Here is a 71,326-nt window from a genome sequence, read left to right as displayed (position 1 = left end):
TTAACTTTCTTTTAGGACTCAGCCCAAAACCATGTTTGCCCAAGTTGAATCTGATGATGAGGAAGCAAAGAATGAGCCGGAATGGAAAAAACGTAAAATTTGAGGAATCTCATGTGAGAGCTGTTTGCATGAGGGGGAGGGATATTGAACAGGTTTGGGTTTTTTTTTTAATGAAATAAAAAGACGTTTTTATGATCAGGGTTTTTGTCCTTTGTATTATTGAACCATTCAAAAGATTGGTAGCTACTCTTCAGTAAAATTGTGCTTACATTTTCTTACCTACAACTATTAAACCGTATTATAAGTAAATAAGAAACCGATTCTTAGCTTATTACCAAGTACTTTAGGTATTTGGAAACTTTATTCAACAGTGATTGGTCTTGTACAGATTGTTATAACCTTGGGGGAGGGGAAGGTACATTGAGATGTACGTCTGTCTTGAGCAATTCTAGGAGCACAATATGGAAATGGACATCAAAACGTTTAATATCTCTGTATAATTTCACACCAGTTGTTCACATGACTAAATAATTAGGCTGAGTTCAAACTAAAAGTATTGCCATACTAGGAAAGAATGTGTATCTGATTATCTTTCAACATCAGAAAGCAGTGATTAGGACTTAGGAAGCAGGCTTTGAAGTCAGACCGATGTGGGTTCAAATCCAGGCTCTGCTCTTTACTGTGTGGGTCACCTTGGGAGAGTTATTAAGCGTCTCTCTTCTAGACTCAGGTGATAATAGTGTAACCTTGATAGGTTTGTCAAAAGGATAAGACATCCTTGTAAAGCGTTTATTATAGCACCTGACACGCAGTAAATATACACTAAATATTTGCTCTTTTAAAATAGAGCTAATGATATTGACTTTGCCTGATTTTTATCAGTATTAATTTTAAAAAGTGTAGAAATGCTTTGTAAATGTAAAAGCTGTATAAGTAGAAGACATTAAAAATCATTCTGAATGGTCTTTGTGCTTTTGACTAGAAAACTAAAACAAAAGTTGGCAGTTTGTCCAAAGTAATAATGAGTCAATAGAATAAAATCCTATTTCATTCTCAAGCATGAAAAGGGCCACTTGTGTTGTGAGTAACAGTAAGAAAATCATCTTCGTGCTAAATTTGCCTTTTTCTCCCCTGACTTCACATCGACCTGGGGTAGTTTTTGCGTGTCAAATCATCTCCGCTAGACAGCTCAGGTTTTTTAATACTCTTGCCTTCTGCCCTCCTGCTCTCATCTGTCCCAGTGAATTAAATAGGTATGAAAGTGAATGTTGGCCCACAATGTGTATCAGAAAGCTCCTGGTTCTACAAGCCTCACATACTACACTCCCTGACACCCTTCCCCCGAAATCTTTTTTAACAACCCCCTGAACTCACACAGATTTTTTTGCATCTACAGTTCTGAGGTGGCAGTGGGCATTCTTCATAGATAAATCCTAAAAACCTTCATTCTTGTAAGCTATTTTCTGTCCTTTTCTTCTCCCATCCCCATCTTCATCCCATTCCCCTTCCCTTGTCACCTAGCTTAATAGGTAAGAAGAGGAAGAACTAACGTTTGCTGAGTGCCTACTATCTGATGACTACTCTTTTAAGCTCTTTACCTGCATTAGCTCATTTAATCCTCACAAAAAAACTCATGAATAGGTAAAATTGCTAAACCCACTTTATAGACGAGACAGAAGTAGTCCAGGATATCAAATAATCTGTCCGAGATTACATTTATGGAATACAGTATGAAGATACCCAAGACCCCTAGACATCAGTAGTTAAAAAGGTACTGCCCCAAATTTCCTATTCTTGTTGAAATACACTTCATCCAAAATCAATTACAGACTAATATTTTGTTCCAGCTGCTCAGGATTTGTAAATTGATTGCTTCTTGGATAAAATTAAAGCATTTCATGTTTTTTTCCCATCTTAACATAAACATTGCACCATATGGAAGTATTCGTCGTGCACAGCCCAGAGTTGCAGTGGAGGGCTGGAGGGAGGAACAAAAACTTGATCAGAGTGGTCTTGGCAGAGTCTGCTATGAGGTAAGGGAAGGGAAAGGCACATTGAGCACGAAGATGGTTTTTCTCATTGTTACCCACAGCACAAGTGGCCCTTTTCATGCTTGAGATTATCTATCTCACTCGGGAGAGTTTTGTAAAAAAAATGATTTTTTTCCACACGAGATTATCAAAATACACATAAGAATTTCCAGTCTCGATTTTGGTGACCAAGGACCTGAGAGCTGGGACTGGACAAAGAGTGGGTGCTCATTTCATCTGTTGTTTCAGTGCCAGGATGTTGACCCCCCACCCCCCACCCAGGCCTCAATTCTCTGACCCCATATAACCTTGTATTCCTGGTCCCGGTCAACTCCATTTCTGTTTGCTCGAATAAGGAACTCGAAGGTCATAATAATGACCCCTCCCTCACCCCCACTCCCACCTCATTTAATCACTTGCCAGTTTCTATCCGTGCTGTCTTCTGAATCTCTGGTATTTGACCTCCATGTCTTTCCCTACTGCCCCGACTAGAACTGAGACCCCCTTTTATCCCTCACCAGGACCTCAGGAGCCTCACTTCCAACTCATCTCTCTGTTTTGCATTTGGTCCTCATCTAATCCATCTATTTTTTTTTTTTTTAACTCTGCCCATCAGAATTAGCTTTCTAAAACCAAACGCCCTCGTTTCGTTCCTCTGCTTAGAGCCTTCCAGAGGCTCCATGTTCTATCTCTAACCCATTTGTGCGGCCCTGAGGGCATCGACATCCAGGATTCGGACATCCAGGATTTGGACATCCAGGATTCGGCCTCTCGTGGTCTTTCTTCCTTTAACTCCGGCTGATCATACACATGCTTCTGAGATCCACCGGCACTGACCACGGAGGTACCATGCTCTTTGGCACCTGAATGCCTTTGCACATGTCCCTTTGTTGTCTGCCTGTTTGTTTTTGAACATGGGAACCACTTCACCTTCTCTGACCAGTCTTCCATTACCCATCCAGGCCTACAATTATTTGCTCCCTCCTCTGCCCCCATAGTTGCTTATGTATCTCTCCACTACAGCCTTCTTTTATGTTGCATCGTAAATGTGTACGTGTGTGTGGCTCGTGGGCCTGAGTGTGTCTGTTTCCCCCACTGGGAAGTAGATTGTAAGAACTAAAATACATTGGGTTCTGTGAATATTTAATGAGTTTGTTTCGAAAAATGAGAGGAGCCATATTTTATTCACATTGGTATTTCTTGATCCTAGCCCTGTGAAAGGGCTTAAAAAGGTGCTCATTAAATATTTAGCAGAGGGAAAGGAGAGAAAAGGATGGGGAGAGAATGAGGTGTGAGAAGTGCTTCTGCCTTGCAGATGGGAAGGAGTAATTTTTTTTTTAACATCTTTATTGGAGTATAATTGCTTTACAGTATTGTGTTAGTTTCTGCTGTATAACAAAGTGAATCAGCTATACATATACATATATCCCCATATCTCTTCTCTCTTGAGTCTCTCTCCCTTCCACCCTCCCTACCCCACCCCTCTAGGTGGTCACAAAGCACTGAGCTGATCTCCCTGTGCTATGCGGCTACTTCCCACTAGCTATCTATTTCACATTTGGTAGTATATATAATTCCATGCCACTCTCTCACTTTGTCCCAGCTTCCCCCTCCTCCCCGTGTCCTCAAGTTCATTCTCTACATCTGTGTCTTTATTCCTGTCCTGCCCCTAGGTTCTTCAGAACCTTTTTTTTATAGATTCCATATATATGTGTTAGCATACGGTACTTGTTTTTCTCTTTCTGACTCACTTCACTCTGTATGACAGACTCTAGGTCCATCCACCTCACTACAATAACTCAATTTCGTTTCTTTTTATGGCTGAGTAATATTCCATTGTATACATGCACCACATCTTCTTTATCCATTCATCTGTCGATGGACACTTAGGTTGTTTCCATCTCAGGGCTGTTGTAAATAGTGCAGCAATGAACATTGTGGTCCATGACTCTTTTTGAATTATGGTTTTCTCAGGGTATATGCTCAGTAGTGGGATTGCTGGGTCGTATAGTAGTTCTATTTTTAGTTTTTTAAGGAACCTCCATATTGTTCTCCATATTAATACCGAAGCTTGGTCCATATCCCAGCTGGCTGCTTTACCTTTCTGTGTTGGGATTTACACAGGTAACTGGGTTGTACACAGGTAACTGAGTTGTTCACAGGTAACTGTTGTTGGCTCGAGGAAGACGCAGGATTGTAAACAGCTGTCAATGCTGTTACAGGGTTGGCCCAACAAGACATAAGCCACCATGACGCTTGTCCTGAGTCACCAAAGATCTGAGATACCATAGCATGGGGTTCTTAACCTGGGCAGGGTGTCAGCGAACCCCTTCAAAAAACATAGCACGTGTTGCCTTTGCTCATGTACATCTTTCTGTAGAAAGGATCTCTAGCATTAGTTAAGACTCTGGGATATTAGGTGTTGCTAGCAGCTCTTTCATCTCCCGAGAGGACTGTGTAGAATTGGGCCATTCTGACTTGAAAACCAGAACATAACTCTCATACACATTCACAAACACACAAAATACCAGACAAAACAAACTAAACTAAAAACTCTAACACATTGTTCTTAATCTTAGGCAGTTAATCTTATTGCTTTGTAGACCTTACCTTTATTCTTTGAAAGATTATCAGCCTTCTGTCCCACTAAGAACTGAAGAGTTCAGCTTCATGATGACATGAAGGCAGCATCCAAAGGTGAGCATTTCTTTATGTGATCTAAGAGCATATATTATGAGACTTGGGCCAATTTGGGAAAGATTTTAAGAATCAATATGACTATATCAGGCAACTGTGAGCCCTTCTGTGTTTGATAACCCAAGACTCGGATATGGTAGGAGGAAGGGAGGGCAACTGCTTAGATGTATAAATACAGCCTGGGTCAGAAGTCCTTTAGAGGTGATGTTTCATCCATTTATCAGCCTTCTTGTGTGGGAGGAGATCAGGAAATGGAGGGTTGTTAATAGACACTTTTGAAAAGTATCCATCTGGAATGGGGGATACCACAAGCCACCATGACCAGCGCTCTAATTTTTACTTGATACCCTCACCAAAGAATTGAGAGAAGACCAGGCCAGGAGCAAAGTGCCTAAAGATGAGATCGTGTGTGTGTGTGTGTGTGTGTGTGTGTGTGTGTGTGTGTGTGTGTGTGTGTGTGTGTGTGTGTGTTTAGAGGTCTATAGGTAGAAAAGGGGCTTTGAGGACAAAGAGAAGTTTGCTATTCTAAGTAGTTTTCTGAATTATCAGAGAGTTTATATTAGGAGTCAAAATTGATTTGTAATGGTGATAAAAGATGGCCACAAGTTCTTTGACATTTCTCCCGTCAAGAAGATCCCCTCCCCTTAAATCTGAGCAGGCTGTGTGATGACATGGCCAATAGAACATGGCAGAATTGGTGCTGTTGCTAGCTACCAGAACCAGGCATTAAGAAACTTGCAGTTTATACTTCTTTTCTCTTGGAGCACTTGTTCTTTTTTTTTTTAAATAAATTTATTTATTTATTTTTGGCTGTGTTGGGTCTTCGTTGCTGCACGCGGGCTTTCTCTAGCTGCGGTGAGCGGGGGCTACTCTTTGTTGCGGTGCACGGGCTTCTCGTTGCGATGGCTTCTCATGTTTTGGAGCACGGGCTCTAGGCGCGCGGGCTTCAGTAGTTGTGGCACATGGGCCCAGTAGTTGTGGCTTGCGGGCTCTAGAGCGCAGGCTCAGTAGCTGTGGCACACGGGCTTAGTTGCTCCGCAGCATGTGGGTTCTTCCCGGGCCAGGGCTCGAACCTGTGTCCCTTGCATTGGCAGGCAGATTCTTAACCACTGCACCACCAGGGAAGCCCTGGAGCACTTGTTCTTGAAAGCTGGCTGCTATGCTGTTAGGAAGCCCGAGTAGTCTCATGGAGAGGCCCATGTGGAGAACTGAGGCCCCTGGCCAAGAACCCCAACTGAGCTGCCAGCTGGCAGCCAGCACCAGCATGTTATTGCGCTATCTTAAAAAGCAGATCCTTCAGTCCCAGTTGAATCACATCTGCTATTGTTGCATGAAGCAGAGATAAACCAGCCTCTACTGAGCCTGGCCCAAAATGCAGATGGATGAGAAAAATGAATGATTATTATCATTTTAAGCAATAAGTTGTGGGTTGGTTTGCTTAGCAGAAATATATAACTGGAACAACATAAAAGAGAAAAATTCAACCATTCAAATACAAATATTTTGATGAATTACTTTCCAGTTTTTTTCTTTTATGTACAATTTTGAGACTTATTTTCTCTTTTTCTTAAAACATAAATTTAATAATATTTATTAAATAGGGTATATTTTTTACTTTTTATATAAACATGTAAATTTTCTACATTATTACAAACCTCATGTATAATTTTAGAGGCTACTTAGTAGTCCATTATATATATGTATATATATATGTATATATCTGCTATACTTAATCATTCTCCTGTTATTGGAAATACAGGTCGTTTACAGATTTGCTATTATGAGCAGTGCTGCTTTGTCTTAAGATCTATGCCTAGAGTTTCTTTATGTACACAGGATTTTTTTTCTTAAAATTGGTTACCAAAATGGAATTATGGGGGTCAAAAGAATGACTCATTTTTGCTATGAGAATGACTCACTGTAATCTTGGTAGTTACCTTATCAGTGGATGCCCAGTTGGAGAGGCCAAAGATAATTCTCAGAAATATTCCTAGTTACTGGGTTGAATAGTGTCCCCCGCAAAATTCATGCCCACCCAGAACCTCAGAATGTGGCCTTATTTGGAAATGGGGTCTTTGTAGATGCAATTAGTTAAAATTAAGATGAAGTCATAGTAGATTAGGGTGGGCCCTAAATCCAAAGGCTGGTGTCCTCATAAGAAGGTCATGGGAAGACGCAGAGAGACACACACACAGAGGAGAAAAGACCATGTGAAGATGGAGGCGGATATCGAAGTGATGTGGACAAGTCAAGGAACTCCGAGGCTCACTGGCAACCAAGAGGCTAAGAAGGGGCAAGGAAGGATCCTTCCCCAGAGCCTGCAGAGGGAGCATGGCCCAGCTGACACCTTGGCTTCAGACTTCTAGCCTCCAGAACTGTGAGAGACTAAATTTCTGTTGTTTTAAGAAACCCAGTTTGTGGTAATTCGCTAAGACAGCCATAGGAAATGAATGCACCTAGCAATTAGATGTGAGGTACACTTGGTTCCAGGTGGGCACTTTTCAAGTCTGCATTTCACAATTCATTAAGGGCCCAGGAAGAGAAAAAAGTTCACAAGTAGAATTTCAAGGTCTAACATCAAAGTTTAGAGTCCTGTTTTCCTCCCTCTCACCGTACCCCTAGCCCCTGCAAGGCCCCAACTGTCAGTATGGACTTGACTTACGATGGTGGTGGTTTTAAGCCACTAAGTTTGGGGGTAATTTGTTACACAGCAATAGACAACTAATACAATTTCTAATGCAGCTAATTCAGCTTACATTTTGAGTATCTAGGGTGGGTTCATTAAGAATTTGTCTTAGGGGCTTCCCTGGTGGCGCAGTGGTTGGGGGTCCGCCTGCCGATGCGGGGGCGCGTGCCCCCGTCCGGGAAGATCCCACATGCTGCGGAGCGGCTGGGCCCGTGAGCCATGGCCGCTGAGTCTGCGCGTCCGGAGCCTGTGCTCCGCAATGGGAGAGGCCACAAGAGTGAGAGGCCCACGTACCGCAAAAAAAAAAAAAAAAAAAGCATTTGTCTTAAAGCAGTGAGGTCTTGGCTCTTCTTGATGCAATGGGGGTGAGAGGACAGATTTTATTCTCTAGAATGGGAAGATTGTCAGGAACCACTTGGGACAAGCCCAGAGACTTTAGCTAAAGGGAATAATGATAATATTCTTTCGTTCAGTTCCCTTGAGTTAGTAGAGTGGCTGTTCCTTCCTCATTTTTGCCTCAGTCAACTTCGCTGGCAGGGTTTTCCTGAGCTGCTGTGGCTTCAGCACTTGGATCCTCGGGACAGACAGAGGCCCAGCATTGTAGCCTCCTAATCTACAGTACCCGTGAGGCTGTAAGCCTATGAGTAAGTCTGTCTCACAGCCTTTTTATTCTGAGACACCAACGGCTGAATAAGGGATGTTGGTTTTGCTGTTTACAAGTCACCTCGGAGCCTGGGTGGCTGACGACGAGACTCCCTGCTCAGATCTGCCCGACAGAGCTGATGTGACCAGATGCCTGGTGCCACTCCTCAGATCTCTGGCGGCCATGGCAGAAGGTAAACGTGTGATGGTAGAAAACTTACTCCATTAATCAAGGAGTCTTCATCAGTGGCTGGTATCATGGAAGTGACATGAAATATGAAGGCAGAAGTTTGGGGTTCATATTTCTCCTTTTCTATTTAGTAGTTTTGTGCGTTTAGGGAAATCATATAAACTGTGAGCCTCAGTTTCTTCATCAGTGTAATGGGGATGATGTTAATCCCCCAGCCTGTATCCAGAGGGGTGTTTTATGGTTCAAATGCAGGGAGCTGGGGGTGCTTTGCAAACCATAATATGCTAATATAGTTGTTGGCTCTTGTGTTTATTTATTAGTAGTATCTCACTGAGTGTACCTGAAGGGCATATCTTTAGAAAACAAGCCCAAATCCGTTATCAGCCCCATAATCAAGGAGAATGTCATTCTGCATGTTTGAGAGGTTGCCGTCTAATGTGGAAGTTACCCAAGATTTGGCTAAGGCTGTGTTAGGGGGCCTCCGGTCCTGTTTGATTCAGCTTCTCATGGAGCCAGCGGGGACCCTGATCTACCTCCTGTTGGCCTCACTGCTGGCCATGTTCAACTCGATCAACGATCCTCATGGTGCTGGTGGTGACAGCATCTGAAAACCATCCAAATTTAGAAAAATGGGGAATTATCTTTCGCATTTCTCATAGGCTATTTTGTTTTTTGTTTTTTTTTTTCAGAAAGAGGAAGAAACATAGAATTGCCTTTGTTTTTAAATTATAATTACAATCATATATTGGCAGCACATGCGAACAATTTAGTCGCAAAATTATGATGGAAAAAGCCTGCAACAAAGAGGAAGTTTGCTTAGGCAATGATCCTCTGTCATAGGCTATCTTGATAGTGCTTTTTTTTTTCTTGTTTGTCCTTCTTTCTCGAAAGCATTAAAAAGTATCGTGTTCATTTTGTTGGGTATCATGTGGTCTTTTCCTTTGACCCTACTGCCTCTTGTTTATGAAAAATAGCAAGTCAGCAATTTTGGCCAGCAGTGATCTTGCCTTCAAAGTACGTAGACATTTTTCTTCTCCTTATTTTGTTTTAAAAATAACAAGTTATTTTTCCTTTTGGGAAAATATCTTATTATTCAGAGATACATAGCATAGAGAAAAGCTCTGAAGTCAGGAGACCTGGGTTCAAATCCCAGACTTGAGCAAGTTACGTAAGTTCTTTGGAGCCTCAGTGACTCTTGGGGATGTTATGAGGACCAAAGTGTGGAAGCTCTTTGCAAACAAGGAGATGCCCACAAATGTTCTGATTACTGCTGCTTTTTTCAGCAGCAACCTAGCAGGCAGACTTTTCGGAGATTCTGGTTGGAATCTGTATCGTAGCTGTATCGTAGCATATGTGTATTTGATTTGAAACAAGAAAGTCCTGAAAAACGTGTCAGATCTGCTTCTTTACCTCAAAAATGTGGAACCCTATTTTTGAAGTCCAGTCCCTACCTGCTCATTACCCACCAACAATTAGGGTCCACCCTGAAGTTGGAAACTAGACTATAACCCGAGGCTTTCTTCTGCTGATCTGCCCCTGTGGCCATGTTCTTTATTTCATCCAGCTCCAAGGTTGGCTGAACCCCAAAAGTGTCATGCGTGATGACTCTCTTTCACCAGACAATGTGTGACCTGGAGATGAGGCTCATGAATCCCCTTGGGGCCAGATGTGTGGTCCTAACCCATCCGTGCCTGGATTTCCTTGCATCTTCTAAGACTTTGTCATTATGAACAGTCAACAACAATCAACATTATTCTTATAATTTATGTGTAGTCAGCTTTCAGCTTTTCCCCTTTATGGAGGCTCATAAGACTATAAATAATGAGAAGACAGAACAGCACAACAAGCAAATGTTACTGCTTTTATCTCGGGAGATGCTGACAGGCAGTCCCTCGCCTTTGCCACATTGTGCCCTGGGATCTGCATCACAGCACGGGCTGCGGAAAAGCAGACACTGGTCAGGCAGATTGTATTTTACCCGTAAGAACAGTATTGTAATTGGGAGGCGGAGGAGATCAAGGACTGAGCATCCCATAAGTTATCGTTATGACTACCTATGTATCATAAAATCCAAAGAAAGTGGTAGAAGGCCGTTAATGTGATAGAGCGGAGCGTAATTAGAGACTGTCAGACTTAGAAAGGATATTAGAGACCATCTACTGTGAGGCCCATATTTTACAGATGAGGAAATTAGAGCCCTGAGGACCAGCCACTTGTGCCAGGACACACTGTTAGTTAATGGTAGAGCTGGGACCATAACAAGGTCTTTGATAGCAGTCCAGTGTTCCTTCAGCTTCACTATTCTTGAGGTCACTGATTAGAATGAGACAGACCCAGCCTGGAATCCCAGCTCTGCCATGTGTTGTGAACTTGGGCAAGTTATTTCACTTCTTTGACCCTCAGTGCCCCCAACTATAAATCTGAGAAATTAATACTTAACTCACGGGGTTGTTGTCAAGATTAAACTAGATAATTAACATAAGAACAAGACTTAACCAATGGCCAAGACAACGCTCAGTACGTGACAGTTATGGTTTTGCGAAGGGCCAATATACCAGTAAGTATGCATAAATCACTTTACCGAGACGTAAGTTTAACCTAACTGAAATGAATTCCTCATCAATTCTAATTTTCTCTCAGCTTGGTTTGCCTTTTATCAGCCTTTGAGTGGCTTTCAGAGGTCGATCTGGATTATCTACACGTGTCTTTCAAATGCAATCCAGAGAAACTGATTTCAGTTTCTCCACTTTACCTTGCTAACTTTCTCAGCCATCGTTAGTCATATTGGAGTCTTTCCGTTAATCTGAGACTTCTACTTAGAATTCAGACATTGGAGAATCCAAATACTTAGAGGCCTCACTAAAGACTTTAGATTCTGAGGATTTTGAATGTAGGTCTCTCTTGAATCGTCCTGATGTCTTTTTCTCTCTTGCCTCTTGTTTTAAGCCACTAAGAATTTCAAGGCTGCTTTGAAAGAAGTAAAGGAGAAATGAAGAAACAACCCAGGACCATGTGAGGTGGAAATGCTGAAGGCGGGAAGAAGGGGCGCGTTAGCTGGTTGCCTTGGGGGCAGGTACGGAGGCTCCGGTGGGTGGCAGCAGTGTTGGCAGTGGACCACCGTGGGCTAAAGGCACCGAGTCGGGGGCAAGGCTGCAGAGTTGGAGTCTGATAAAGGAGGGGAGCAGCGAGAGGCCTAGTGCTGAAGTGCCGGAAGGTCTTGTGTAGGATTAGAAGGGGCAGCGGGCTTCCCTCCGGGTCTTTCCCTGGGTGTGCTGCTCCGCAAGACCCGGAGTATGAGCCATGGCAGGTGAATCCATTTGAGATTCAGACGAGGGACGCACCTAAATCCCAGAGCGTGTGTTCACACGGGGGCATCTGAGGGTGGGCTGAGGTTTCTCCTCTGCACCAGTCAGCTTTCTGCAAATCCTGCCTCTTTCTCCTGGCCATGCCCCTTAGAGGCAGGGCAGCGACAGAGTTTCTGTTTTGCTCCTAAAGAAACCGAGGGACAGGGACTTAAATTGGCAGTGTGGCTAAGCTGACCCTGGGATCAAGAGTTTCTATACCCCAAGATGGCATTTTATGGGCATTGTTTATAAATATCCCGTTAACCCTCAGACACAAGGAAGGTGATCTGGTCTTAGAAAATGCCAGATCAGAGATCCCGCAAAAGTCAAACCCATGACTGGGGTGTAAGTCATGGGCTTGGGCAGCGTCTGTCTGGGCAGAACATAATTGTGGCCATTGCTGCATTACTAACCTCTCGCTCAGCCCTTTGTTGAAGCAACCATTCTTTGGCAAATGGGGTTTGGACCCTTCCCCCCTTCTAAAATCCAAAATGCCATCAATGATATCCTTCTCCATACTGCCCATTTTGACAGCTTGTGGTGTCTTACAAGCTGCTGAAAGAATGTTGCCCGGAGGGAGGTTCTCTGGATTAAGACACGCTGTGGATTCAGCCTTCCGGTGGATGGTCTTGCCATAAAAGGGTGATCCAATATCAGGAGAAACTGATTCTAAAACGTTAGACTGCAGCAGAGTCATCTGGGGGACAGTTATAAAAATACCAAATCCCAGTCATTCAAATTCAATATATTCCCGGGGCAGGGCCCAGGAATCTGCATTTGTAACTAGTGTCCTGAGTGACTCTGAAACAGGACATCCTGGACTCTCCTCCATGAAGCACTTCTGAGGAAGGAACACTTCACTTTCCTTCTGATTCTGAACTGGGGTAAATCTGGAGACTTGGGGCCTCAGGTGCCCTGAAGACCTTGATGGCAACCTGGCTGAGCTGAGAGAACGGCTGCTTGATCTGAGAAGCCCCAAGGAGGTTTTCAGTCTCAGCCCCACTGCAACTTCTTGATCTCCTATTTTTCTGCCTGCAAAATAAAGCACCTCATTTTTCTGTTTCTTTTTTTAAAATTGAAGTATATTTGATGTCCAATATTATATACAACATAGCGATTCACAATTTTTAAAGGTTATATTCCATTTATAGTTATTACAAAATACTGACTATATTCCCTCTGTTGTATAATACATCCTTGTAGCTTGTTTATTTTATACATAATAGTTTGTGTCTCTTAATCCCCTACCCCTACCTTGCCCCTCTCCTTTCCCTCTCCCCACTGGTAACCACTAGTTTGTTCTCTTTATCTGTGAGTCTGTATCTTTTTTGTCATATTCACTAGCTTGTTTCATTTTTTAGATTCTATATGTAAGTGATATCATACAGAAGCACCCCATACTTGGCGTTCTTAAGAGGAAAGGTACTCTATGACAATAATGTTGATAAAAAGTGTGCTGCCTTAAACCTAGATACAATGTAATAATAGCTTTCACTTTATCTTTTGATTTTCACAATAAACTTACTTGAATTTCACAATAAACTATTCCACTCCTGAAGATGCTGAGGCACAGAGATGTCTTCTAGAGCCAACAGTGACATCCATCCTTCCGTTACCTTGCGAGTGGACCTTAAGGTTGGGGTCCTGCTTTTCCAACTGGCCATTGAGGAATCTGCATGGCTGATTTGACCTCACCAAGGAGACGGGGTGTGGTGTTTGAATTTCTTCAGTCTCTCGTCTGCCCAGGCTCTCACAGAACTAGATCTGGAACTGGAACACGGGCCAATCACCAGGGTGGCAGTCTTCCTGGTAGGCCCTCCTGCCTTTCTGTATCCAATCCATGGAGTATTATGTGGTTATTGATAATGATTATTGGGTATAGGTGTTGCCACTAGTACCTTAATCCAGAGAGTTACCAAAAAAGAAGTTTAAAATGACCAGGAAAAACACAAAGCGGCCTGAACCAGGACAGGGGCTTTGGAGATGGAGAGAGATTTTGGCTTTTGGAACAATCTGGTGGGTTCATGTTTTTGTGGCGGCCATGGATCCAGGTGGCCCTGACCGCCCCGCCCCCATCATTATCCGCCAGGGGCTGTAAAATGGTCGCTTACCAACTTTCTTGGTTTGGTTCACGTGGCACTTTTTTTTTCTTTTGTGAGCGGGACCCTGAGCTACACTCTCACTATGCATGATTTGATTACTCAGAGAAACATGGCATTATTTTTTATTGTGCATTACTTGCCAAAATAAAATACAGATTTTTAATATCTAGTGGGTACGTACTGGTCCACCTGAACCAGTTGTTAAATTGGCGAAATCTTCCTGTTCTCTTTGGTAAATACTCTCCTGAGTGCCCTTAGTGTCCCCCTTCCTCCGGGGGGGACATTCCCCGATTGCACCCTCAAGCCCACTTCCCTACAATCTGGCTATAAAGAGGTTCCATCTGGCATTAAGGGCTTCAGGTCCCCGCTCCATCGCAAGGTCTCACATCCATTTGCTGACTAGTCCTTGCCCTGAGCCATGATAGCTGTTAACTACTTTGACTGTCTCCCCTGCCTTTAGGTGACAGTCTGTGGCCTCTGGGCTGGACCATGCAATCTTGCCTCTGGAGCAGGGGGTGTATTCCAACACAGATGGCTTTGGCGCTTGTGTTGATTTTGTTTTTAACTTTTAATAATAAAAGCTCTTTTATTTTTGGAAGTGTTTACATTTCCATAGCACAGTGCTAACTCTGATCAACCTGGAGAGGATTAGGTAAATTTTTATAACTTAAGGGAAACAGGAAATTATTTTTAATTTTTGCAGCTCCAACATATTAAAATAATGTGATTTTTTTTTCGGTTATTGAATGCCATTCCAGAGACATGTCTAAATTCTTCATAGTCAGCATCAGGTAGCAGTACAGCTTAAAAAAAAGATAGTAATAATAAAATACCTATGGTACTTTCTAAAGCCAGCCTGTTTGCCTTTCCTTCACAAACAGCCCATCTACGTGAGACTTAAAGGCCAACCTTAGAGGAACCTGCTGTTTCTCCTCCAAGAAATTGTTCTACGTCTAGAGACACATGTGTTCCGTTTTAATTAGAAACCGGTGGGGCACTGGGCCGGCTGGCTAGCAGCTCAGGCCATGCTGGAAACCAGAGGGCTGAGTGGAGGCCAGGACGTCTGAGCATATCTTCAGGGTAAGATATTTGGTTACATAAGGGAGGGGAGCTATGGCCAGTCCGCCCATCTGGAGAAAACTTTCTGGGTGGCAGGAGCTAAGGATAGGTTGAAAGAAAGTGATACACTGGGGAGAGACGTGAGGTGAGGGGAAGAGGCCAGGCCCTGGCTGCCTGTGTCAGCCTGAGAGGTCAGCTTCGCCTCTCCCCTGTGTCTACCCGTCTACCCCCAAATCGTGGTGGGACTAAATCGTGGTGGGGTTCACTTGGTGCCTGTTTCCACGGCTCTGCAGCTCTCCTTCCTCATGATCACCTGGATAAACCCACTTCTCACCGCGCTGGCTAACCGGCTGACCCACTGGCCCTCCCTCCAGGTTTTCCTGAGTTGGCAGAATTAAGAGAAAGGCAGGCTTTTCTGAATTCCCCTCCCTCTGCTTCAGAGCGAGTAGCTTCCCCCTCTCCTCCCTTCCCCCTCTCCTCCCTTCCCCCTCTCCTCCCGCCACAGTTGGACTTTCCTGCTTTTATAGCTCCCATTCCATCCCATCCTAACTAGAGCTTCCAGACCTCTCTTCCCACTAGGATGTGACGCTGGTGACCAGACCTTCCACTTGCTTGTAGAGCCAGCCTCTGGTGCCATATCTGCACAAACTAATTCAGTAAGTGGAATACATGTTTGTCAACCAAATGCAGGCAAAATCCAGGCTCGGTGGGAAACAGCACTGACATTATCGTGTGCTTTTGCCACCATCATGCCGCTTTCAAGGATGCAAAGCGTAGTTAAGACCTTGAGGTTCGTTGGGGATCGGGATTAATGCATCACACGGGACGGAAGATTGAAGCAGATAGGATCAGTAAACTTTAAGGCGCTGAATGGAAATTGGTTGTGGCTTGATGGTGAATAATCGCTCAGATATATGCGTGACCCTCAAATGTCAGTCTCACATTCTGGACAAATCAGTGTTCCATTTGTGTAATTTATATTCACTTTGATTCCACAATACATTTTTTTTTTTTTTTTTTTTTTTTTTTGCGGTACGCGCGCCTCTCACTGTTGTGGCCTCTCCCATTGCGGAGCACAGGCTCCGGACGCGCAGGCTCAGTGGCCGTGGCTTACCGGCCTAGCTGCTCCGCGGCATGTGGGATCTTCCCGGACCGGGGCACGAACCCGCATCCCCTGCATCGGCAGGCAGACTCTCAACCACTGCGCCACCAGGGAAGCCCCACGATACATTTTTTTTGCTCACCATTGCCGCTCTGTTGGAATTAGTTGAGCTCATTTGTCGAGCTCTCGCGGCGAGCCGAGGCCTGTGGGAGACGCCTTGTGGGTATGAACCATCACAGCGGTGCTGGGAGACGGAGAGTGTCCTCACTGCACACGTGAGGGTCCGGGGCTCAGACTGGACCCAAGGCAGCATGGCTCTGTGCTCAGAGAGACTCCGTTTCCAGGCTCTGCTGCTTATAATTATGGGACTTTGGGGAAGTTACCTAAGTGTAGTCATTAAAGCCAGAATATTTGGTAAGAAATCAATGTTTGTCTTGGCCAACCCATGCTGGGCCAGTGCAGTTAGAGGAGCAGTGGTATGTGAATGACTTGCTACGCGTCAGATGCACACATATTTACGAGAACTTTGTGACCTCTGTTCCCTTTCTCTGGGATGTGAGAAGTATGCTCTGAAGTCGGCATACTTTCAAGTGTGCTAGTTCCGGAGTTGGGAAGAGCCTGTTCAACTCACAAGCTGGGCAGGCCTTTCTCTTGGACCAGAAAGATTTATGACCTGATCAGAAAAAAGCCCCACCACAAAAACCTCATTGAGCTGGTTACACATTATCTTCCAATATCAGCTCAGATAAAAAGGACCGTCTGGCCCCCTGACAGTCATGCATTGGCTTCTGCACAGTGTATTATTGTACAGCGCTTCCTCGGGAGCTATAATTAGGTGATGGTGTAAGGAGTCCACAGCGCACATTTGAATAGTGACTCTATTTGTTTCATGATGTCACTTGCTCACTCGAGTCCCTTCTCATCATATGGCCTTTGCCGGAGTGTGGTTGGAATTCAACACACATGAAATCAGACCTTCACTGAGTTTTCTGTGAAGTAATGATAGCACTTAGGATGAATCATTTGGGACAAGAACCTTTACATACCTGAAACATTATGACTTAAGAGCCAAAGTTCTGGGAACCTCACTTTTTAGCTCTTTAATCTGGACAAGCCCCTCAGCCTCTCAGAGGCTTCCTTTGTTCATCTGGAACTTGGGATTCATGGTACTAGTTAGTTCAGTGGGTTATAATGTACAGTGTATAAAATACCTGCCTTTCTTCCCCCCAACCCCAATCAATGACCACGTCCTAAACATTCCACCTCTCGACTCGTCCACGTTTCTCTATATTCACAGCCACCATCCTGGGCCCAGCCGCTTTCCTCTCTTGCCTTAGACCGTTGCACTAGCCTCTTGGCTGGTGTCACTGCACCCACTCCTATATTCCTCTTATAAACTGGCCGCTTCCACAGTGATCTTTCAGGACAATTGCCTGGAACATAGCCTCTAGCTTAAAACTTTCCAGTGGCATCGCTGTGCTCTTAGTGTAAAGCCCCCAGTTCCTCATCTTGACCTGTAAGATGCTGCATGATCTGTCCTTGTCTGTTATCACAAAGTTCATGTCATGCCACTCTTCCCCTACCACCAGCATTCCAGCCAAATAAGTTTATTTTCAGCAACTCAAATACATCAAGAGCTTCCCTCTTTAAAAGCACTCTGCACTGGATGTTCCTTCTGCCTAGTACGTTCTCTACCCCTTCTTCATCCCCTCCCTGCCCTGCCAACTCCAGATGCTCCTTCAAGAGCCAGTTTGAAATGCTACCTCCTTGGGAAATCCTCCTGAGACCTCCCCCGCCCCTCCCCCCACATTATATAATCTCCTGATAAATAGTCAAACTCTTCTTCCCGGCATATGTCACAACTCCAATTAAATAATTACCTGGGAAGATATTTGTTTAAAGCTATCTCCCTCTCTGGACTGTTTCTAAAAGCCAGTCTTATTCCCAGTACACTAAGTGACACGTGACGCTCACTGATAAACCATTGTGGAGGGGATAAAGCTTGTTACTCCTCTCAGCACTTAATGCTGCCATTTTTGCAGTTGAATATTCTTGGGGCACCTTTACTATTTAATCTCCAGCTTCCTCTTGGTTGAGGACAGATGGCTCTGTGTGAGGGAAACTCATCTCTGGGTTTTCTTGGCCACTGAGGGCTGGGTGGAAGGCATGGCAGGAGTCAGGAAGAGTCACTGACCTGCTGAATGTCAGAGCTAGAAAGAATTTAGGGTTCAACAAACCCCATGGCCACATTTTACAGATGGGGAAACTGAGGCCAAGAGAAATTGAAGGTTACGCCCAAGAGCAGAGTTAAGGAATGGATTCAGTGACCCTAAAATATTGTTTTCTCAGGCATTAATACACCCATAGAAAAAAATATATTTATACATGATTTCTAGAACATTTTCTAATTTTCATTTCTATTACTCCATTGATCTTCATAGCAGCCTTAGGAAGAAGGAAGGGCAAGCATTGTTCATCGTCATTATACAGATGAGGAAACAAGAACAGAGGGTCTAGGTGATCTATACCTATACCCAAGGTCAACACAACTTACAAGTGCAAAACCTTGAGTCCCTGAGCTTCTGGTTCTTGGAGGCATCTTTTCCCTCCTGTGTTGCTCTGTTCCTCTTACAAATAAATACTTGGGTAACTCCATTTCTGGTAAGAAATGCATGGGCTGGGGAGCACCAGCTGGGAGCAAAGAAAAATTCTGTTTCATTCTCTTCCTTGCTTATTTAGTGGCTGTGATGTCTGTGACCCAGGCTTCCCACTGTCAGGTGACACTGCATAAAGTCAGAGGGTGTGATGGGAAGAGAGTGTAAGCGCTGCGGATTCAGCTTCATCTGGGCTTAAGCCCTGGCTCTGCTACTTACAACTGGGTGACCCTAACCAGCTGAACAGGAACCTCTCTGAGCCTTAGGTGTCCAGCTATACAATGCAGGTACTGGCTGCCTCTCCCTAGCTTTGTTTAGGATTAAATGAGATAGTGCTTATAAGATACAGAGAAAATAGAAGGCACTCCATAAACACTATTTATCTTAACAACCAAGGCAGCCTGGAGCAACAAAGTTGAGAAGGAAAATGTCAGAAAAAGCCAGCCTTTGGGTTGAAGAGGCATGGGGAGTTGTCAGAAGGGCAAAATGAACCCTGGAGGTGTGGTTGGAAGGGGAGCAGCTCGGCGGGCTGAGGCAGTTGTATTTTAGCTGCAGTCTTGTTGGCTGCCTCCTGATGTCATGAGTCCCGGTGTGTCCTGCTGCGTGAGGGTGTGCCTGCTCGCGGGGGTGGGGGGCTGGGGGGCGTGGGTGTGGAGTGGGGGGGGGCTGGGGGCAGGTGGTATCCCAGCTGCGCCCCCCTCATCGCCAGCATCATCAGTACATTTCCACGCAAGTTACGTTTCCTACTTCTGCATTTGGAGGGTGAAAGTTAAAGAAGTAAAGGGGAGAAAATGTTTATAAATTCATCTGATTGTCAGTCTGAAAATGGTTCCATTCTTAAAGCCATTTGGGAGCTTTTGTTTCTCTAAGCTGTGACTTCACAAAATGCAGCCAGAAATGGTGATTTAAGGAATCTACTCAACTGCACTGACACTATTTTATGAGTACCTTTCTTCACAGTCTAGAAGTTGATGTCTAAAACACCATCCCTAATGGTTAAACTAGAAAATATACATTGAGGATGGTTTTTCATGAACAACATTTAAATAAAAATTTCACGGCAGACTCAGGAGCGAGGTGGAAGGGTTGTGGAAAGAGGTGACAGGTGATCAAAGTAGAGAGACCCAGTCAGAGAAAAGAGAGCCCAAGTCATTCCTGTGGAGGGTGGCCTGCTTCTGAGGCAGAAGTCATGGCCTTGGGGAATTTACCAGGTCCAAGGGCTGTGCCTCAGCCCACAGGCTCTGTCACTGCATTTTGTCCACAGATCAAGGGCAAGTCCAGGGGCAGACCCCTCCTCCCCAAGCTCCTAAGACTGAGATGAAAGCAGCAGCTGGATTAGTTAATTTCCGGCGCAAAATCACCGTGGCAGAGGTCCAGAATCCCCCATTGGCATAGCGAGCTCATTCTCTCCTTGTAGCAGGCAGCCGTAGAACCCAGTCGAGTCAGAGGAATCGAATGTCTAATGGGGAGGGAGAGAGCATCTGAGTCAGCCCTGCCACGGGGGCCCAAGGGCACCAAGTCCCCAAGCCAAGGCTCCTCTTCCTTTGGGAGGACACTGCCCACATCTGCATCTGTGAGAGCTCTGTTCCCGTTGCCACCAGACCCCATTTTAAAGGGCACATCCTTTCTTCTGAGGAGACGGCAAAGCTTTCTCTCCTCCACGGAGTTGTACAGTCATATATTTTCCAAAGATTGAAAATGATGAATCCAAGTTAATAAATGAGATATTCGGTATGGCAAGGAAATTGAGGCATGTGCATATTCCTTGAAATGTCTCCTATGTGCAAAGGAAAAGAAAGCAAGTGATGATGTTACAACGTGTGTGGGTGGGAGAGGAAGGTGGTCTCTAGACTGCTCTGACTACCTTAGGTTAGTTAAATTGTTGACAATAAGGAAGCAAGCAGTAAGTGTCTAAGTGGTGGTGGTGTGTCAATATGATTCACTGTCTTCTCTGGGTCTGGCTCCAGGTTCCCATTCTCCTGCTTCAACCCACATCCCTGGGATCCATCCACCCAGTGGCATCAGTGATCACATGGGCGCTGGTGACCCTTACCTCTCTATCCCCTTCCCTTTTCTGCTGAGCTTGGGGCTCACCTTCAAGTCCATCTTTGCCTTCAAGTCCCATAGGCAGCCTAAGTGCGCCACATCCAATGTGGTGAACTGGTCATCAAGCATCGGTGGGCACCTGCTGTGCCCACCAGTGGCTCCGTCAATCCCATCATCCAAACGTAAACGTGCGAATGAGTCACAATCCCACCTTCCCCCCCTGCCCTCAAATCTAACCTGTTACCACATCCAGTAGATTATTTCTTCTTTCTATTCATCACACTGGTCTCCTCCTCTCCTTCCCGTTCCAGCTATTATTGCCTCGGTTCAGACCTTCAGCCACATCTTTCTCCTGGGCTGTTGCAGTTGCCTCCTAACTTGTGTCACTGTCTCTCCTCGTATCTCCTCCAAGCCATACTCCACGCTGCTGCTGCAGGGATCTTTCTGCAGCTCACATGTAATTATGATGCGACCCTCAAAGCTTTGTGTCACCTGCAAGATAAAGTCCAAACTCTTCACTGAGGCAGGTGAAGCTCACCTGCACCTGTACGCTGTCCATCTCTCCAGCTTTCTCTTTTACTTCACTTCTCTAACCTCTTCACTTAGTACACGTTTATCACATACCTGCTTTGTGCCAGGTACCATGTAGGTGCCGGAGACACAGCAGTAAAAATAACTATCATCCTGTACCTTACAATCCGTCTACACCAAGCACGTGTTGTTTCAGCTTAATGCCTTCGCTCACTCAGTTCTCTCTGCTGCTCCCCTGAGACTGGACATCTACTGGCAGGAACAGTAATCCTTCAAGCCTTAGCTTAGGGCCCCTTCCTTAATGGAGACACCCCAGAACTCTCCTTCCTCTGTGCCCCAACTGCCTTGTATACACAGTTCTTTCCTGTGCTCAAAGTATTCGGAGGCAGGCCTCGCCCACCACATCCGACCTGTGTGACCTTGGGCAAGTACTGGCCCGCGGTTTCCTCATCTGTGAAATGAAGACAGTGATGATATTGCAGGAAAGGCAAAACTTTCTCTCTCTTCATCTTAGGTTTTCAGTTGGGACTCTTCAACAAAAAGATTAACAGGAGAAAAGCAGTTTACTAATGCGTGCAGCACACATCACTCGGGAGAAACCTGAGTAAAAAGTAACTCAAGGCGTGGCTTAGAATTTCAACTTACCTAGCATCTTCAACAAAGAACAGTAAAGCTGGAAAGAAATGACAGGACAAAGGAAAGAAGCTACAGGCTTCCAAGGGTGGCAAACAGTGGGAAGGCAAATAAATGGGAGGGAACTAATGGAGTGAGATTTGTCTGCAGATTCCTCTGGGGCTATCGCTGGTCTGGTAAGAATCTGTCTCCAGTAAAAGGAGAATTTATATTGTGCTTTTAGACAGAAAAAGGGGAACTTCTGAGTTTGTTGCTTCTTAATTGCCTTTAGCTCAAGATAATTTTTATATCAAAGAGGCATATTTTGGGGTGACATATTCTGGTTTCTTTCAATATCAACTTCATAATGTTGTTTTAAACATAGTCTGGCCCATTGTGCGCACAATAAATATTAGCTGCTGTGATAATGATAATGATGATGGCAACAAGGGGGAGAAAAATGGTGCAGCCACCGTGGAAAACAGTTTGATGGTTTCTCAGAGTTAAACGTACAGTCATCACATGACCCAGTAGTTCCACTCCTAGGTATATACCCAAGAGAAGTGAAAACACATATCCACACAGAAACTTGTGCGCACAGAAAGTTGTACACAAATGTTGACAGCAGAATTATTTGTAATAGCCCAAACCCAGAAACAACCCAAATGTCCACTGACAGGCGAATGGATAAACCAATTGTGTATATAATACAAAGGAGTATTATTCAGCCATGAAAAGGAAGTTCTGATACATGTTACAACTTAGATGAATCTCTGAAACATTATCTGTCAGATGCCTAAGGGATGAGTTGGGGCTTGTAGAAAACAGCCTTCTGACAGCTTGTTCCAAAGTGATTCTGTTAACAGAGACCTGAATTACTAGAATTTGGATGGAAAAGGGAGGAAGTGGTCCCAAACAACAGGTAGCGTGAGAAGAGGATCAAGCAAATACCAGGGAAGATGGTGGGACAGGGAGATTCTTGTCAGCACTGGTAAGAGGGTGGCAAGGAAGGAGGAGGTGGGCAAAGTGCTATGGCCACCACAAAGAGCGTGTGTGACCCACTCTCTGGGGAGAGCCCTGAAGCCAGGGTAGCGAATGAACAGTGAGACTTGGAGCAAAGGGATTTGGGAGGATTCTGTGGCTATGATTTAGAAGTCTGGAGAGAAATAAGGCAGCTGTAAGGAAAGATGTCAACTGTGGAGAATGCACAGGACAGTGTGCCAGGTGAGGCTGAAACAGTCAGTCTGCGGGATTCAGTAGAGTCTGCACCTAATAGCAGGGGGAGCGCGCCACCAGCCCAGGTTGAGATGGTGGACGCTATGGTGTCCTGTAGGACAGAGATGAGGCTGTGAGAGGGGACCACAGGCCCCCTTACTCAGGGTGTATCTCCTAGTTCTCCAATTCCCAGAGTTCACTAGACGTTATCTCCCTTGGGTTCCTGCAGCCTTTGGTACCTGCCTCAGTTTTACCTTGTTCTTCTTTCTTAGTAGGTTGAGAGCATCTTAAGGGCAGATGTCTTGGTTGCCACACAGTTCAGGCAGGAGGCACTCACTCTCTGCTCATTCGGTAGAATAGCATCTGATTATTTAGGGAATAAGCCTGCCTTCCAGATACCCTCAGAGAATGAAAATGCCTTCCCAATTGATGGTTACAGATGGCATTCCTAACTTGTTGTCTGGGGGGGACAGGAAGTAGAACTCATAACCATCCTCCAGAAGAGGAATGAATAAGTCCCTAGGAGAGGTCAAAGGTCATCTCTTTTTTCTTTCAGCATCTGCATTTTTGCATGCGGGGGTGCATTTTGGTGGGAAGCTTGGAAGGGCTGTTCTTGGATAATGGTATGTTTGAGCTGGGAAGGGATGGAAGAACGTGAAGAGACTTGGTATGTGATGAAGCAGAAAATAACAAGGAAGAGCTTGGTTTATTGGACTTTACCATGCAAACAGGCTGGGCCGCAGGCATTGGTGGCAGTGAGGCTGTGATCAGGAAACCTTCACTTGGCTGGGTCTCTGCTGCTTCTGGGAGGCCCTGCGCCATGAGGCTGTGTTTCGGGGCTGTGCTTAGTGGACTGGTTGCAATAGTCAGTGTTACAGATGCACTGCAGCTTCTCTTCTGGGTTCTACGTTCCTGGGGGGTTGGTGAGGGGTGGGCAGGATACCATCTGCTCTTCGAGCCTGTGTTACTTGCCTGATAGGGCTTTTCATACAAATTTTTCAGCTTTCAGCATTGTCTGCTTATGACTATTTACCCCCCCACTAAGGCCAGGAAGGTCAGCCTGGCCTCGTTGAACGTAATCCCAGATTGATAGTGTTAAACTGCCGTCTTCACTGTGTCTCCCCACTGTAAACGTCTCCCCTGGTCTGCATTGTTGCTACCCAGAGCATGCTTTGAGGGCCAGCAGCACCTGTATCACCTGGGAGCTTGTTAAACATGCAGAATCCCAGGTTCCATCCCAGACCTGCTGAATCAGAATCTGCATTTTAACAAGCTCCCTGGGTGCTTTGTATGCACATTGAAGTTGGAGGAGGTCTGGTTGACGTAGACTGAGATAAGCACAACTTCTTAGCTGACCCCATATCACTCATTGCCCCTCCAAGTAAATATTCACTCCAGGATATCTTGATCTAAATCAGCTTGGTGTCCTTAAAAGCTCTCTCTTCACATGTGTGCTTCTGGCTTTTAGTTTCAGACCTCATTCTTATTTTTGTGTACAGAAATTTGTCCAGTACTTATTCTTCCATAACTGATTTCTCCTAAGGTGCTGCCTTTATTTCCCCATTATTCCATGTCCCACAATCAACCCCATGTCTTCCCCAATTCCACCTCAAGCCTAAAATTCCGGAATGCTACACCATATGAGAGCCCACTGTCCCTTTCTTTGCCTGGGCATGAGTTGCGCAGCCTTCAGAACATACCATGTTTTTTCATTCACACTTCTGTATCTTTGCTCAGCTGGGGTCACCTATGGAAGTCCTTTTACCCCTTGGCTCATGCTTTCAAGGTCTGTGGGAACAGCTGTTCCCACATGACTTGCTTGAAGCCCTTCCTAGAGACATCAAAAGTATCAAGGCCACACTGCTCCCTCCTTTTCTCCAAACTCAGATAATTTGTCTATACCTACAATTAGGGCAGTAAATCCTATGGACCTTTGCATTGAGGTGGCAACTGGTTTATACATTTACTAAGAAAGAAGACAATAGTTTTCTTTTTTACCTTAAATTTTGAAATAATTTTAGATATAAAAATTGTCGAAATAATAAGAGGAGAGCTCGCATATACCCTTCACTCAGCTTCCGCTAACGCTAACATTTTCCATGGCCGTGTACAGTGATCAAAACCAGGAAATTAACTTTGGTACAGTACTATTAATGAAACTGCAGAACCTATTGAAAGAGATTTCTCCAGTTTTCCTACTAATGTTCTTTCCCTGTTCCAGGATCCAATCCAAGATCCCACCCTGACTTAGTTGTCATTGTCTCCTTAGTCTCCTCCAACCTGGGAATAAGTCTTCTGTCTTTCCTTGCTCTTCCCATTCTCGACACTTTTGAATATTGCTGGTCAGCTATTTTGTAGAATGTCCTTCAATTTGAGTTTGATGCTTTCTCAAGGCTAGTTTGAGGTTTTGCATTTTTGGCAAAAATTACCCAAGGGTGATTTTGTGCCCTTCCCAGTGCATCATTATATCAGGGGACATGATGTCAATATGTCTTATTACTGATGATCTTAGCCTGCACCACCTGCTTAAGGTGGTTTCTGCCCAGTTTCTCTACTGTAAAGTTACCATTTTCCTCTTTGTAATTAATAGCTATCTTGGGAGAGATTTTTTGAAATTATGCAAATATCCTTTTCTCCTCAAATATATGCCCACTATTTTTAACATCCATTAGTGGATCTGCCTATAAAACATATCACTGTGGCATCCACTGTGTATATATATTCATAAACGCTCAGTTGTGTAAGGTAAGTAAGCCCCTATTTAAATCACTGCAGTAGGGTTTTCTATTAATTGGACCTTCTTTGCATTGTCCTTCTAATGGGGTCCCTTATAACAGGGTTTTAATCTTCTAGATGGCACAATCAAATAAATTAAAACAGTCCTTCATCCATCCATCCATCCATCCAATATTCCATTTTTTTTGGTAAAAAAGTTGATTGCCCATCTTCATTTTTCTCCCAGTTATGCCCTGACTGGTGTCCCCTACTCCCTGCTGCTGTTTTTTTTTTTTTTTTTTTTGCGGTAAGCAGTCCTCTCACTGTCATGGCCCTCCTGTTGCGGAGCACAGGCTCCGGACGCGCAGGCTCAACGGCCATGGCTCACGGGCCCAGCCGCTCCGCGGCACGTGGGATCTTCCCGGACCGGGGCACGAACCCGTGTCCCCTGCATTGGCAGGCGGACTCTCAACCACTGCGCCACCAGGGAAACCCCGTCCCTGCTGTTTTGTTTGAATTATTGTGTGAACTGTTTTGTGCTGTTTTGGCCAAATGAGTAAGCCAAGGTAGGAATGTTAATTTTTTTGAGTAGATGGTTGTCAAAATCAATCTGAAAGAAGAGGTTCCAAATTGTTTTGCTGGAACGTGCCACTGTAGAACATGCCTCTGTCATGGACACCCGCTGTCTGTGCCTGCTCAGTGTCTCTCTTCCCTTCCTGAGGTCGCAGCACACAACTCTCCTGTGCGGAATCTGCCCGTCCATGTTCTGAGTCCATGTGGTTTAGTGGAGCTGGGCCACCTGGTGGTACCATAGGTGGGCACATTCCCTAGGCCGGGACAGAATTAGCCATCCCTCTGGCCATAGTAATTGACTGAGAAATTGGCATCTGGCTGTAGCTGGCCAGTCAGAATCTCCTCCAAGATCTTTGGTGGCATTAATCACTGGGTATTTAAGAGAGTGGGATCAAAGCCTACAGCTTTCACTGGACCTCTTTGCCACCACGTGGGGATAAACAGACTGAGACTAAGGCCCACACAGTGGAAGACAGCGAAGTGGGAGAGAGTGAGAGGGGCCTATTCCTCACGATGTCAGTTGATCACCTGGATCAAGCTTTTCCTGAAGTGATCCACCTCAGGACTTTGCAGTTGCACGAGCCAATCAGTTCCCTTTCATTGTTTAAGACAGCTTGAGTTGAGTTTCTGCTGCTTGTAACTCAAAGTCCTGACAAATAAACATTCTTTTTTGAGCATCTGCTACTGGTGAGGGCACATGCTTGGGGCTCTTCAGGATTCAAAGACGAGTCAGATGAGGCCCCTGCACTCAAGGGGCCCTCAACCTAGCACAGAACATAAGGTCAGTGCACGAATATCCACAAGTGAAGGGACCCATGCGGTCAGCCTGATCCACCCATGAAGAGCTTGGCTGTAGGACCACAGTGAAGTGAGTGATGAATACCAGCTGGGGGGAATTTGGAGCACTGAAGAGATGAGGGACATTATTCCTGGCAGAGGGAAAGGCTTGGGCAAGGGTCCAATCATGGAAAGTGTAAACAGCTCAATATGTAGTTTGAGGTTCTATGGGGTCATCCATAGTGACTGAAGGGTAAAGGTTATGCTAAAAAAGGAGGACTTGGGAGACAAAACAAAACAAAAAACTAGAGAAAAGATTTGTTGGAAACAAGTTGAGGAAGCTGTGATTGGCAGTCTGAGGGGTCTGAGTGGCAGCAGGAAGGTAGGGCTGGATCTTGAGAGAAGTGAGGTGAGGAAGATGAACTTGGCAACAGCGAGCAGAGCTGGAGGGGCAGGGGACCGGGGCGGGGCCCGTGCAACAGGCCGGCTCCACCTCAGTGCACAGCTGGGAAGGACCAGACAGAAAAAGAAGGCTGGAGGTGGGTGGAATCCCAGCCTCTGAGAACATTCTGCCGAGAGGCTTTGGCCATGTTTGCTCAAGAATCTTCCTCGTCGCATCATTTGAAAGCCAAACTTTTTATTTCATGCTAAACACTGTCAGAGGGAGCAGTGGCAGAGTCCTCCTGAACGCGAGTCAGCCGGCCCGGCACACACACGTTTAATGGCATTCCAGACCTCGGGGCCTGGCAGGCGCCCTCGGAACCCTGCCCCGGCTCTGGCTCCTGCCTCACCCCGAGTTAGGATGTCGGGACCAGCGTCCCTCTTCTTACATGGTGACTTTCCGAGCGGAAAAGGTCCATCATGAGACTGCGACCCTCCCCGACCTGAGCCGTGCACAGCTCGGCCTTCTTAGAGAGGCCGCTGCTTTGCCCTCAGACTCGGCGCCATCCTGTTCGCACCTTCACTCCTCTTGCTCTCCCGGCCCCTTGCCGCCCAGTCTTGAGCGAGCCCCGTCTGCACCGCCATCGCTAACCCCCAAGCGATGGGGGATGATGGTCCAAGTCACCATCATCACTCGTGTGGACTCCTGCCTCAGCCTGGCTGGCCTCCTCGCTTCCATGGTCTGTAACTCAACGAAGCAGCTAGAACAGTCCCTTATCATCACAAGCCAGATCCTGTCTCCCCTCTTAAAACCTCCTGATGGCTTTCTGCCTGAGTCAGAAGAAAATCCTAAATCCCTAGGACGGCCCCAGGGACTCTACGTGATTTGACCCTTGCTTATCTCTCCAATTGTATTTCCTACCACTCCCCCTTCCCTTTGAGCCTTCCCGCCCGCTCCATTGCCTGCCTCTGCTGACTGCTCTCTTTCTCTTCGTGGCCCATAGTGTGCCTCATCACAACAGAAGCTTGTATCTGTCAGGATAGGCTAAGGCATGCTGCAGTAACAAATAACCTCCACATTTCGGTGGCTCAGATGACACAGGGCTACTTCTCATTCACCAGGCCATGTCTGCTGCGGTTGGCGGAGTGGCCTTGTTCATCAGAGGCACTCCAAGTTGACTGAGCAGCCATCTTCTTGAACAGTTCTGGTGGCCATACTATAGAAAAAGAAAGAGATTCTTTTTTAAAAAATAATTAATTTATTTATTTCTTTATTTATTTTGGCTGTGTGGGCTCTTCGTTTCTGTGCGAGGGCTTTCTCTAGTTGAGGCGAGTGGGGGCCACTGTTCATCGCGGTGCGCGGGCCTCTCACTGTTGCGGCCTCTCTTGTTGTGGAGCACAAGCTCCAGACACGCAGGCTCAGTAGTTGTGGCACATGGGCTTAGTTGCTCCGTGGCATGTGGGATCCTCCCAGACCAGGGCTCGAACCCGTGTCCCCTGCATTGGCAGGCAGATTCTCAACCACTGCGCCACCAGGGAAGCCCAAGAAAGAGATTCTTGAGTCTCACAATGGCAATTAAATGTTGGCTCAGGAGAAGCCCATGTCACTTCTGCTCATGCTCTTTGGTCGGTCACTGGCCTCCATCAAGCACAAGAGAACCGAGCTGTGTAATCTCACCACGTAGCCAGGAATGGAAGGGATCTGTCTTTATCTGGTGAACAACACAAATGAAGACCGTGAGAGCTGATTCTTCTGTGTGTGTAGCATGGATTAGAACCCCTTGGAGTGTCTTCCAGCTCAGCAGTTGTGAACTATGGCAGGGTTGGCCAGCTGGGTGGAGAGTGAGGACAGGGAAGGAGGGTTGGTTACTTCTGTTCAAGCTCTGGGAGAAACGAGAACACGGCTGAATTTGGCTGCTCACTGGACCAGTAATGCATGTAAGAAAACGTGACGGTTATTTCTCAGGTCCTCCAGGCCAAGGGTGCCTGTATACCAGTGGTGGGGTGGAAAGATCCCCTTGGCCAGCAATAACTTACTACCAGTGTCTGCAGTTCTTCCATTAGATGTCCATTCCTTTGGTTCTAAAATAGCATTTCCCAAGTTGTGTCCAGCAAAACACTTACATTAGATGTCAACAGATGCTCCTTGGTCAAATAAGATTGAGAGATGCTGAGTTAAACAACATGAAACGTGTTTTTCCTCTGCAGGTCTTCTCAGGGCCTTGTTTGATAGGTAACATGTACTGTTTCTTCCTGAGATGGAATCAGACTATGCGGCATTTCCCCAATTTTTAAAATCAAGGAACTCTTGCCTCCATGGATGCTTCCCTAGTGTTCACCTAGACAGTTTGGGAAATGCTAGTCTGGGAGCCTCTTCAGTCCTATGGAGTCCCCTGGGGAAAGGGAACATCCCCAGGGGAGGCTTTCTGTGGGAGAAGGAAAGCAGTGTGGACAAGGATGGGACTCCAGAGGGGCCTGGGGGTGGGGGACAGAGGGTCTGAAAGGGAGAGGTCAGGTGCAAAGATTATAAGTGATCCTGTCTCCAGGGTGGATGCAGAGTTGGAGCCCACACTTCTCACCACCCCCAGCCTCTCTGCTCCCTTCCCTCCCTTGCCCAAGGACGCTCACCCGTCCTGCTCTCCAAAGCTCTGGCCTTGCCCCATCTCCACCTTCTCCAGCTACCGACAAACCAGGCCGCCTCTAGTCTTAGCCCTCGAGTCCCTGCTGCCCGAAATGTCCTCAACTCCAGTCAGGGAAATTCCTATACTCTGGTTTCTCTTCAGATTGTATAAATCTTTCGCCTTTTAACTCTAGTCTGGGAAATTCCTTCTCTCCTTTAATAGTCTGTCAGGCAGACCACCTCCAAGAAGCCATCCCTGATACCTTTCCTCACCCCACAGCCTCAGCTGGGTTTACTGTCCCTCCAAGCTCCCATAACACACTGCGACTCTTCATCACTGCCCTTATCACTTTGTATTTTCATACTCTTATTTCTGTCCCTCTAATCTGGGAGCCCCTCAAGGGCTTTATCTTTATATCCTTATATCCTCCTCTGGTAGGAGATAGATACTCAATAATTAATTGGATGAATGAGGCCCAGGCACGTACAGGAAGTGTGTTAAAATCCCCTACATGTCCCACTTGAAAGAATTTCCCAAGTGAAAAGAATCTATTCTACATGTTTGAAAACCTCATCTTGTGTGTCATGCCCACCTCTGCTGGTTCTCTGACCTCCTGGGGCCTGAAGTCTTCTCTCTGCCTTTCTCTCCATCCATCCTTCTGTCTGCCTGTTCTTCCCTCCGTCATCATCCCCTCAACTACATCTGATCCAGGTCACCTGATTCATGTCCTTTTTCAAGAAGAGCGAATGAGTCTTGGACTGTTAATGGCTATCCTTAGGTTTATGTTTTCCTAAACAGGAAGTAAATATCTTAAGAAGACAATCTAACCTGAAAGGTGAGAAGAAGTTTTTTTTTTTTTTTTTTTTTTTTAGTTCAAGGTCGGCTTTAATGATTGAACAAGAAAGGGAAAACTAGAAAAAACTTGCAGGTAGAGAACCTGGACAGGTTGTTGTTGGCAGCCCAGCCAGGGCTGAGTCACGACTTTTGTGGGTCGGAGGCCCTTTTGCCTTTGTGGGCCCCTTCTCCATAAAGAATGTTAACAATTACCAATGACTGCACTGGTATATAAAGGCGAATATAACCCAGGCTGCTTTGGTATTCCATATTCGTTACTGTTACATTCACTTTTTCTTCAGATTTTAAAAATACTAAAAGTTAAACAGTTTTTGGATCACGAAACATTTCGTGGCCCCTAGGCATGGTGTCTGCTGTGCCCTGTGTGATGAGGAAGAAAGCTGCGAGCCCACCACCCTGCCTGCTACACCCTGAAAACGCACTGCCCTTCCATCCTTTTGCGTCACACTTCTCTTCCACCTGGAATGCCTGTCCCTCAACCCGCCCGCGCCCTTTGCACCGTCTACCTGACAGATTCCTGCTCACGTGCCAGTCCCAGCTAGAACGTCGCTTTCTTTTGCCAGATTTAGCAAATTAAAATACAGGATGCCCCGCTGAACTTCAGATAAACAATGAGTAATCATTTTAGTAGGGTTAAGTCCCAAATAGCACATGCCCCAAATATTGCATGAGACATAATTATACTAAGAAATTATGCATGTTTATCTGAAATTCAAATTATCCGGGAAGCCTACTCTGTAATTTTCCCTGACTCATTTTTTTTTTTTTCAGGCTTTCTTCCCACCTGCTGCTTGTGGAGGCATTCTGGCACTTTCCACGCACCCGTCACTGCACATCCTCCACCCCGTCTGCACTCCCATCATCATTATCCTCACCTGCCATGGGGCCGGGGCGTGGCAGTGTATTACTTGTCACATATGAGTAAGTGGGTGCTTTCCTCTTATTTCCCTAACTCTCTATTTATTTTCAGTGATGACTTGGCAGGATCTGGTTTTGATTTCATTCAGGAAGTTGTGTGGGGAGATAAGAGTCAAGTTAGCTACTGTGTGGGATTGCAGTAACACCCTTTTAACAAAGATGTGTCCCAGGAAGACAGTTGGGGCTCAGACACTTCACAACCTGATGGAAAAAAGCCCGAGGCCCGTGGTGGGCACTTATGGTCCCTCCCTGCCACCGTGCTCCGAGAAGGTAGAGGGTGCGAAGGCTCAGGCTCCCTCCTCCCCGTGATGCTGGGGTCAGGTAGCAAATCAGCTGTGGCCCAAGAGGGTGCCTGTGTGTGAAGGGGAGGGGCTTTCTGTTTTTGAGACTTAGGTTCAGGGAATTCTTATTTTCCATCTTAACTTTGGGAGTGGATCGATTCTTTTAAAAGTTCTTTTAAACTGTTACTTTGGCATCTGACACACAGGAGAAAACCAGTCCGAGATGACGGTGGGTACAGCCCCACAAGACCGTCAGAGCCTGGTGTCCGGGCTCCTGGTCCCGTGCTCTCAAGCCACCCTCAGCAGCAAGGACTCAGAGTCAGACGCCCAAAGAGAGAAACATTCCTCTGAGGACCACTGTGAGGGGGCACCCGCCCCCCCAAAACTATGGACCAGCCAAAGCACTGGTGGTTCCTAACAAATTGAACTGCGTGAGCATTTGCGGTAAGCACGGCGAGAGTTCCTTTTCTTATTGCTGCTAAGAATTTACCAGCTTTCAACTCTCCCTTTCTGGGTTGAACGAAATTTCCAAAGTTGACCACTTGTTGATCATGCTGAACAAGAAACCCACAAGGCCCAAATGTCTATAACGTGTGTGTGTGTGAGTGTGCGTGTGTGTGTGCGCGCGCGCACGTGGGGAGCTGCCCAGTAGTTTCTGACTCTTATTAATCTCTAGTCCCCCGCTCTGCTCCTCCCGGTGCTTATAGGAGCGGGCAACATGGCCCAAGGTAGTTTCAAGGGACGGGCAACAGGTGTTATGAGAAAGAAAACAAAATCATGGGCAGTTTCATGGTCCCATCCATCTGGGGAAGTCTGCACGCTCTGCCCCTCCTGGACGGTCACAAGGTTCATTAGTTTAATAAAGGCTCTGATAAGTTCTACACTTCTCTAACTTCAAAAAGACGTTGTTTAACTCAATGTTTTCCAAACTTGTTTGATCAGAGAACTACCCCACTTTTTACGAGCATCTCACCTGGTCCATCACCCTGGGAACACACTTTGGAGAGACGGCAAAAGGAGTGGAGGTAAGCAAGCGTTCGCATTCCTCTCCGAGCTTTGGACCAGAATCTGGCTTAGAGAAGGTGAGCTGGCCTCAGCACTGCCCTGGCAGCAGGACTCCAAGTGCCCACAGTGGGTACCAGCCACTCTACCTGGGGGATGGTGAGTGTCCGGAAGGGGAGGGCATTTCCTGTACTTCCCTGACTGTGGTCGGCTGGAAAGCCTAGGCTGGTGGCCACTTAGAAGAGTCTTAAGAGCGTCAGAGTTTCATTTTGGGTTTGAAACACTGTACAAGGCCACCTTTTAATAGTCACAATGCCGCCTGTGACACAGCACGGGGTGTGTGTCATCTGAGGAGGAAGCGTGCTCCCTCCCCGCAGTCCAGGGCCGTGGCATTTCCTCTCTTCAGTGTGTTTTTCTTGCCAGCAACAACTAAGCCCAAGGCCACCATTTGCACAATTCCAGGGATTCTGCTACTTTGCTGCGGAGAACCCACGTGAACGGCGTCTCCCAGGGCTGTGCAAAGCGGTGGTGCGGTCCAAGCGCTTGCCTGCCGCAGGGTTTTGCCAGGACAATCCTATCTATTTCGTAAGTCCCGCCTCAATGTCACCTCTAGTTAGAGCAGGCCCCGGCTATTTACTATTATGATATCCTGTTTGTATTCTTTACAAATGGTGACTCATTTATCGACACCTGAATCCCTACGTATTTTTACTTTTCTGAAAATTGTCTGTCTCCCCCTCAAATAAAATATCAACTCCACAGGGTTGAGCAGAGTTTTGTTTGTTTTTTTGGCCAATGCTGGATCCTTGGTGCCTTGGACAGTGCCTAGCACAGTGTCGCTCGCCCCAAGTATTTGTTGAATGAATAAACGAAGAACAGCTTTGCAAGTTCTTCCCCAGTTGGGTGGTGATTGGTTGTGGGGAGTTGATGGACAAGGCCACTGACCAACCAGTGGGCTGAGTGGTAGTGAAGGGCACGGCCTTCCAGCCTGGGCCAGTCATGGTCCGGGCCGGTGAGGAAGCACAGAAGTACAGAGAGCAATAGAAATGAGTTTTTATTTGTAAAAAGTTACAAAATAATATTGTACAAAAATAAAGTCTGTAGAGAACTTTGGTTGTATAACACAAACGACCGAGACAGATCAGAGAAGTCAAAACTTCCAAAGAAGTGCACTCCTTACTGGATCAGATGGTAATCGCGATGATAGAGAAAAATCACAAACTTTACCCTTTTGTGGATTTGGTGGAGCGATTTGCTTCAGTTAAAACCTGCTTATGGTGTGTAGCTGATGCTGGGAACAAGCTGTCAGCACCCGTTGAATCCCACGGCCCCTGTGGGCAGAGACTCTCCACGGGGAGCTGGGGCTGGGGCTGACCCCTGGGGACACCAGCCACCAGGTCAGCCAGGACTCTCTGAATCGGACAGAGGATCCTGGGGCTGCATCGAACTGTGCTTCGTGAATGACTGGTCGGCTGGGTCTGTCCCTGTTTTGAGCAGGCTGCTCCTCAGCAAGGTCCCTGCTTGGGCCCCAAGAAAGGACAGAAGGGAGGCCCTTTTCCTCTATTTCCGAGTCGTGTACGGGGAACTGAAAGGACAGAGGGTGCAGAACGATGGACAGCTCGGGTCTTTGGGGGCGGGGCGGGGGAAGGGATGTCTGGTAACTGCTGCTTCTTGGTTACTTTGTAAAATGAACATGATTATTTGAGGGAGGCCAGTAGGCTATTTAACGGCTAAATCTGTCATAGTTTGGGGCTAATAGTGATGGATGATCTGATAAAAATCCCTTTTATGAGATGTGTAACAAGCTCTACGGTAGGGCTCAGTGCATGGAGCATGGGTCAGCTGCCAGACGAATCCATGATCTGGGGCGCTTAGGAGAGGGTTGTTCTCACCCTCCACCTCCACCCCGTCCAAGGCTTTCAGCATCCAGGTGGCAGGGCATGTGTGCTGAGGCTGGCCCGGGCCCGTCTTGCTTGCCCACCCTTCCGGGGCACCTTCTTCCGAGGGAGGGGCAGCAACTGGTGGCTTTTTTGGCAACTGGCTGACCCCACTTCCGGGAGGCCTAGGGCACTCCTTGGCTGCACTGGGGCCAAGCATGTTTCTCAGGCAGGTGGTGGATGGAAGGATAGAGGAAGAGTCTCCACAATCAGGGCAGAACCCTGGCTACCTGACAGGATTGTTACTTCGAGGTCTGCATTGAATCCAGGACTACCTACTAAGGGGACTTTAACCTTTGATATATATGGTTATGCACATGATAGACAGATACACGTGGAGGGGAGTGAGAGCTTAAATACAACAGGGAATGGAGCACACAGCCTATCTGCTGGGAGACAGAACCGTGAAGAAATGAAGCCGAGTGCCCCGGTCTCTGTGTCCTGCTCCCCGAAAAGGGAGCCGGTCAGAAATGTTCCTTCTGACACGTTTCTTCTCTAAAATATGAAAACAACAGGTAAGACGCTGAGATCTGGGGGAAATCACACGAGAGCTCTTCTTAAAAAAGGTAAAGTAAGTGATTTTTTGCCTAGCGAAAAACTTTTTAATACTTTGAAAAGCATGGACCCTTGTTCCCAATTAAAATTTCCTTTGTCACCTTCTTTTGCATTTTGCGAGCACATATACTTTGGCACCTTTGAAAAGAAACTTTAATAAATAAGGGAAAAAAGAGAAACTCATTAGTGAACGGTAATAAATAACAATAACTTAAATCTCAATAAATATTTTCTCTATACTTCTGTATCTGAAACAGATGCATTGCATCGAGTAGCTTCTCTGGTCACTGGTGACCACGCATAACGGAGCTGGGGTGTATGTAACATCTGTCTCTCTGTAAACCGAGAGCCCGGCGGCCTCCCCGCCCCAGTGCAGCTGGGGGCCTTCCCCGAACGCTCTCCTGCAAGAATGCTGCCGAAAACCACAACTGGTTTCCTGTTTCCAAGGACAGAAAGGAAATACCTTCAGGTTTGGTTTTAGTCATGAGGACAGCCTTTCTGGTTCCTAGCCAACCTCTTCCCACCTCACACACCATGTTTGAAATCAATCACCCACTGTTCCCCAAAACGCTGGCTGGAGTAAACCTCAGGCCTGAACCTTCAAAAGCAAAGGTTACTACCTCTCGTGTGTGTCTTTGCTTTTTTTTCTCCTCCTTGCCGGTGTATGTCTCCACTGAGTGACAGAAAAATAAACCTTTCTTGCTTTCAGCAGTAAAACGTAATGACAGGGAATGACACCAGGAGGACCATTTCCCTGGTGTCTCCAGACATGTGAAAACAAACCACAGGAGATACGCTGGTTTGGTTTCAAGTGCATCCGCAACTGTACCCGTGACCGGCGACGGTGGACTGTATCGGATGAAACGATGGCAACACCCAAGCAGGGACACCAGCCCTGAGCTTCTGGTGACGCTGGCCGCCATCTGGGAGAATGCAGACAGCTGTTTCCTCTCTCTCCCGCCCAGTTTTCTGTCGCTGGATCTCCCTCTGCCAGGCTCCCACAACGGCTGCCTGCCTCCTCCTCGACTCCTTGGTCCTTATCTTCCACTCCGGGCAAACATTTTCTGGGAACCTTGGTCCCTTTCTTTGCACTTTGTGGCAGGAATGCAATACACAGCGGTCTCTGGAGCGGGAGTCAGATACATCCACAGCGTTTGGCGGAATGCTTTCTCAGAATATGGTAAACCAGGTTATCGTCTAAAAAGGACAGGTCGTCATCGAAGGCGAGGGGTCTGCAACACGCCTGCCCGACTTTGTCACTCACCAGCCTTCTATTTTTGGACAAGTTTTTTAATATTTTGTCATACATTGTCTCGGCTGCATCGCATGAGCCGCTGCAGTACCTGAAAATGAGTTCCTCCTTGGTTTCGTAGCCCAAACCCAAGTCAGTGACATTCAGATGCACGGCAGTTAAGACGCACCCCCGATTTCGGCCCCTCTGGCCCCGCCGGCCTTTCCCTCGGGAACTCTCCGGGCTGGCGGCTGCAGCCTGCCGGTGCCGCTCTCTGCGAGGAAGCACGGCCATTTGTTTATCGGGTGACCTTTTCAGTCTTCTAATGGTGGCTTGTATGAAATCCATGACATCATCAAACTGATCAGGAAAATCCTCTGGCATATTTGCTGTGCAACAAGAAAACAGAAACGGTCACGTGAGACAACAGCAACGACCACTTCGAGGAGGCTCCAAGACCCCAGTGTCTCCTAAAGGCGGCCAAGCTCGGCCTCCGGGTGAGACTGCCAGCTCAGGGACCGCTGTCACCCCGTCCGCCCCGACCCTGAGGACACAGGCCGAAAGGTACCCTCCAAGACTCCGCGGAAGGAAGTTCATCCACTCGGAAGAGGAGACTGACACGGGGCGTGACACACTTCCTTGCTGAAAACAGATCCTTAGAAGTGGAATCATCTGCCATTTTGTAACGCGTCCGTATTGAGCGTGCAGATGCTGACGGAGGCCCCTTCTTCTTGTTCTAATAACGTAACCTACAGTTGTGGTTCTCAAATGTGAGTGTGGATGGGACTGTGCTGGGGTGCTCACGGAAATGCAGAGTCCTAGCCCGACCCTTAAGGGAAGCGTGGGGAGGGGCCGAGGAATCTGTACTTCTAACGAGCCCTGGAGAAATTCTGATGGGGGTGGTCCATGGAGCATACGTTGAGAAACCCTGTCTTAGAGGGTGAAAAAAGGATTAACCTTGGATTGGGCTTGGAAGACACTGCTGCTTTCACCTGGAATACCGAGGAGTGCTCTTCCCTGAAATCCACCCCGACTTAGCACCTCTGCTCAGCTGAGTGGGATGAGAACCATTCTGACAGATCACATGAAAAGCTCTTGAGCTCAACTGTATTTTAGAGCTTCCTTAAAAAACATTAAGCCTACTTTTCACTAACACAGAGACTAATTTACCACTTCTTTGGATTAGCATGACTTTAAAAATATATGGTCACACTGTAAGATGACATTATTTTTTTTTTTGCGGTATGCGGGCCTCTCACTGTTGTGGCCTCTCCCGTTGTGGAGCACAGGCTCCGGACACGCAGGCTCAGCGACCATGGCTCACGGGCCCAGCCGCTCCGCGGCATGTGGGATCTTCCCAGACCGGGTCACGAACCCATGTCTCCTGCATCGGCAGGCAGACTCTCAACCACTGTGCCACCAGGGAAGCCCAAGATGACATTTTTAAAAAAAATTTTCGTATATTTTATTTAACCTTATATTTCTTTTTTTTTTGAGTATTTAAAGTTAATGTATTTTCTTTCTTTTTTTTTTTTTAACATCTTTATTGGAGTACCATTGCTCCACAATGGTGTGTCAGCTTCTGCTCTACAACAAAGCAAATCAGCTATACATATACATATATCCCCATATCTCCTCCCTCTTGCGTCTCCCTCCCTCCCACCCTCCCTATCCCACCCCTCTAGGTGGACACAAAGCACCGAGCTGATCTCCCTGTGCTATGCGCCTGAATCCCACTAGCTATCTGTTTTACATTTGGTAGTGTATATATGTCCATGCCACTCTCACTTCGTCCCAGCTTACCCTTCCCCCTCCCCGTGTCCTCAAGTCCATTCTCTATGTCTGCGTCTTTATTCCTGTCCTGCCCCTAGGCTCTTCAGAACCATCTCTTTTTTTTTTAGATTCCATATATATGTGTTAGCATACGGTACTTGTTTTTCTCTTTCTGACTTACTTCACTCCGTATGACAGACTCTAGGTCCATCCACCTCACTACAAATAACTCAATTTCATTTCTTTTTATGGCTGAGTAATGTTCCATTGTATATATGTGCCACATCTTCTTTACCAATTCAGCTGTTGATGGACACTTGGAAGTTCCTTAAAAAACTAAAAATAGAACTACCATACGCCCCAGCAATCCCACTACTGGGCATATACCCTGAGAAAACCATAATTCAAAAAGAGTCATGTACCACAATGTTCATTGCAGCTCTATTTACAATAGCCAGGACATGGAAGATGACATGTAAATGTATCATAGCAGTACATGGACTGAGGCGCTGTTTGTGGGCAGACGGTGGGAGGGGGGTGTCCAGCCTCTGCTGCGGGCTGTCACATGACTCCCACTGGCTCTGGGTGCAAAGAGGACAAGAGATGTGCATTTTAGGGAGATCACATGGAGGAATGATTGAGGCGATGCTTCTACGATGTTTGAGACCTTTGGACAAACGTGTGAATTTGCAGTCTCATGGCGTTTTCTGCTGTGTTTCAAGCATTTGCTTTGGCTGATCAAGTAAGAGAAGAGTAACTTTGAACAACTGAATACATTTTTAAACGAGGAAAGCAATTCAAATGCCCATTTATTAGGTACTCAACCTTTTATGCTCTCCATCCCATTTTCAGGTAATTTAGTATGTTTAGGGTTATATGTGGCTTAGGACAATATGCCACAAAAGAGTTGTTAGCAAGAGGGAATTTTTTTTTGCCAAGCCCACGTTAAAGCAGAGAAGGATTACACTGGGCCTAATCCACGTCAAATTGTTTTGTCATGAACAAATTGTTAAAACAGATACCAGGTATCCTGTTGTGTAAAACATAACCCAGCTAAGGCAACGTAACCACATCTATTTCTGTTTCTCTCTCTCCCTCTCATCTGTGTGTGTGTGTGTGTGTGTGTGTGTGTGCAAAACATATGACATATAGTAGTGAAAAGAGTGGGGATGGTGTGGAATTTCCAGATCACCTTGTTGCCCTAAAGCTAAAACCTAAAATTTGGCACTGGATGGTCCTGTGCACAGAATTCTCAAAGCTGCTTCCACTGGTCTGTGCCCCATCGCCTCTTGCCCCCGAGCCCCTGCATTCCAGCCCCTGCATTCCACCCTCCTTCAGTCTGTTGCAGTTTTAAGAGCAACACTCTTAAAACTGTTAACGCAGCTCATGTCCCTCCTCTGCTCCAAGCCCTCCAATGGCTCCCCATTTCCCTTGGCATAAAAGCCAAAGTCGACACTGGCCCAAGGCCCTCCCTGACCTGGCCACCCACTGCGTCCCAGCCTCTGTTACCACTGACCTCGTATGCAACTTCCTTCTTCCTTACTGCCTCCCCCTCCAGCTTCTCTGGCCTTCTCACTGTTCCTCAAACACAAGGTTTCACAACCTCAGTACTCCTGACATTTTGGGCTGGAACATTCTTTGTTGTGGGAGCATTTAAGGATGTGTAGTTGCATCCCTGGCCTCTACCCAGGAGACGCCAGTAGTGTCCCCCAGCCCCATCCCAACAGTGACGAACTGAAGTGTCTTCAGATATTGCCAAACGTCCCCTGGGGGCAAGATCACCGTGGTTGAGAACCACACAGATCAGAACACAAACAGGGACGCAGGGCCTTTGCGCCGGCTGTTCCCTCTCTGCCTGAAACACCATTCCTGCAGAGTACCCAGTGGCTCACGCCCACATCCCCTTCAAGTCTGCTCAAATGTCACCACCACCAAGCCCCACCTTGACCTCCCTGTTTCGAATGCAATCCCTCCCGAGCCCAAAGCCAGACCCTCCTGCCCTCTTCCCTCCCCAGCATAATACTCACTACCTTCCAACACACTGTCTAACTTTCCTTGTGTTGCCTACTTGTTGTCTGTCTTCTCTGAGCGAATGTCACCTCCACGAGGCAGGGACCTTTGCGTGGCTTGCTCACCAGTGGAGCCCAGGTGCCTACAACAGGATCTGGTCCCTGGAGGCCCACAATGATTTCTGAACGAGTTAGGTCACTTTATGAGGGGAGAAAGAGAGAGTCCTTAATTTATCCAGGGGACACTTGGGCTTCAGCTGAGAACCGCACCATGATGAAATGAAAGCCTCCAAAATAAACAGCCTCTGTCAGGCGGGCAGCCGCAGTGTGAAGAGCAGCACAGTCATCTCCCTCCTGCAAGCGAATAAGCAGCGAATAACCAAGCTCACTCCCTTGCCAGCTTCCGGCAGCTTTAAAGTGTCAGCTCTCAAAGCCCACTTCATCCTGAGGATTCAGAAAGGTTCTGGCTCCAGGGGAGTAACGTTTTCTCAAGAAGGACTGGAAGAGTGGGAGAGTATTGGAATCTGAATTTGTCGTTTCCTCTGAACCTCTTCTACTGGACTTCCTTAGGAAGTTTCCATCCTTCCTCCCTCCCTCTCTCCCTTCCTTTCCTTCTCTGTTCTTAAAAAAAAATGTTGAATCGATAAAGATATGGCACATATATACAATGGAATATTACTCAGCCATAAAAGGAAACGAAATTGAGTTATTTGTAGTGAGGTGGATGGACCTAGAGTCTGTCATACAGAGTGAAGTAAGTCAGAAAGAGAAAAACAATTACCATAGGCTAACACATATATATGGAATCTAAAAAAAAAAAAAGATGGTTCTGAAGAGCCTAGGGGCAGGACAGGAATAAAGACGCAGACATAGAGAATGGACTTGAGGACGCAGGGATGGGGAAGGGTAAGATGGGACAAAGTGAGAGAGTGGCATGGACATATATACACTACCAAATGTAAAACAGATAGCTAGTGGGAAGCAGCCGCATAGCACAGGGAGATCAGCTCGGTGCTTTGTGACCACCTAGAGGGGTGGGATAGGGAGGGTGGGAGGGAGGGAGACGCAAGAGGGAGGAGATATGGGAACATATGTATATGTATAACTAATTCACTTTGTTATAAAGCAGAAACTAGCACACCATTGTAAAGCAATTATATGCCAATAAAGATGTAAAAAAAAAAAGACATGAACTACTTATTTCGAAAAATGAGTTGCTTATGCTATTTGTGACTTTTTTTCAATAATAAGCTATAAAAGAGGAAATTAGGTGTGCTCAGTTTCAAAAACCCATGCTTGAATAGAAGTCTGAACTTCTAAACCTGGTATCTTAGGGGTGATTAGTCAAAGTACAGAAAAAAAAAGTCTTCAAATTTCTAAAGAGACTGTTTTACAAAAGGATCCACATGATGGGGTCCCTGGCTCTTTTCAAGAACTCCTGAATAGATCATTAACTTAAGAAACTGGGAACATGGAAGTTAAAACTGATTGAGAATCAACTGAGGATTAATCAGAAATGAGGATGAAATATTACTAAAATTTTAACAAAAACGAATGGGAAAACATTTGACTTACAAAAGTTCAACTTACACCGGTTTAGAGACTCATTAATTTATATAACATGATAAATTACATAATTTTATATTACTAGGGTTATAATGATGATTTGAATCAGCATTTATAATGTTCTTATTTATTGCCTGACACTTTCAAAGTTCTGGAAAAATGTTGTCCCTCCTTTTTAAGACATTTTGACCACATGACTCTGTCCACTGGCTTTGCTTGCCAGATAAAATACAGAATACCTAGTTAAATTTGAATTTCAGATAACTAGCAAATAAATTTTTAGTATCAGCAGTCCTCAATAACGTTTGGGACATACTTATCCTTTGTTATGAGAACGTTTAGTTCCTTTATTTTAATTTCTGCTTGGCCTTTTTGGGGTGATGCGTGTAGCAGTGTGAATGCACCAGCCACTTATGCTTTTGGGTGAGGTGGTGAATGGATCATTAGGCCTGAATTAAAAGGCTTCCAGGCACCTGGGAAGCAGTCAATCTGTGTTTGATGTGTTAAACCAAATAGCGTAGGGGCTTCCCTGGTAGCACAGTGGTTAAGAATCCGCCTGCCAATGCAGGGGACACGGGTTTGAGCCCTGGTCCGAGAAGATCCCACATGCCGCGGAGCAACTAAGCCCATGCGCCACAACTACTGAGCCTGCATGCTACAACTACTGAAGCCCGTGCGCCTAGAGCCCGTGCTCTGCAACAAAGCAAAGGCACCACAATGAGAAGCCCGTGCACCGCAAAGAAGAGTAGCCCCAACTCACGTACTAGAGAAAGCCCCCGCGCAGCAATGAAGACCCAATACAGCCAAAAATTAAAAAAATAAAAATAAAAAGAAAGAGTGTAGGTAATGAGGACTGCTTTTGATGGGACATCTCCCTCATACATTGTCGTTAAGGTGGAAATGTTTATTTAAGGCTCAGGTTCAGGACATAGGTGATTCTTATTGAACTGAAGGGATTCCCCCCTGCCCCCTTTCTTCTCCTTCTTGAACAATAGAGGAAAAAATACATATTTATGCTGAAAGTTTTACATGGATATGAATTTTGGAAACTAGAAAAGGGCAACATTATATTTTCCAAACCACAGAGCAAATTGGCCTATCTCTTCCAACTGAATTCCTAATCCCAGGCCTTTTGCTGCTGACTGAGTTCATTTCTAAAGAGACCACAAGTTATCAACACTAGGCATTTGGCGGGGGCATTGTGAGCCATGCCCCCACTGAGCCAATCTTTAGGGTCTCTGCAGAGGCCTCACACCTGGCTCAGGCAAGGAAACTCCCCGGGGGACCAAGAAGCCCCCAGCTGCCTCCATGTTCCTGGAATTCACTGAGCCAGGGGCAGCAAAGGGGCTGGGTTTGGATTAGTTCCCCAAATTAAGACTTAATGGCATATAAAGGGCTTGGCAGTATGTCAGCTACACAAATGGCCCTCGTTAGTATGAACTTTGATAGTAAAATACTTGCCAAGCACAAAAGAGGAGCATCGTTTTTAAAAAGTAAGTCAAACACTTGCCCATTTCCCAGACCCACTTGGAGGCTAGATCTGGGAAAACATGGACATCTAGAAGCTAAAGTTTTCGAAAACTTAAAACGCTCAAATGCATTTAAGTCATCCTTCAGGGTGCAACTAAATATTTGGGCATTATTCTATTTAAAATACTTTAACTTTGATGTGTCCTTTGTATAAACAATGTTATTTAAACAAATGAAACCTTGTACAGGGCCGGACTCTGGGAACAAACCAAACCATTCACTGCAGAGACTTTGCCCCCCTCGATTATGGGAAAACAGTAACATTATCTCAGGAACAAAGGCCTGGGATATTGACTCTCTGGTAGAGTTAATTGAGTTTTTATAGCAACAATGGTGAGACCTCGGAGTACTCCTTGTAATAGCTGAACCAAGAAGCACATAATTCAAAACATTATCTTGGCGAAGCTGGCATTTAGCAGACAAAGTATTCTTTTAAATGTCAGATTTCTCTTCCAAAGAGTACAGGTTAATTATATATATATATATTTTCAGGTTAATTGTATTTTAATCAAAGGGTCATTTTATACTCGTATTGGGTTGTCCCCCTCCTCACCCGGCCTGGCTGGGTGTCTAAGCCAGTTTTCAGCCTGTCTTTGACCTGTGGGCCCATGAGGGAGGCAGCACAAGGTTGTGTAGAAAGCAGTGAGGAGGTGACCCCTTACCCGGAGTGGGGTGGGCCCCAGCAAGGAAAGGGCTGGACCCTAGCACGCACAGTGGGCCTCTCCTACAGGAGCCAGAACTAGCCTCAAGGATGCAGAGGCTCTGGAGAGGAGGCCCAGGTGTTTCTCGCTCTGGGGAGGACCCACCTCTGTACTCCAGCGGAAAGCATCCAGCTTCTGTGTACTGGAAGGGCAAGGGTTAATACGCTGAGGTCCGCAGGGGTGACCTACTGCCTAGGTCAAGGCCACACAGGCGAGAGGCACATCTTCAATCAGCACCTGGGTGCCCTCACTCCAGGTGGTGCCCAGTTCTGAGGTGGGCTAGACCCTGGGTGTGAGCCCAGAGATGCTGTGCCCGCAGAGCCTCTCCTGAAAGGCTGTCTGCAAAAGGAGGCACGTGGAACCCACCCCCCCGGGGGGGAGGACATTTAATCTGATATTCGTTGCCTACCTGTACCCCAGGTAAAGTACAAATTGCTCTGTAGACCAAATATATAAAAAAGAGAAGTTGTGTGTGTGTGTATACACACACACATATATACAAACATATATGTGTATATACACATATACACGTGCATGTTTACATGAAAAGATCAGCCTAAGATTTATGTAACCTCTCAAGAAAATTCCCAACTGATGTCATTCTTTAGAATGCTGTTTTTACTTCTCAGTAATGTACAAACATGATTTTCTTTCACTAATACTGCAGTATTATGAGAACTACATGATGGAGTCTTACCTTTAAAATTCCCCACATTACCAAGAATATGCATCATCCTCTATTTGAAATGACAGCTTCCTTGACGCACTTAGTATGACCAGTGCAAAGGTGGGATGGATGCCACCCAGCATGAGTTTTAACCCTGACAACATCCCTGCAAGGCTAAAGCCGGGGTCGCCTATTTATCTGTACTTTACAGATCAGGAAACTGAGGCTCAGAGAAGGTAAATATCTATCTGCTCAAGGCCACGTGGCTCATCAATGTAGACTCAGCTGGTTTTGGTTTCAAAGCTCGGACTTGCTCTAGGGCTCCAAGCTGCCTATCTGTTTTTAAGTAAAAATGCCTCTACGGTGCAGCCTGCCTAGTGTCGGGCGTGTGGTAACTTACTCTGGAAGATGTGCTGATTTCACCTGCGCGCATTTACCACATTCAGGACAGGAAGTGAGAAATACACTTTCTACTGGAAAGTTCAGCGTGAACTGAGGCACACTGAGTAGATTCTAAAGTTAGGCTGCCGTGGACCACAGAATACAGTAAATCGTCTCCAGAAAGGGAAAAGCATGCCGTTCAGGGGCAGCTCTCCCACATCCTGGGTCTGGCGTATCACCCTAAGGCAGAACTGGCAATTTCCCAGTTAAAACCGGAAAACCGGCAGCCACGGGCGGTGGCAGATTCAGACAGAGAGGCCCCGTCTCCGGAAGCTCCTCAAACTCGCGCTGGCACCAAGCGATAAAGTCTCACTGCAGAGCTGGAGAGGACAGAGCCTGGGATTCCAGTCCGGGGTCAGTCCCTGCCCAGCCTGTGACCTTGGACTAGTCACTGAACCCTTCTGAGGTCGGCGAGCCCCTCTCGGGGGCCTTCCCCCAGTGCTAATGCCCTAAGATGTGGACAGTCTAAGTCTTGGTGTCACCCCCGTCAGGGAGAGGACTGCCTCTGCTGATGCCCCAGCAGCATTCTGCTAACCGCCAACATCAGGGGCCCCAGGAGACCCCATAAGAGGTATTTTAGGTTCTAGCAGTTCTCAACCTTTTCCGTTTGCCTCTTGGTTCAACGTCTTGGTTACACCTGAAATAACCAAGTGCCTCTCAACTCATCAAGTCATCTTCCTACGTCTTATTTAGGAGAGGTGAAGAGGTGTGTAGAAAGGGCCCTATACTTGTGTCTCAAAGCACCCAGGTTCTAGTGGGAGGTATCCTTACACCCCAGTCTCCATCTGTAAAGGCAGAGAAGGAGACAGTGACCTCTGAGAGGACACGGACACCAACATGCTATAATCCTGCAGTCTCCCTCACCCAAATGGCAACACTGCCATTTTCTCAAAATCTCTATTTTATTCATTTCTGGTTTTGCTGCTTGGTCTTAGGACTCTGAGGCTAGAATCATCCATGGCAACTGCCACCTAATGCACTGTCAGAGCCCCACAGCTTGCCTTGGGGGCTCTTGACGCTTGTTTTTTATTTGACCTTCAGCGACCTCTGAAACGTGTGGTGTTAGTTCAGGAGCGTGTTGCAGTTCTCTGAAAACTTCAAAGTTCTGCCATCTGCTACTATTTAAAAGTGTTGACTTTGCCACTTATTTGAACTAATTAAAATAAGGCACCCATGGGTCCCTAAGTACTGGAATGCTGAGGCATCTCGTGTCATGTGACGGCCACCCTTACTTTCCTATTTTGGACAGAGTATTCATCCAGCATTACATAGACCATCCTGGTCAGCGTGGACTTGGGTTAACTTCAAGAGGGGTCCATAGCATCTGTTCTCCCGTGAACAATCACCAGCTGAGGCAATTTACTAAGTCACTGTGACCACTGCCAGAGCTACCAGGGCATTCTCTCCATGACCAGTGGTTTGCCGGCAATAAAACATGACATGGGTTTATTTGAAAAGTATTTGCGTTGTAAAAACACCAGTGTTTTGTTGTTTTAAAAAAGCATTTCTGGATCCTCTCAAGACAGAAGAAAAGACCAACCAGTTCACAATACAGAAAAAGAAGCCTTGGGTGTACTTTTAAAGGCCATTTGCCCACCAGAATGCCGTTTTAGTGACCACCTCCACCTACTTTGACTAACATCGCACACACTTATTAGCTATACCATGTCTTGACTACTTATCCTACAATTTAACTGAGAAAACTTGTCATCACTGTAATGGAAATTACTCTATAAATACAAATAGCCAAAAACCTACTTAGGAAAGCTGGACTACATTCATTTTGTTACTCAGCTTCTAATTGCCCTGCTCTGATTTCCACCTATGTGGTCCATACTTCTATTATAGTGATGTTAATAATTTTATGGTAATACAGAATGGCTCCCCTGAGGGGAAGAGGTCCATTCTTCTGCTTTTAAGTCAGGAAAACACTCAATAGGGTGTCCATTTGTTAGCTAATCCATGAACACCTGGTGCGAGCTAAAAGCAGACCCCAGCCAGCTGTAAACACCTCACGCTCGAGTGCACACCAGGAGCCCAGCTACTGCCCTTATAAAACACTTAACAGGGGAGGGAGAGAAAGTTACCCAATAAAATGACGCATACAAAGCGCCCCTTGGGAAAATAATCCCTTGAGGTGTTCTCAGAGGCAGGTGGTTTTTTGAGGGGAAACCCCAAAGGAACCTGGAAAGCAACAGAACCTGGCTTCTTCCTTCCCACAAAGCCCTGCCTGCGGCCTGAGAGGCCCCAATGGTTCCACGGGGTCCTGCATTCAACTTCCCTGGGCCCTTCCCAGTGGGCCCACCTGAAAAGTGGGTAGAAGGAACTCGAAGGGCCTGAGGGACCTGGGCAAGAAGAGGAGGGATGAAGAAGCTGAAAGGAGAATAAAGGGGGTGAAAGAAAAGTATTCTTTATCATTTGAGCCTGCCTGATGGATTCCTGTGGTCAGATGTGAGGAGGGACTTTCTACCCCTTGGTGGATGAATTTACTGGAATCTCGAAGACTCTTCAGGTAATTAGCTAGACATACCATTCAAAAACAGCTGCATTCACAAAACCTCCACGCCTGACTTTTCTCCTCGCTGACGTAGCCAGAAGAGTTCTGTAGGAGAGTGGTGGGCTGGCAGGAAGTGGTCATGTGGTGTGGTCAAAAGAGTGAGTGTTCCCTCAGGCTTTCCTGGGTCCAGTCTGGTTAAGCTGATTGACCCTGTGCAGCTCCGATCTCCCCTGAAAATGGGGAGAGTTACACGGATTGGAAGAAAATTTTCGGTTCAGCGCCTGAAAGTACTTAACAAATGGCACCAAAAGTAAGTCCCTATGGTTTTCACGTCTGTGCCCGTTCTTCACTGACATTCCATTGGAGGCAGTGGCGTGAAGACTAACTCTGCTGGCTCTGGACAAAGGGGACGCAGACACTGGCCCCTTGCTCGTCCAGCATGTCGCATGGAGGAGAAGGCCTGGAGGCCCCGGCATGGTGGTCTGCGGACGGGAGGTGCAGGCCTGTCCTGGGAGTCTGGGCTGCCTCTTCTCTCTTCCTAGAAATGCCCCCAAGTTAACCACACAAACATCAGCTGACTCCACAGCCCATGAACGATATTTTGTGTCCACCACGGCATAGATGGGTGTCTTCAAACTGTGGCACGTATCCCTCTGGGGCTACATGAGGACTTTCTACAGAGTCTACGGGTAGCTTTAAGAGAATCAATGTCCAGATCCTCAAATTCCACATGCGCTGCGTCCTAAGACTGGTCCACCTACGAATACTCCTGCAGCCAGTTCTCCTTTCACAATCATCCTTCTGCCTTCCTGCCTGTCTCACTCATTTTACCACGAGGCACTGTCTGGTGGATAGACACCTCTAAGGACAGTTCAGGCGTGCATGGCTCCTTGGGATAAACTGGTATCGGTGACTCATGATGTGAGGACACGTCATCATGAACTTAGGATTCCAAAGATGTGTACCTAAATCTAATCATGTGGAAAGAATCACACAAATGCAAACCGAAGGGCAGTCTGCAGGACAGCAGGCAAGACAGTCTGGACTTCTCAAAACGTTGTGGGAAAAAAGGCTTGGGAGCTAACTCTAGATTAAAGGAGAATAAAGAGACATGACAATCAAATGCAAGTTGTGACTCTCAATTAAGGGGAAAAACTATGAAGAACATTATTGCCACAATTGGGGGCATCTGAATATGGACTACCTATTGGATAACAGTATTGTGTAAATGTTACATTTCCTGAGACTGATAACTGAATTGTGGTTATATAAGGCAATGTCCTTGGCTCCTAGAAGGTTCATGCTGAACTACTGACTGTTATGTTTGCAAGTAATTCTCAAATGGTTTAGGGAAAAAAAAAATGAAGCAAAATGCTAATGAAAGGTCAGTCTTGGTGAAAAGGGGACATGGGTGTTCATTGTACTATGAACACTTACTAAAAAGTCCCATATGAATGAATCAAAGTAGGTGATTCCATATTTCATTCTGTCCAGGCACTCACGGCAAGGCATGGTGCTTTATTTGCCTGTCTGTCCATCCACCCATCCATCTTTCATCTTATAATAAGGATCCAGAGGCGTGGTGCTTGTCATGGATGTATACTAACATGGGCATTTGAAGTGAAAATGAAGTTGGACCTTTTCTGACCAAAAATTAAACTATTTGAGCTGATTTGTTTGATAATTTTCCACGAATTGAATAAGTTACATTTGCAGCTCCAGGGTTTTGCCAAAAATAGATTTGAAGCGCATATCTAGTTCCCAAATGGGCTGGAAATTACATCTGCTGCAACTATTTAAACTTGTGATAAAACTGAAGATATCACTTTAGAAGTGTGCAATAGTTTTTCAACATAATTTTGTAGGTTTGCAAGCAAAAAAGTTTGAAGACTTTAAAAAACCATGCTCAGTTATACAATCATACAAAAGTGGGTTTTGTCTCTACTGAGCTAAGCAGTTGATTCCCAATAGTGACCCAAGATCTGTGTGTGCACACCCACTCCTGTTCCCACAGAGGCCATCACTCTGGCACGTGTGCAGTCACCCTTGGTTTCCCAAGTGGACGCTTCCTTCCCTGGGCGGAACAGAAGCCACCTGAGGGCAAGTGCCTTCTCGAAGGCCTCCCAAATGCCATCAGCCTATCAAGTATTCTAGGAGACCTCACTTTGTCCTGAAGAGTTAGGGAGCCTTCTCTCACTGCAAAAAGCATCGATATTATAGGACCGTGCGGAGAAATACATGCTTCTCTCCCTAAAATGTCCTGATTTAGACTTCGAAATATCCAGTAATAATATGAGCCTAGGCCCACTGCAGCCCAAACAGGGATCAAAGAAAGGGCCTCAAGGAAATATAATATTCCTTGCTTCTTGCTATTAGTTTGCTCATTGATTTTCCTAGAAATACATGTTTCAGTTAGTGAATACATTTTTAGCAAGCCAAGGTTTGTGTTTTCTTAATCTACTAATACAAGAGCAGTCTGTGTTAAGGCAGCATTATTGGCTTTGGGACTAGAAGTTTGAGGTTTGCTGGCTTCACCACTTACTGGATTTGTGACCTTGAGCAAAACTCTAGGTCTCATTGCTTCATCTGTACAACGGGGATAAATGACATCTCCTCTTGTCCAGTACAGCTCAAACCTACTCGATTTTAGGACAATATGCAAAACCTATTTGTTAAAATAACAAAATGCTGGAGAGGGTGTGGAGAAAAGAGAACCCTCCTACACTGTTGGTGGGAATGTAAACTGGTGCAGCCATTGTGGAAAACAGTATGGAATTTCCTCAAAAAACTAAAAATTGAATTGCCATACGATCCAGCAGTCCCCCTCCTGGGCATATTTCTGGACAAAACTATAATTCAAAAAGATACATGCATCCCTATGTTCAAAGCAGTACTATTCACAACAGGCAAGACATGGAACAACCTAAATGGTCATCAACAAATGAATGGATAAAGAAGATGTGGTGTGTGTATATATATATATATATATATATGTATATATATATATAATGGAACACTACTCGGCCATAAAAAAGAATGAGATAATGCCATTTGCAGCAACATGGGTGGACCTAGAGATTATCATAAGAAGTGAAGTAAGTCAGAAAGAGAAAGACAAATACCGTATGATATCACTTATAGGTGGGATCTAATCTCATCTAAAATATGACACAAGTGAACGTATCTACAAAACAGAAATAGACTCACAGACATAGAGAACAGACTTGTGGTTACCAAGGGGGAAGGGGGGAGAGGGAGGGATGGATTGGGAGTTTGGTATTAGCAGATGCAAACTATTATATATAGGATGGATAAACAACAAGGTCCTATTGTATAGCACAGGGAACTATATTCAACATCCTGTAATAGACATGGCTAGGGTGAAGAGTAAGCTGGGACGAAGTGAGAGAGAGGCATGGACATATATACACTACCAAACGTAAGGTAGATAGCTAGTGGGAAGCAGCCGCATAGCACAGGGAGATCAGCTCGGTGCTTTGTGACCACCTAGAGGGGTGGGATAGGGAGGGTGGGAGGCACACACAAGAGGGAGGGGATATGGGGATATATGTAGATGTATAGCTGATTCATTTTGTCATAAAGTAGAAACTAACACACCTGTTTCATAAATACGTTCATCTGTATGATACTAACTTAAGTTTTTATTTGTAGCTCTTCACTTATTTGAGGATTAACAGGTTGATTCAATTGTGCTTATGCCTAGACACTTTAAAAATAAGGGCACACTCAAAATGAAAACTATGCCTATGCTACAGACTCGTGAAGCTTGGGACTTGAGTAAGTTTTGCAGCAAGAAGGCTTTGCAGTGAGATCCTGCTCGCCGCCACCTGCTTGTTTGAGACACTCCAGCGGCACCCCGCTGCCATCAGAAACAGAGCAAGCACCTTCTTTTCCTGGATTTTACAGTATCTCATAATCTGGGTATCACCTACAGAGATATCCTAAATTTCACACTACTTCCCGCCACCTGTTCTCAGTACTTGGCGACTCGTCTGGCCTCCTCCTTGTATCCACCACCTGCCCCTTCCCCATATCGTGATCACAAATTTGCCTTTGCTTCTCCTTTGTCTGGAATGTGCCCTTTTCCCTTTCCCTTCCTTTCCTAATACCCATCTTTCAAGTACCAGCTCAAATCCCCCCTCTCCCCCAAATTCTTTCCTGCTATAATCTCCAAATCCCAATGACTTCATTGCTAGGAATTCTTACCATGACCACAGCTAACATACATGCCTTGGTAGACATAGCTATCTCTCGGACTGACAGTCCACCCACCCACCCACCCATCGGCCTATCCGTAGTTTACAACTAGATCATAAGCTATTTAAGTTCACAATTTTGCCTTTTAGATGCCCACACAGCACCTAGAGCATGAAAGATATTTAATACTTGCTTCCTGATTGAGCTCAAGTGATTAATGAAAGAATATGTGTTTTAATTGAATAAAGGGGCTATGGACCATTAAGTGCTAAAGAAACAAAGATGAAAGGGACATTAGGAGGGGAAAATGCCAGATAGCTTTTATTTTTCTATCAGTGAAAGTAGAATCTTTTGAGAATAATTCTTTGGCTGTTGGATCGGCCTAAGGTCCTACGACTGGCCAATTCAAATTACGCCTGAAATAGATTTCTCTAAACAGCAACAGTTTGAAATAGGTCTTCAGACTGAGGCCAGAATGAGATGTTGGTCTCACATCTCAAGTGAGAAATCAGTGCTTCCTAAAAGTCTGACATGCGATTTCCTGATTCCAGGACCCCCATCCCAAGTGGCAGAGCCCTTTTTCAGCCTAGGGACTTTATTACAGTATCATCTATTCATATAGTCCCTAAAATAAGAAGAAGCAATAGGTGGACGGCACTTATTTATTCTGAACTCTGAACCCACAACATTAGATTTGAAAGCTTAAAATTTAACCAGCTTATTGCACTAGAAGCTTTCTTAGCCGAAGAACCATGGGCTGAAAGTTTACTAAATTCACTAACAGTTGTGTTTTGCTGAGTTTGTGACACATCTTAAGTATCCAGGTGGGATCACTTAAAACAGAAATACTCTATCTCAAGACAGGGAGCCTCCAACTCACAGCCCCCTTATCACCTACCTGTAAGGATCTAAGTGTGCCCTGATCCTCTTCTTCCCATGAGGAAGAGGGTCTTCCTAACATGACCATGGGAATCTGGTGGGAACAATTCCATAGGAACTATGTGGGCTCAGAGAATGGGGAAGGGAAGGAGCTGTGAAACCTGGGAAGAGCCAGGGGGAGCTGACCCCGGGGGGCAGAATCCCAGGCAAGACTGGCCCGCCTACGTGCTGACCAACTGACTGTCTCTGGGGCCCAAAATAGCCTCCCTGCAAGGCCTGCATTTCTTTCACTCTCCATGCTTTGTCGGGGCTGCTTGAAATTCCACCAGTTAGAGCAATGGCTTGGCAGGGGCTGAAGTGAAAGTCTGTGTCGGGAGAAAAGGCATTCACTGGGTGCATGCCGCAAGGAGGAGGGTGGCAAGTACACTCGTTGTTTATGGGGCACAGGTTTTACAAAGCATTATCTCGTGTAACTCTCACAGCAGCCCCCGGAGGCAGGATGAATAGTATTCCTATTTTACAGATGAGGAAACTGCGCTTTAAGAGCTGTTAAGTAACAGCTGGGTAAGTGGCAAGACTGGGATCCAAACCATAGACTGATCTGAATGTGTGAACGTGAGCTCTTGCTTGTTGAAACTCCATGATTTGCTCTATGCCCTCCTTCTGCAGATTAGGGGACCCAGCAACCTGGGAAGAGACTCTAGCCCAATAATATTGTGAATTATATCTCAGTTCTATCAGGGTTTACATAGATTTTTGTGGGCTAGTCTGGGAGCTTGATAGCTTGATTTGTAAGATGGTTTCTCTAGGAAAATGTGTGACTTGCTACCAAACTGGTGGAATATAACCCCATTAGATTACAATAAATTGTGGATTACCTGCAATAATTTAAGAACGCCCAGTGTTTCTTCTAGTTGGTTTCCGGTCACATAGAAAGCCCACCTTTTCAGCCCAAGGTTCTTCATGTTTAGTTTTAGTTTACAAAGCTACCAAATTGCACCACACACTGTACCTTTACTAGAGAGTACGTTTCATGAGGACGGGGCTTTTGCCTGTGTACCAAGGATTCCCTAGCACCTAGGACAGTGCCTAGCACATACAGGCACACATTAATTACTTGTTGAATGAATACGTGCTTTTAGATCACAAATTTTTAAAAACCATCCTCCTGCCATCATGGAACTCTGGCACTTTGGCTAAGCTGTTTTACATCTTTAGGCTTGGGGACCACAGGAGTACCTTTGGGCTCTAAAATGCTATGACATCTGTGCGTATCACCTTCTAGTTTCGCTTTCTAGATGCCTCAGGCCTGCTCTAATCGCCCTTTGGAGAAGATATGGGTAAAAAGCAAAATAAAAAAAAAAAACCAAAGATAGTGAAAGGGAAAAGTCTTGGATGCCCCAAAGGGAAAATCACAAGTCTTTGAGTTTAGACAAGTTCAAAGTTGCTACAGGAGGCAGCCACAGTCCATGAACTTTATTGTCAACCTCTAGGCAAACAAGTGAGCCAGTTATGAATTCTACTTTGTTGGTTCAGCTCATGATAATGGTAGGAACAGAATTCTGGCTGTTTCATTTATATTGGAACCAGCAAAATACACGCAACCTCAAAGGTGTGTGTGTGGACAGGGTGCAGTCCAGCCCCCTTTAAACGGCACAGAATGACTCAAGGTGGCATGAACGAGCCTTTGCTCAGTCATTAAGTTACAAGCATTTGAAAAGAAGAGGGACCAGTATTTACGGTACTTTCTATTTTCAAATGAAACGAGTGACTGAATGTTTTTCTACATAAGCCTTAACCAGTTGCATGGCGTACAGTGCAGGATATAAATGTCAGCATGTTGACACCGGTTGAGTGTTCAAAGTCTGCACATTGTCATTATTCCTCCTTCCCCGCACTGACAGCTTGCTACCGAATTGAACATACCTGGAAAGGAGTCAGTTTGGCTTAGAACGCAGCTCACTTTCTCTTTGGGAACATTTCTCTTTCAAGGATCTATTGGGTCTTCCGATAGGTAAAACAGAATCAGTTGTGTTCTGCTGGTTCTAATGTAAACACAGTGGTCGGAATCTTGTCCATTGATGACTTAGCGTCACTTTTGGAAAAGGGAAGTGATCTCCCTTTCCCCAGAACCCCCAGCTACCGCCGTCCATCAGTAGGATTATGGCTACCTTGCTTGCTTTGTGACTGCCTGTACCTTACATGAGGCATGGATTTTCTTAGGGTATTATCAGGCCATAGGGATTCAACCCTGACTACACATTGGACTCACTTGGGGAACATCTAAATATCTAGATGCCCAGGCCACGACCCAAACCAATGAGATCAGAATCTCTCCTGGTGGAGCCCAGCATCAACAGTCATTAAAGTTCCCCAGGTGAGTCCAGTGAGCAGGGGTCTTTTCTTATGAGTCTTTTCCCAAAGGAAGGTTAGGGTGGAGTGTGCAGGTGTGCGGGGGGGGGGGGGGGTTCCGGGGGGGGGCAATCTCACGGTCATTGGCATTTTGGAGTGGAAAGGCCTTCCTTTACTGTATAGCTGTAAACTGTTCATTGAGTTCTGTAGTAAGTAATTTGTCCAAGGTCACAGAATTAGCCCAAAGCAGAGCCAGCACCAGGAGCCAGCATTAAATAAGCCTAGGTAGACAGGATACTGATATGCTAATTAAACCTCCATGAATTAATCAGCTTCACAATCAGGCACAGTCATTTTTCTCTCCAGAATGTCTTGGTTAGAAAACTATTACCTTCCACTGTGTTTCTGTTCCTCTGATCTAGGCTGCTTGAACCAATGAAAAGCCACTTACTCAGCCCTCATGGGTACAGTTCTGAAGACAATGGCACTAAAGGGCATTTTAAGTTTCTACTGCAGAAACATTGTATACGCTAAGATGGAAACATTGTACACGCTAAGATGGAAACTCGAGGTTGAAACCAAAGCCTTTAAAAATAGGTTTATACAACTAATGGACAGAAACTCTTGGAACAGTTCCTTCAATTTCAAGGGATCAACTGTGTTCTCTTTCCTACCCTAAGTCACTCTTGAAGTCTTAATTTGCCTTAGAAAAATGCACTTTTTCTTTTCCCTGGGACTTCTGGAAGACGGTGCTTTAATTGTTGTAATTAAGTATAAGATAAACACATCACATTTCCTGGGCAATTTTTAGCCCAAGGCCATAGGTTTGGGGGACTCTAGCATACAGCTGACTCTGGGACCCTTTCTACTGTGCATGTTTCAAATGCAAAATAGCTTGAAGGGTAACGGGAGTGGTGAGTGGTTATGGTGACGCTCACTACTGCTTTAGTTTGGGGTTGTGCAAACTCTCTGCTGCTACCTTTGTTAGCTACGTACCTCCCCAATAATCTCTAACTTGTGATGAAGCATACTCTCCTTTATGCAGTAGATAAACTTCTCAAGAGCGGAGGGTAAATTATATCAAATCATAGCTGACGTGCCCTGATAAACTGCTAAGACATTTTTGAGAGGCAAATCACAGACTCATTTCCTAATATTAATAACCTGGTCTTTTCTTAAGAGTTAACATTGTCATGTGTGGAGTGAACGATGGTTTGTTTCTTTTTCCCCTAGCCCCAGCTAGCACTATGTATCGTTGTCTTTCTAGAACTGGAACTTTTCTGAACAGATTTGACACTGCCCAGATGCTTGTTCTGGAAATCAAGGCCCTTCTGTGTTTTCTCCGACTCTGGCTTGGTTTTGTGAAACCTCAGCCTCTTCCCTTGCAAGGGCAGTTTAGGATGGAGAATTCAGCACAGCCAGGCACACCCAGAGAAAGAGGGCTTTGGAAGAAAAAAACGGGGGTGTGTATATGTGTGATGGGGAAGCAGAGGAAAGGGGACAACTGCGTGTTCTCCTACGGTGGTGGTGGTGGTACTGCTGGGGAAAACAGCTGTTCCTCGGAACGCTAAATGAGCAGCAGAAAAATGTTTGCCCCTCTGCGGGGCAAAACCAGCGCGTGCCACATACAGACTAGGTGTTGGGGTCCTGGGGCACCAGTCGGTGGCTACGAACCGCGAGGGGGCGTCGGCGCCAGCGCGGCTCTGCCCTGGGTCGGGAGGCCACACTGCGGTCGGGGCTGACTTGGGGTGCGTGCGAGCGGCGGGTGGGGTGACCCCCGCGGGAAGGGAACGGTTCTTACAGTCACTGCTCGGCGCGAAGGGCGCGCGGCGGCGGCCGAGGGAGCGGTCTTCGGCGGGCGCCTCGGGAGGCCTCTTACCGGCGGGCAGCGGGAAGGCGGACGCGGTGTGGAGCAGCACCAGGCAGACAGCCACGACATCCCATAACTTCATCTTAGAGTCCCGTCCGGCGGCGGCACCTGGGCGGGCGGGCGGGCGGGCGAGAGAACCGGGGAGAGCGCGTTAGGCCTGGACGCCGAGGGCCGCCGCGCTGCCCGAGGCGCCTCGGCCCGGCGGGTCCTCGGGGCTCCCCTCCAAACTCGGCACCGCCCTCCTCCCGGACCGCGGCAGCCCGGCGGTTCCCCGGGCACCGCCCCCGCCCCACACACACATCCTCCTTCCTTCCCAGCCGCCTGCTCGTCCCCGCTCCTGGGTGCGCCTCCCTGGCGGCCATCCCACAAGTGCCCTTCTCTTCCGCCACCGGATCCCAGGGGTCGGATTTTCGAGCAGCGCCGCTGCCCCCGCCGGTACCAACACGACGACACCAGCACTGGCGCGCAACCCCCCCCCTTCCCGGCCCCCGCTTCCTGGGGGTCGACCGGGCAACCCTCACCCTGTGCTTCCCGCCCCGTCCAGCAGCTCCCACAGGCCCCGGGGAAGAGCCCTGGACCCAAGCAAGAGACCAGCCTTTTATTTTAGGAATAAAATCAAGTGCGGGACCGCCGGGGGGTCCTGATCCTGCTCTCAGCTAGGCAGAGGCAGGCTCAGCGGCACCACTAACCTCACCCACGCTTTCCTCCACCTTTTTTTTTGTGTGTGTGTGTGTGGTACGTGGGCCTCTCGCTGTTGTGGCCTCTCCCGTTGCGGAGCACAGGCTCCGGACGTGCAGGCTCAGCGGCCACGGCTCACGGGCCCAGCCGCTCCGCGGCATGTGGGATCCTCCCGGACCGGGGCACGAACCCGTGTCCCCTGCATCGGCAGGAGGACTCTCAACCACTGCGCCACCAGGGAAGCTCTCCTCCTCCTCCTCCTCCTCCTCCTCCTCCTCCTCCTCTCATTTAACTTAGTGTTTTGTCGTCGGAACAAGAAGTTAGTAGGGACTTGGAGACTTTGGGGCTGTCCGGGGAATATCTGAGTTAGGTTACTTCACTTCCCAAAGCTTCAACTCAGTTTAAAATAAATACTACTTCCATTTCTTAAGGTTATGAATATTAACACAGGAAAAGGCCTAGCCAAGCAGAAAGTAAGCGCTCAATAAGTGCTTTAGCGTTACTGTTAGGTAGGGATTGCCTTTGTCTTGAAAATGTTCGTGGTGTCCCCGAACGCCCTCTTTATTTTTGCAGTGTTGCGAGATTGTGGCCTTAAATCCCTTCCCCTTGCAGAGGAGTTGCGAGCTCCCCACGCCCGGTCACAGTCACTCCTGGACAACTGCACCCGGTCCGGGACGCTACAGAGGAGTACGGGCACCAGAAGGACTAGACCAGGAAAGGGCGCGCGGTGGGGCTCAGGTCCTCTGAGTCAGGGGCCTCCGTTTGGTCTGTCCCTCCGCACACCCCTAGAAAGGAGGGTCACGCAGCAGGGGGCTGGTGAGAAGAAAGCCCCCTCAACTCGGGGCCAAGCCCCACACAATTAGGAGGTGGCGGGAGACCCGGGCGCCTTGGGGTGCGGTGTGACCCAGTGCCTTCCCAATGCCAGTGTTCAGTTTCCAAGGGCTACGACACTCATGCAGTTATTACCCTCTTTCCTCCAAATAAAAGGGATTCTTAGGAAAATCTCCTTGAACTTTCTCCGTGGGAGAGAGTAAGAGTTTCCAGGTAAAAACAAAAACTTTGGCCCCTTTCCTCTCCATTAGCAGCCAGGAGCGCCCGCCTCCCTTCCAGCAGCCGCCCCCCATCTCCACCCAGAACTCCCGCCCGGCTTCCGGTGCAGGCCACCCGGGGAAGCGTCTCATTCGACCGCCACCTCCCACCGCTGCGGAGGCGAATGCATTTTCCATCCTTTGGGCGTCTGTTTGTTCGCTATGCAGCTGTTGGGCTCGGGGAGTCTGTAGGGACTAGGAACTCCGAAAACCTGCAGCTCCGAGCGCCCCATGCCCCGCTGGCTGATTTACAGACCCGGGGAAAAGGAAAGGCTCTGGGTTGGGGCGCGGGGGCCCAGGCAACACCTGACCCAGGCCGTGCAAAACGAGCCCAGCGAGGCGCTCGAGCAGAGAGGACTGGGGAACGCGAGGCCTCCCGCCCCCTCGCCCAGGGCCCGCTCGCGGGTGCGTGCGAACTGGCTGGCGGCCCTGAGGGGCGGGGAGGCGCGGGATTAATGCGCTATCCCAAATCGCGGTGGCCGCCAGCAGGAAGCGACAGAGGCACCAGATTTCCCTTCCGCATTAAGAGGGTTTTTCCTTTTTTTCCTGCTTGGCCGACGGAGGGCTTTTTAAATTGGATGTGGAGATCCTCAATTAGAAGTGTGGCGAAGCTGGCAAAAGAGTTCAGCGGAAAACTCCCCGCCTCGCCAAAGGAGGCTCCCGACTCCGGTTCCCGCCCTCGGCCGGGTGCGGCGCAGGCCACGAAAAGAGCTCTCCCACCTCCCCCGGACGGGGAGGGCGCATTCTTCCCTCTGCGCACCGCCGGGGCGGGCTGCAGCCGGAGCGGCTCTTTAGTTCCCGGTGTTTGCTTGGCGCAGCAAGAGGAGGGAATCCGGCGGCTCGCATTCACAGCGGTCCACGCAGAGGTTTTTCCCACACCCCCCCCACACCCCGCGGGTTCCCTGATGGTCTCTTTATCGCTTTCTTAAAGCACATCTGTCCGACGTATTTCTGCCGCAACCGTCCGCCTTTGCTACGAGCGCGAATTGCGGAACGCGCTGCCACGTGCGATAACCAAGCTCTCCTCCCGAAGTCGGCTCCGCCAGGTGCCCCCGCACCCGTCCTCGTACCCTACAGGCTGGTTCCCCTCTACGCCCAGGACTTACGCGCCCGGCAGGGCAAAAGGGGAGCGTCGCGGGCGCCGGCACCTGGTGGTCCCCAAGTCCAGGGAGGAAAGGACGTCCCAAGAGCCAAAAGTGCCGGCAGAAGCCGCCGCTCGCCGTGGGGCGCTTCTGGGTTCCCAGCACCAGAGGGCACCAGAAACCGCCGGAGTCCTGGAGCGCCCACGCGGCTGGGGCTGCGTTGTCATTTTAAGCATAGAACCGATGAACGAGCACTCCCCTTACAATCCTTCCCCAAATGCAAATTACACCACCCCCCCCCCCCCGGAACTTCGGATGTCCTCACGAGCATCCCTGCTTTTCAGGCTCCTAGCCCTCTTCATCCTCACTAATTTTTCTCTACCCACCTCACTTAAGCTGGTTTCTCGGCAACCTGCTTTTTGAACTCCCCCCCTCCCCCGCGTCACAGTGACAGCTTCAGCGCGTGTGAGCGCTCCCGCCGCCAGTGCCCCCGCGCCTTCTTGTGTCTGGCAGGCTGGGAGGTTTGTTTAGGCTTTGCCTTCGATATCCAGGTCTCAGGAGGAGAAAAGGGAGGCGGGGGTGGGTGGGTGGCGGCGTGCTGTAACTCGGGGGCTTTCTTTTGGGATAGGGACAGAAGTTGCTGAAAAGATGAACTGCTTTTCTTAACTGTGTCTTGTGTCCTGGACGGACGGAGGACTTATTCTGTCGGGCCCAAGACCAGAGTAGGAAAAAGAATGAGCGCCGCCTTCTGCAGACAGTCTGGGAAGGGGTCTGTCTGTTAAAGGGCCCGAGGCCGGGTGCCAGACCCAGGGGCACCCGAACCCCTTGCGAGAGTGGGCTGGCGACGCAGCGGGCTCCCCGAACACCTGACACTTGTTGAAAAGGCGACACTGTCCCTGAACCCTGCCGAAGCGAAGACGTGGCGAAACTGTGAGAGCGAGACCTGGTCGCGGCTGGGCGGAAGCCCAGCAGCTCCCTCTTCCAGGGCTTTGCGGGAAGAGGTGCGTGCGTCAGGTTAGCAGCAGCATCTCTTCCTTGGGATACTTAAGTGTATATTCAAGATGGTCTAGATGGGTGGGATGGGGGCGGGGAGGGAGGTCCAAGAGGGAGGGGATATATGTATACATATAGCTGATTCACTTCACTGTACAGCAGAAACTAACACAACACTGTAAACCACTTATACTTCCCCCCAAATATACTGCGGAAGAGTGAAGTGCGCTCTAACACATCCGCAGCAGGGCTCGGAAGAGTTGTGTTTGTGCCCACCAATGAGCAAAAGTGCTGCGAGCGCGGGGCTGGGCAGCTCCCCCGGGGCGCGCACGTCGGCTCTGCGGGCGCGTGTGCCAGCCCCGAAACTAGGGAGGCGTCAGGAGGCTGGGGGTTCCGGCGGGAGTCATTCCCCGCCCCGAAGAGGGTTCGTTTTCACCCGGTGGGTCTGGAAACCAAACGACAGCGAAATCAGCCCTGAGGCTGTGCCAGGGTGGTGGCGGGGGTGTTACTGGGGGAGGTGGCACAGAGTACAGACGAAAGTCATTCAACCCATCACCGAGATGGCTTAGGGGAGACCTTGAGAAGGTTCAAGAGTCTGCTCGGGGCGGAGGCCCTGGTCCTGGACTGTTCAGGAAGCCCGTCTCTTAAGCTTGACGGGGATGGTGAGGTGGGATATCGGGCATTAGGACAGTGCCAGCAACTGGGTTCCGACCAGGGCTAGGAATGTAGATTTGCAAGACCACGCCGGAGGAGGTGAGCTCTCTATTTTTAGGTTCTCAGCACCTTTGCAGCAGTCCCTCCCGGGGCCTACACTTTCCCTTGGAACAGACCAAACCCAGTTACACTCCCGTTAATGATATCTATGCAGCTGCGCGTCCACAGAGAACCCAACTCTGGTCGTGGTAGGTTCAAAGGCGATTCCAGTCCCGCACCTTCCCGGGACTTGACGGAAGAGCACCTCGCCGAGTCGGGGAGGGAAACTGCCCCTGTCGGATATGCCCGCTCCAGAGGCAGCAGGGGCACCAGAGATTTTTGCCCACGAGGAAAGGCAACCTGCCCCTCCGCAAACCCAGCCTCTCCCCGGTTCCACTTCTCTCTCTCTTTTGCCCTCTCGGCGCTTCGGTTCCTTCTAGTGTCCCCTCTTTCTAGTCTCACCGCCTGCTCTGGGGTGCAGCCGCGCCCCCTCTGTCTCCAGCGCCGCACAGGCCGACGCACCCGCTGGTGACTCGGGCGCCACCCGCCCGCTCCCCCCAGGCCCGCTCCGCCAGGCCCGCTCCCCTGCTTACCTCGGATCCGGTCTCCGCAGACCTCCAGTTGGACATTAACTCCAGGTGCCCCAAGTCCCAGCCAGGAGACCCATCCGGGCCGAGGGCAGGAGCGCGGAGCCCCGCCCGATAGGTCAGGGGCACGAGTTCGCAATCCTGGGGCTGCTCGGGGCAGCAAGGGCGCGCAGGAGGCGGCGGCCAAGGCTCCCGCCGCCGCCGCAGCCGCCGCCGCCGCCGCCGCCGCCGCCGCCGCCGCCGCCGCGAGAAGGGCGAGGGATGCAGACAGCTCCCCCGCCGGCTCCCCGCACCCCCAGAAACCGAGGTCCGAGCAGCCGCCGCTGCCTTGGGTGGGGGGTGACAGGGCTGCGCGCGCCGCGCTTTTAGCCCGGGCTGCGCGGGCGGGGGGCGCGGCGGCCGGTTCAGCGGCGGCGGCCGCGCTCTGCGCCTTCTCGGGGCGCAGCGCCTGGGAGCACGAGACGCGCCGGGCTGATGCTGCCGCCGGAGCTGAGGTCTGGCCTGGAAATCCGAACGAGACACCACGTCAACCGGCGCCGAGAGTCCCGTGAAGACATGAGGGCGCCAGGAGCGCAGGCTGGTCCTTGAGAGCCCGGTCCGGGGGGCCGGGTGGGGGAGGGGAGGCGCGGGGCCCCGTGAAGGGAGGGGTCTAAAGTCAGCGGCGGCGGGGAGGGAACGGAGAACAGTGAGGAGGCGCCCGAGCTCCCGAGGCGGGGGCTCGGGGTACGAGTGGGTGACGCGAGGCGCCCCTCCCCGGGGTGCAGGGAGAGAGCGCTCAGCGCGTCGAGACGCTGCCGGGCTCGCGCCTCCTCCTCGCTGGGTAGATCCGAAGGAATGTGCGGAGCTCTGCGCAGACGAACCGAAGGGAGCAATCCGAACTTGGCCGCGGCGCCCGCGCCCGGCTTCGCCCTCGCGCCTCGCTCTCTGAGCCGGGGCTCTGTCGGGTAGAGGGCTACCCTGGGCTTTCCTCGCGCCTGTCGAAGCCTCTCCTTCCTCCTCGGGTGTCTAGCCCTCTGGCTTTTCTGCAGGGCAGAAGGCAGTGGCGAGGAGAACAGCTGCTGGCCGGAGTTCTCCTAGCACTGCGAAGGAGAGATGTGCAGCGGCCCGGGGAGGGAAGCCGAGTGTTTGCCAGGGCACGCTGAGAGTGGGGAAGAATTTATAGGGCTGTCACTCCGTGACGTGCCCTCCAGTGGCTTTTCTGATTCGCTTTCTGACCCAAACACACATTAGTTTAGTCCCCATGCTAGGGCCAACACGGTCTCCAAATATCTGCTGGCTGAAGTCAGAGGCTTTGCATATCATGTATTACAGGGCAGGCAATGAAGAAGGCTTCTGAGGCTGGCCCGCTCCTCAGTCCTAGGCTCCATTTTCATGCTGTTGTAATATAATACCAGACGTAGGGTAGGCACATACATTCAGAATCCCAATTCCAGAGGCGTAAGATCACTTTATCAGGAACAGGTCGGGGGAGGTTGGACTAAAACCTGCTTTCATCCAGATTTTCGAAAATGCAGATGGAAACCTAAGCGAGCACTCCCTTGGGTGCTGCGTTTCCAGTGAGCAGGGGCCCAGCGCCTATGCCTGTTATCTGTGAGACCTTTTAGGAATTCCTTTTGTTGGTTTGCTTACCACCAGAAGCGCCAGAGCCTTCTTTCGTAGAGGACATGAGGAGGGCAAGTCCTTACACACCCTGCACATGACTCTCCCCATAAATCCGTTTCATTAACCCAGGGCATGAAATTAGTTCTACCTTTAAAATAATATACTGTGTAATGTATGTCTTTGCTAAGCAGAAACCTGTTTTCCGGAAGCCACTGGACCTGGATTCAGTGGGACCTCTTTTATTTTATTAGTTGGGGCCAGGGAGAGCGTAAACAGGCTCAGTTTACATCCATGTACCTCTTATTTTATGACTCATCCGGTTGTTGGGGAGTACATGTTCCTCGAGTAGCTGATACGGACGATAGACAGGGGGAATGTGTGTGGCAACGTGGGGGGGAGATCCTATATTATTAAACTTCTTAAAAGTCAAAGATCAACTACTTTGGGGGTTTGTCAGTGAAGCTAGTGTGGGAGGGAAATTGTTCTTACTAAGGTTACTGTGATTTAAGATTAAGCGGAGTGAAAATCACGTCATCCAAACATACCTTAGCTGAAATGAGGATGCTACCGTAGTTCCGCTGAATGTGACATTTGCTTCTTTGGTAGATTACAGTAGAAATGTAGATGGACTTGGAAACGGCACGAGCTTAATATTTTTATCCTAGTTGAACATTGTTTTGGGAATTCGAAGGCGACCGTAGTCAGTGTTCTTACCATGAACGATTTCATCATTTTCAGAAGGCTTTTCGCTGAGGGTGGTCATGCCTTCCAAGCACCTGCAATGATTTAGTGCTCATTATGTGCCAGGCGAAGTGCTAGCTCCTGGGAATTGTGCTTGACTGGGCTTTTGGGGGGGTTGCAAAGCACAAATACCACTGAGTTTACCCTATGTAATGGGAGTTCCCTGTGGAAGGAAGGCTGACCGGAATCTCCACCACTCAGCCACGTGTCTCCGAAAAGCCTTCCGGAAAGGCCACCCGGCCAGGCCTCACGAAAACTGGATTGAAGTTCAGGAACTGGAAGGTCATTCAGGATCCGGCTCTGTGACTGGGTTATCTTGCTGCCCCCTGAGCCGTAGGCATCTGCCGTCCCTTCTAACAGGCTTAGCCGCCAAGGTGATTCAGCTCCTCTCTCTCTGTTTTTCTCTGGGTGTCTCTTGGCTTCTGCTCCTGCTACCAACTGCTCAGCTCTCTGTTGATCTCACATTTAAACTCCTTTAGTGAAAGGATCTAATTGGCCCTTCTGGGCACTAACTAGGTGCTTGAAATGGACTGAGCTTTTGGGTCAGGACATACGGGTTACTGGATACCCTGCAGCTCAGCAGCCCTTGGTCAGGTGCTTATTCCCGGGCTAATCACCCATGTTCACGTTGTTGGGTTACGTGGTTCAGAGACTGGCCACCTTCCTAGAGTTCCTTCTTGCCTTCCCTCCACAGGAGTTGGGCCCCCAGAAGTAACCGTGTTAACGGCAGGCACTTGGAGTTTAACAAACCTCTGTCTACTACAAGACTGAAGGATGAATAAGATACAACTCCTGGCTCTCCGTACGCTTACCATCTCTAAGAAGAGGGAGATGTGGACACAAGTAATCATAGTGTAAAGTGGTAAATGCTGTGATAGAGGTATATATGAGGTGCTCAGGTCTGATCTTTACATGGCCAGTGAAACCCTGAAGAATTGCCAACACGTACCCATGCCTAGGCCCTATTCCTGGGCAGTTAAATGAGAATTTCTTGGGTAGTGGAGCCCAAGAATTGGTATTTTGTCTTAAGTTGTTCCAAGGGCAGCCAGGGTTGAGGTATTAATTAGCCTTTTTTTTTTCAGTGATTATAATCATTATCATTATCATGATTCTTTTTGAGAGCAAAACTAAGAGGCTCACCTATTTTGATAGGTCCTAGGACTAAGACTCTTCCAAAATATTAAATCCTTTTGAAATACTACTAATTATCTTAAATAGTAATATAAAGGAAAGTACAAAATTAATTTAAAGAAAATACTCCTAGTTTTGAAAGAACATTTATTTGCATGGTTACAACATTCAGGTGACTGCAGAAGAGGTGAAAAAACCTAAAAATTTTCAAGATCCCCGACCGCAAAGCCCAACATTTAAAAGTACTATAATTGATGTTGACAAAAATCTCCTCAGACCTTCACAGACAATGAAAAACAAAGCAGCTTCCAAAGCGAGTGCCAGGAAGGAAGCATTTGGTGCCTTGGGGACAAGGGGATGGCCTGATGTCACCATCTCAAAGCCCCCTAATGCTGGAAGTAGGGACCCCCCCCAATAGCTCTGCGGCTCCATCTTCTCGTTTCTCGAGGAAACAAAGATATGTTTGATTTGAAGCTGTCCCTCAACAAAGTCCAGAAGAGAACCACTTCCGCTCTGAATAGCTGGATTGTCCCCTGATAAAGTAACAACACCACACTGCTAAGAATTCTCACAGGGTCCCTAGGTCTCGGCCTCTTGTCTGGAAAACCCTGCCAGAGAATCAGAAGGAGAGAAGCAAGTATTGTTTAAGCATCTCATCTCCTCTTTGAGAAAAAAGTTTCATAACCTTACTAATTTCCCATTTCAGTGTCATTCTCTTCATCAGAACTTATTGTGGGTCTTTACCTGAAAGATGTCAGGATGATGGGTGCTCTCTGTGCCCCAGGATCTTACAGTCCGGGGGAAGAGAAAACACAAACATAAAATGATTAAAAAAAATACAGGGTATCCTGAGGCTATGGGCCTTGAGTATGACCATATTTGGAACTCAAACTGGGCCCTGATTGGGATGGGTAAGCAGAGAGGCCGGGGAGCTGAGGGGGGCATTCCAGGCTAGGTGGAGGAGTCTCTGGGGACTCAGTGCTGAATGCTGCGGGTCAGCCTTTGGCCATTCACAGAGCATCCTCCCGGAGCTCCCAGTGGAGCTTTGCAGCTGCTTTGCCTGGAAGGGCCAGGACCCGGGTCCCTGGACTCCCTCATAACATGGGTCATGACGGCTGAAACCGAACCCATCACTTGAGCAGGGCAATTTCCTTTTCAAAGTCACCACTTTATTGGGCAGGGATTTGTTTCATGCTTTGCTCACTCTTTCACAGTCATTTTCACCAATGATACGATTACTCATAAGGGAAAGATAAATGCGCTATCCTTCAGACCACTTAAAAAAAGAGAAAAGAAAAAAAAGAACAAGGGAAGAAGGGACTATTGGCCTCTTTGTAAAGAGTAAATTGTAAAGTAGCTAAATTCTTTGGAGTAAATCGTTTCTCATGAGAAATCAATTCTGACATTGACATGGTAGATTTATCAGTGATTTCCAGCAGTTTCTTTTATAGGGATCAGGTTGTCTAATTATCCATAACTTTGTTTTTGGTTCTTAGGATTACTTTATGGGACTCTTCGGGTAATAAAACTTTAATCAGGTAAGAGGGTTACAGACTTTGTTACTCTGCACATGGTCTAGTGGCTTAGATCTAGGGGTGGCAAACTTTTTCTGTAAATGGCAAGCGTTTTCTGTAGATATAGTAAATATTTTAGGCTTTGCAGGCTACACAGTTTCTCTTGCAGCCACTCAACTCTACCCTTGTATTGCAGAAGCAGCCATAGATAATATATAAATGAAGGGGCAGAGCTGTGTTCCCATACAGCTTTATTTATGGACACTGAGATTTGAATTTTATGTAATTTTCACGTCATGAAATACTATTCTTTTGGGTTTTTTTTTCTGCAGCCATTTAAAATGTGAAAACTACCCTTAGCTCTGGGACCATATGAAAGCAGGTGGTGGGCAGGATTTGGCCCGAGGGCCATAGTTTGCTGACTCCATTTAGGTTGAAGTTGTAACTCTGAGGAGATGTATCACCTCTAGAATTATGGAATTCCAGAGCTGGGAAGCCCCTGAGGCTTCTAGTCTAATCTCATCTTACCAGGAGAGAAAACTGACTCAGGGAGGGTTAAGTGACTTATCCCAGGTCACTCTTTGAGTGAGTGACACACCCTTACTATGGAGAAAACATGGGATCAAATGACTTCACGTGTGTGTGTGTGTGTGTGTGCGCGCGCGCACGCGTGCGTGTGTGTGTGTGCGTGTGCGTGCGTGCGTGCTCCGGTGGCAGTAATGGGGAGTACATGTGGGATGTGTTGTATCATTTTTCTTTCAAATTGGGATTTAGTATTCTTTGTTGAGGCAAGAAATGAGTCCAAATACAAGGAAATCAATTGGACTCCTTATTGGTGGCAGAGGTTGACGTCTGGCTGAATGGGGAGCTATGCTCTAAAAGGCGGCAACAGACTTTTTTTCAACTTTGAAAAGAAGTCAGTTGCCGCCTTTTAGAGCATAGCAGAGTTCCCAGGCCGAGCACAGTGCTAAATAGATTTTTCCCCTCCTCCCTAAAAGGCCTTTATATTTCTGTGATTGGCTCTTAGCAGATACACAGGGTCTCATCACAAAGGCACAGAGATGTGTTGAGAAAGAGGGATTTGAGTGGGGAATCAAGACACCTGCATCCTGATCCTTTTGTAGACCGCCTCGTGCTTGTCGCAGAGCTTCTGGAGGCTTCCTAAAGATGTGAAATCACAGGCAATAGCTAGAGATACTGCCAAAGTGGATGGTTGACGCTGGGGCAAGGACGCAGCGTTTGGACCTTCAAGCCAAAACATTCCAAGGGACCACTTTGCCACGTATTAATTGCGTAACACAGACTTCAATCTAGTCTTCTCCTTTTGCCTAAAATAGACCCACTATTTGACCATTTCCAACTTTGGCAACAAAACAAGAAGACAGCCTTCTCTTCTCTGCCATCATACCCCCGCCCCCATTGCCTTCTCCCCTTTTCCTCAGTGTGGGAAAACAAATTAATCAACTAACGAAGCCTCATCAATATTTACGGAGTTAGTAGAAGCAAGTAGTAAGTCAGTGCGGATTTTGTGGTTTCTTAGGTGGTTTAAGCCACTACGCAAAGCAAATATCCTTCGTTGAATTAGCAGCAGGCCCAAGACTGGGAGGCGGCTCATTTTGCATCCTAGGCACCTCACTTACCTCACCTCCTCCCAATTAGCAGAAGTTTCAAGTTGAGAGCCCCAAATCCTGGGGCCTAGTTACGAGGAAGTCAACCCAAGGGTCAGGCAAATCGAGTTGGAACTCCGTCCCTGACAGGCTGCGGGAGCTTAGGAAACTTCTAGCATCGCCAGCCTCACCAATTTTTCTCTTCTTCCTTGTTGTCTCCATCACCGGGATACTGTGTGAATAGATGAGATGATAAACCAGACTTTCTGAGTTCATTAATGACTCCCTGGGAATAATTTATATTACACGTATACTTTCCGGCCACTGGGGTGCTGTTTGTTAAATGACTGCCCTCCTGCAGTGCTCTAAGTGGAACCCTAGTGACCCGAAAGAGTTAACACCTTCCTCCAAGCAATTCGCTTACTCCTGGGGCATAATTTACACTCTGATCTGGCTGACCGTATGTGAAGTGCTTGGCATTCTTTGAGAGAAAGTCAGCTTGAGAAATGTAAAGAATTAATATTACAAAAAGCACATTTGCAAACCATTCTTTGAGGGATCCATCATGTAACTTTTGCAGAACAACCCCTAACCATAAGTTAGGTCATTGTTATCCTTTTCAGAGTCATTCTCTATCCAGTGCAGGATCAGTGCATAATATACCCAACATGAATTTAGGGAAGCATGTATTTGTAGAATGATTTCCCTATTCAAAAAATAATGGATGAAAGGTTGGAAAGTGCATTTTAGACATCCGAGTAAAAAACAAAAGATAAAAGTAAGGTAAATGTAATAAAGCATCTGCTTTACAGTGTTGAGTGGTAGCAATATTACCTAAATGAAATGGATTACTTTTTTATACAAACACAGGAGCACTGACATATTAGGATGTGGCATCCATTTCAAAATGGTCATCTGAGGAGATTTTCTGTGTATTCTGACAAGAAGCTATTGCTCAAAACACTTTTATGACATATGAATGTGTTTGTTCATTCATCCAGCATAAATCGTTTAGGCATCTCTCTTCATAAGGCCTTGTGTTGGCAGTTGTCAAGGGAACTAAAAAGGCCTGAGATAGCATCACCATGTTCAGTGGTGGCAATTAACTGGAATTTGAAGATGGGTTTAATCTGGGGCAAAGACCAAACCATCTGAAATAAATTCTAGTGATAGAGGTGGGCTAAAACCAAGAGAAGGTAATTTAGAGACTGCTCTTCTGGTATGGCCTGGTGGTTAATTGCAGCGATGGGCTCTCTGTAGCCAGGCTGTTTGTCATGTGACTTTGCAGATGCTCTTTTACTATAAAGGTGGTGTCCATTTCCCCATCCCTTGAATCTGAACCGGCACTGTGACTTGTTTTGGCCAGTAAAATGCAGTGGTATTGAGGGTGTGCCACCTTTGAGCGTAGGACCCAAGAGGCTAATATGTTTCCACTTACTCTCTCAAACCTCTGCCATTACTGTGAGAACATGCTTGGGCTAGCCTACTGTAGGATGGGAGACAGGTGACAGCTCAGGTCAGCTGAGAGCCAGCTGACTCCTACCCCTACTGCCCCCACCCACGTAAGTGAGCCTAGTAAGATCAACAGAGCTGCCTTTCTGACCGCTCCAGAGAGATGGGCAATAAGTACTTCCTGTTGTATGCTACTGGGATTTTGTGGTTGTTACACAGCATTGTTATGGCAACAGATAACTGATACAGCTTGCAAACTGATTCCAAAAGAGGAACTCACAGTGTTGAACAGGAACAACAATGTTCCTGGATTTTAGTGGTGTCTCCAGGTGACTGTAGGAGACAGTCACCTGGAGACACCACCTTTATTTTTGGACGGTTGGGCCTACTGGATGTAGCCTTTAGGTTCTTTGTTAGAGTTTTGGAGGAGTTATTACCCCCTAGTTTGCTCCTTTTTGATTCAGCAACTTTCCCTCAGCTTGTTTAAGGTTTGAACATTGCTGGAATTAACACAGCTGTTTGTGTTTACTTCTTTGCTTGTCTACTTCTATCACATGAGATGTCAGCCCAGCTCTTGGAGCCTGGTAATTACCATGGAACCAGGCGGCAGAAGGAGCAGATAAACTTAAAACATTGAGTTTTTTGGGTGACAGGGAGCCAGGAGCTCTGAAGTCCTAAAATGAACCTTTTATCATGGAGTACCCATGCCTTTATTTGATGATGATAGTGGGGTGAGTATAATTTTAATTTAGAACTCTTAAAGGAATCTTTATAGACCAGCATCTTGCCTCTGCTTTGTAACAATGCAGAGATTTATGAACATGGCGTACCCACGTTGGCTGGAATAAAGTTGGCATTGTATCTTTTAAGGCACGTTTTTGGGATTCTATGAAGTGGTT

General features: G+C 47.3%; 2 protein-coding genes across 7 annotated transcripts in view; one reads left to right on the top strand and one right to left on the bottom strand.

Moving 5' to 3' along the window:
• WDR70 (WD repeat domain 70) overlaps positions 1-195 on the top strand; it is a 308,150-nt gene extending 307,955 nt beyond the window's left edge. For all 4 annotated transcript variants that reach the window (XM_060009572.1, XM_060009570.1, XM_069540615.1 and 1 more), the window contains one exon: positions 16-195. In XM_060009572.1, the coding sequence (XP_059865555.1) occupies positions 16-103 (88 nt within the window). In that variant the 3' untranslated portion in view covers positions 104-195. The remainder of the gene's footprint in view (positions 1-15) is intronic.
• A 36,465-nt stretch (positions 196-36,660) lies between these two features.
• On the bottom strand, positions 36,661-62,453 carry GDNF (glial cell derived neurotrophic factor). 3 transcript variants are annotated; one of them, XM_060007068.1, is made up of 3 exons: positions 62,387-62,453; positions 57,191-57,367; positions 36,661-37,145 (listed from the first exon to the last, which is right to left on the bottom strand). In XM_060007068.1, exons 2-3 carry the CDS (start codon positions 57,339-57,341, stop codon positions 36,661-36,663), a joined length of 636 nt encoding a protein of 211 aa, XP_059863051.1. In that variant the 5' UTR covers positions 57,342-57,367; positions 62,387-62,453. The 3 variants fall into 3 exon arrangements, with proteins under 3 accessions (XP_059863051.1, XP_059863053.1, XP_059863054.1); XM_060007070.1 differs by lacking the exon at positions 62,387-62,453 and adding an exon at positions 58,436-58,450 and having other exon boundaries at positions 57,191-57,368; XM_060007071.1 differs by lacking the exon at positions 62,387-62,453 and adding an exon at positions 58,436-58,450 and having other exon boundaries at positions 57,269-57,368.
• Positions 62,454-71,326: the final 8,873 nt, after the last annotated feature.

The sequence above is a fragment of the Delphinus delphis genome, chromosome 3, assembly GCF_949987515.2.
Source record: "Delphinus delphis chromosome 3, mDelDel1.2, whole genome shotgun sequence".
In the NCBI taxonomy this organism is placed as follows: Eukaryota; Metazoa; Chordata; class Mammalia; order Artiodactyla; family Delphinidae; genus Delphinus; species Delphinus delphis.
Note: the sequence above shows the minus strand (reverse complement) of the source record. Positions and strands in the feature narration are given on the sequence as shown.

Excerpts from the sequence above, each read along its gene's own strand:
- GDNF (XM_060007068.1), bottom strand. The coding sequence starts at position 57,341 with ATGAAGTTATGGGATGTCGTGGCTGTCTGCCTGGTGCTGCTCCACACC. Across the intron at positions 37,146-57,190 it reads CTTCGCGCCGAGCAGTGACT|CAAATATGCCAGAGGATTTT; the intron begins GTAAGAACCGTT and ends CTTGTTGCACAG.